This window comes from Nicotiana tabacum, chromosome 15 (assembly GCF_000715075.1).
Source record: "Nicotiana tabacum cultivar K326 chromosome 15, ASM71507v2, whole genome shotgun sequence".
Taxonomy (NCBI): Eukaryota; Viridiplantae; Streptophyta; class Magnoliopsida; order Solanales; family Solanaceae; genus Nicotiana; species Nicotiana tabacum.
Genome location: NC_134094.1, coordinates 90647044 through 90719132, shown reverse-complemented (window position 1 = coordinate 90719132; position 72089 = coordinate 90647044). Strand labels below are relative to the sequence as shown.

The 72089-nt window shown below is 39.9% G+C and overlaps 2 protein-coding genes and 1 long non-coding RNA gene across 7 annotated transcripts; 2 read left to right on the top strand and 1 right to left on the bottom strand.

The window, feature by feature from the left end:
* Positions 1-33880: 33880 nt before the first annotated feature.
* Positions 33881-49383, top strand: LOC107782296 (growth-regulating factor 4-like). Of its 3 annotated transcripts, none has more exons than XM_016603172.2 (5): positions 33881-34174; positions 34284-34426; positions 46792-47170; positions 48517-48977; positions 49070-49383. In XM_016603172.2, the coding sequence occupies exons 2-5, from the start codon at positions 34312-34314 to the stop codon at positions 49075-49077; spliced, it is 963 nt and encodes a 320-aa protein (XP_016458658.1). In that variant the 5' UTR covers positions 33881-34174; positions 34284-34311; the 3' UTR covers positions 49078-49383. The 3 variants fall into 3 exon arrangements, with proteins under 3 accessions (XP_016458658.1, XP_016458652.1, XP_075087094.1); XM_016603166.2 differs by having other exon boundaries at positions 34284-34510; XM_075230993.1 differs by lacking the exon at positions 33881-34174 and having other exon boundaries at positions 34183-34510.
* A 2722-nt stretch (positions 49384-52105) lies between these two features.
* On the bottom strand, positions 52106-54784 carry LOC107782272 (scopoletin glucosyltransferase-like). Of its 2 annotated transcripts, XM_016603144.2 has the most exons (3): positions 54206-54782; positions 53814-54071; positions 52106-53170 (listed from the first exon to the last, which is right to left on the bottom strand). In XM_016603144.2, the coding sequence occupies exons 1-3, from the start codon at positions 54695-54697 to the stop codon at positions 52364-52366; spliced, it is 1557 nt and encodes a 518-aa protein (XP_016458630.1). In that variant the 5' UTR covers positions 54698-54782; the 3' UTR covers positions 52106-52363. The 2 variants fall into 2 exon arrangements, with proteins under 2 accessions (XP_016458630.1, XP_016458634.1); XM_016603148.2 differs by lacking the exon at positions 53814-54071 and having other exon boundaries at positions 54206-54784.
* LOC107782285 (uncharacterized) lies at positions 54495-56916 on the top strand. Of its 2 annotated transcripts, none has more exons than XR_001647193.2 (3): positions 54495-54632; positions 54843-54925; positions 56336-56916. It is a non-coding gene; the product is annotated as an uncharacterized LOC107782285 (long non-coding RNA). The 2 variants fall into 2 exon arrangements; XR_001647194.2 differs by having other exon boundaries at positions 54531-54669.
* The last annotated feature ends 15173 nt before the right edge of the window (positions 56917-72089 follow it).

The window sequence follows — 72089 nt, the reverse complement described above, 5'->3', positions numbered from 1 at the left end:
TTCCATAGTCTCCTTTTTTCAACATAGGGTTTCCACTCCCTAGTTGATTTTATTTTAGACATAGGGTCTCCACTCCCTAGTCTCTTTTCCAACATAGGGTCTCTACTCCCTAGCTGATTTTATTTTAGACATAGGGTCTCCACTCCCTAGTCTCTTTTTCCAACATAATGTCTCCACTCCGTAGTCTCCTTTTCCAACATAGGGTCTCCACTCCCTTGTTGATTTTATTTTAGACATAGGGTCTCCACTACCTAGTCTCATTTTCCAACATAGGGTCTCCACTTCCTAGTTGATTTTATTTTAGACATAGGGTCTCCACTCCCTAGTCTCTTTTCCAACATAGGGTCTTCACTCCCTAGTTGATTTTATTTTAGACATAGGGTCTCCACTACCTAGTCTCATTTTCCAACATAGGGTCTCCACTTCCTAGTTGATTTTATTTTAGACATAGGGTCTCCACTCCCTAGTCTCTTTTCCAACATAGGGTCTCTACTTTCTAGTCTCCATTTCTAACATAGGGTCTCCACTCTCTAGTTGATGTTATTTTAGACATAGGGTCTCCACTCCCTAGTCTTATTTTCCAATATAGTATCTCAACTCCCTAGTTGATGTTATTTTAGACATAGGGCCTCCACTCCCAAGTCTCATTTCTAACATAGGGTCTCCACTTCCTAGCTGATTTTATTTTAGACATAGGGTCTGCACTCCCTAGTCTCCTTTTCCAATATAGGGTCTCCACTCCCTAGTTGATTTTATATTAGATATAGGGTCTTCACTCCCTAGTCTATTTTCCAACATAGGGTCTCCATTCCCTAGTCTCCTTTTTCCAGCGTAGGGTTTCCACTCCCTAGTTGATTTTATTTTAGACATAGGGTCTCCACTCCCTAGTCTCTTTTCTAACATAGGGTCTCCACTCCCTAGTTGATTTTATTTTAGACATAGGGTCTCCACTCCCTAGTCTCTTTTTCCAACATAACGTCTCTACTCCCTAGTCTCCTTTTCCAACATAGGGTCTCCACTCCCTTGTTGATTTTATTTTAGACATAGGGTCTCCACTACCTAGTCTCTTTTTCCATCATAGGGTCTCCACTCTCTAATTGATTTTATTTTAGACATAGGGTCTCCACTTCCTAGTTAATTTTATTTTAGACATATGTCTCCACTCTCTAGTTTTCTTCTCCAACATAGGGTCTCCACTCCCTAGTTGATGTTATTTTAGACATAAGGTCTCCACTCCCTAGTCTCTTTTCCAACATAGGGTATCCATACCCTAGTTGATTTTATTTTAGACATAGGGCCTCCTCTCCCTAGTCTCCTTTTCCAACATAGGGTCTCCACTCCCTAATTGAAGTTATTTTAGACATAGGGTCTCCACTCCGTAGTCTCTTTTCCAACATATAGTCTCCACTCCCTAGTTTCTTTTTCAACATAGGGTCTCCACTCCCTACTTGAATTTATTTTAGACATAGGGTCTTCACTCCGTAGTCTCTTTTCCAACATATAGTCTCCACTCCCTAGTTGAATTTTATTTTAGACATAGGGTCACCACTCCCTAGTCTACTTACCAGTATAGGGTACACCAATCCCTAACTGTATTTTTCAATATAGAGTACACCACTCTCTAGTTTATTTGATCTTAAATGCAGGGTACACCACTCTCTGGTATCATTGTTAATATATGGTACATCATTCCCTAGCTACATTTTTCCAACATAAGGTACATCAATCCTTAGTTGAGGTACCATTTAGACAATCAGGGTACACCATTCCCAATGAATCATGTTTTTTCCCAGGGTACACCATTCTCGACCTTTTATTTCTTTCAATAATAAAGTAGTTTAGAGTTTTTGTTACAAATAACTCACAAAATTTTTCTAGTGAAAATTGAGGCAGAAAAATTCCGCCTGTTTGTTTTGTTTTGGTGTCTGAGCAGGTTTTAGCTCAAGGCACAGGGTTCGAGATGAACAAAATAAGAAGTCTCAATCCAAAATATTAAAAGAGAGAGAGAGAGAGAGAGAGAGAAGTGAATCCAAATGCAGAAGCAGATGGAAAGGATATGGACTGCTCAAGACGACTGAAGTTACGAGCTTTACGTTTCTCGTTTTGATCAGAAGAAGCCGCAAAAGAATGAACTAGCACCTACAGCTAGATAGCATCAAGGTTGATATCAAAGTCTGCGTGAAGAACCAGTCAAGACTCAAGATCAAGTTTTAGAAGGCATATAGATAGGAATCTTGTAACTGATAGCTGATAGGTTTGTTTAGTTTCTTTTGATCTTGATGTAATGACACGATCACGTACCGTACCCTCGACGGAACCTCACACAACTCTATAACTCATCATTCCACAATTCTCCTTGAACTACATGTGACCTGATTCCCATATAACCCGGGATATGTAGGTTGCCCAAAACTAGGACTCGACTGCACCCTATCTTTTATTTATTTTCCTTTTGAATAACGGTTTGGTCAAAAATTAGTCACATGACTCACCTTGTCTTTGCCTCAAAACTTTTCATGTTTCCAAGCAAAGAGGGCATGCTGTGAGAACCTAATTTTTAACCGTGCTTGAAAATTTCCTCGCTCATCTCCCCAATACCTAACTTCTCACTTCCCCACTCACACTCCCACTTTCACCACTCTTGTCCCCCACTCACATCCCCACTATCCCCCTCCATCACCTGCACATACACACTCACATATTTATTGCTCTCCAATTTTCTTCCCCTCACCCGATGCTAGACCATTTTCACTATATAGAGCAACACAACAAAGAAAAAAAGAAAATCAGTAACCTAGCACCTTTCTTCCACCTAAAATATACCCTTTAACACCCAAAAATACGACAGTAATTCCTCACCAAAATCTCACCTTCCTCATGTCATTTTCATCACCAAAACAGCCCAGAAACAAGCTCGAATCCACCCCCCAAAACGACCTCAAAACAGCTCCAAATACGAGCTGAAAAACTGTCAATAACCAACCTCAAACAGCCCAACAAACCCAGCAAAAACGGAGCTAAAAGCTCGATGAAACAGTCCCCTTTGGCTCCAAATCAGCAGCTCCAAAGCTGAGTTCAAAGTCGCGCTCGAAAGCTCCGGTCCGAGGTTTTGTTGATATCCGTTTTCTCCGGTCGAGTTTTGACAATCGGAGTCTGAATTTGCTGTATAGTTTCATATCAATACACATATTCTAAAAGCTTCACATAAGGTCTTCTTCTCCCTTTAATTAATTCTTTCATTTTTGCTTCTGTTAGTTTAAGTAAAAGCTCATTTCATCGCTATCCTATGTTTGTTATCTTAATTAGCTAATTCACATTCTACACATTTATTTAGTTATTTGCAGTTTATGTACATGTTGCTTGCACTTGTAGTATTTCTACTGTTGAGCATGTGTCATTGCGTTAAATATTATTTTATTGTTAATTCATTTTCTGAAAGCTTGGAGAAGAAAGCTGTAAGAAATTTTATTAAGTTGAATGGGCCAATATGATTTGCTGCGTATGGTTTTGGGACTAACTCTGTCAAGACCGATAAATGGGTTGTATGCATTTGAGAAGAATTCATGTGATATCTTTAAGTTGTTTTTTTTCTTGCTGACTTTTATATGGTATTGAAATGTAATTATGACTGTTCTAGGCCATCGTCTTTGTTTAGAGGGTTAATTGACATTTTAGCTTCTTTTGTTTAAGTTTGTTCCATATCCAGTTGTTTTTATTATTGGGGATTCAAGTTAGAATATTAATAATTTAGTAAGTAGCATTCACCCCTCATAACTTAGTAGTATAATGAACCTTGTTAATATTTCTTAGTAATTAATCTTATCTCTCCCACAAATCTACTTCCATAATTATGACATCGTAATAATCTCCAAATAGCTTAAAGAATAATTCGTGAACATTCGTAATTGCTTTAGGCGAGCGATTAATAAAATTATTGTGACTATGAGTACGGTTCACGTGGCATAGTCATGATACATAATTTCAAATATGAGTGCATGTTCGCGTGACTTGGCCTTATAATTTCAAAATAATAATAATAAACATGTTATAAATTACGGGTGTGTAGCGCGGGTTGCAATGTGTACCAAACCGACAAATGTACGACATCGTAACTTGTTCCAAAAAAATTTCATAAATACAAAAGGCGGTTAAATAAATAATTAAAAGCGGTGGAAGGTAAAATGCACAATAGGTTTTAAACATGTAATAAATCAGACAACTAAGCCTAGTGTAATTTGTTAAGCGACCATGCTAAAACTACGGAACTCGAGAGTGCCTCACACCTTCTTCCGGGTTAACAGAATTTCTTATCCGGTCTTCTGTGTTCGCAGACCATAAATAGAGTCAATTTTCTTGATTTGGGATTTTAAAAATAAACTGGTGACTTGGGACACCATAATAAATATTTCAAGTGGCGACTCTAATTAAATAAATAATTTTGTTTTGAATAATGTCACTTTAATTGGGAAAACTCCCCCTATCCCTCGAAAAAGGAGGTGTGACATAAGATATGCGACCTCTTTCGGTTCAAACAACGTAATTCGTCAATGTATTATGCTGCTGCAAATGGACTGGTCGAAGCATTTAACAAGACACTATGCAACTTGTTAAAGAAGATCGTCTCCAAATCTTAAAGAGATTGGCATGACAGAATGGAAGAAGTTTTGTGGCCATATCGGACGACTCATCGCACGCCAATGCAAGCTACTCCTTATTCTCTTGTTTATAAAGTCAAAGTAGTTCTTCCTCTTGAGCGTCAAATATAATCCTTACGACTCGCTATCCAAGAAGGGCTTACTAAAGAAGAAAACGCTCGTTTACTCCTTGAAGAACTAGAGGCACTTGATGAGAAAAGGTTAGAAGCTCAACAAAGGCTCGAATGCTATCAAGCTCGCCTTTCTCGTGCTTTCAATAAAAAGGTTCGCCTAAGGTCTTTCCAAGTAGATGATCAAGTCCTTGCAGTAAGAAGACCCGTTATCATTTCTCATAAGTCGAAAAGCAAGTTTACCTCGAAGTGGGATAGACCATATGTGGTGCAAGAAGCCTATTCAAGCGGTACTTACAAGCTTGTAGATGCGAATGGTTTGCGGATCGGTCCCATCAATGGAAGATTCTTGAATAAGTATTATCCTTAAGAAAAATATGCTCCTCGACGCACGAGCCTAAACTTCAAGTCATGAAGCTCCTTAATGCACGAGCCTAAACTACATGTTGTTACATTCCTTGATGCATGAGCCTAAACTGTACGTTACTACACTCCTGGCCCGCATGAGTCTAAATTGGGTACAACCCAAAAAAAAAGAAGTCCGCTAGGTTGAAAACCTCGTGAGAGCCGGCCTAGGCAAAAAATTAGGGCATAAATAAAATAAAAATGAAAAATGAAAAAAAAAACTCATCCCTTTGAACTACGTGATGACTTGATCCTCTTCACCGAGGTACGTAGGCAGCTTAGAGTCTCATTCTAAGTTTAGTCATATGAGTCAAAAAAAATATTGACTTTGAACTACGTGATGACTTGATCCTCTTCACTGAGGTACGTAGGCAGCTTAGAGTCTTATTCTAAGTTCAGTCACGTGAGTTTAAAAAAAAGAGCATGGCGTGACGCGATCATCGAAATTAAAGTCAAGAGAACCACCTTGATTATCTTAAATACAAAGGAATGAAGCGCAGAACGAAAGAAAGAAGACAATTAAAGAAAAAGGAAATTTTCATTGCTTCAATATGACGAGACCTTGATACATAAAACTTTTTAAAAAAAAAAGGCGGGGGTGTAAAAATGCATTATCACATACAAAAGGTCTAAGTCATGAAGCAATTGAAGTTGAAGGTCGTCGCCAGCTTGTCTTGAAGGTCTCTTCTTGATATCTACAACTCTATCATGCTTTCGTCATAGCAATAGTAGGTCATATTCATTGAAGCATCTCTAAAAGTACAAAAGAAAATGAGATAGTTCACTGCACATGCCACACGAAGTCATCATCGACTAGATTCTTGAACGATTTGTGAAAGTCAATCAAGGATGATCTCGGTCTTCATCTTCGGCGTAACCATGGCTTTTGAAGGTAAGATGTCGAAGGACCAGACATATCGCAATTCGAATTCACCAAACATAAGATATGATCTCTTTCACAAAAAAGTGTATGAGTTTGAAAGTTTACTGTAGTAAGGTCGACTTCGAGAATTTTTTGTTGACAGTCCGGAAGGTGTCCTGATATGAAATGCATACATATTGAAGGTCTCTAAGTTTACTTCCTAACAGCGCAGACGAATCACGATTTTGACACTCCTAGCTCGGGATATGATTTTCTACGATGAAAGTATGCAAACCTGTAAAGTTACTACAGTTAGAACAAATTCAAGAAACTGCTGCAACTAATCCAGAAGAAATTTTGATCTAAAATTTTGATGCGAGGTTGCGATATAAGTCTGATCTCAGGTGCATAAAAGAATTTTTGGGTTACACTTGCCTACACCAAGATATGGTTGGTTCAGCAAGAGTGGCCAAAGTTGCGAAAGGAGCAAGTCATGACTAGAGGCCGACTTCAAAAAATTAATTCTGGTCGGTCCAGAAGGATATTCAAGCTGAAACTTTTACATGTTGCAACACTCGATACCTGGTTTCTAGGGGATTAAGGGCCTCATGATTTGAGAGCTACTAACTTAAGATATGAACTTTTTTTAGAGCGCGCAAAGCTGTAAATATATGTAGCTGACTTTGAGATCAACTTCAGGAATTAACTCGGACCAATGCGGAAGGAATTTCAAGATGAAATTCAGATATGTCATTGCCACTGAAGTCTAGTTTCTGCTCAATCAAGCGGCTTCTGATTTGAACTTGTTCACACTAAAATGTGATCAAAATTGTATAGGCGCATGAAGTGACTGACACATGTTGTAGCAAAAAGCAACTCTGCCGCACGTGGTCCTCACTGTCTCTCCAGCATCAAATCATAAAGCTTTTGTTGTATACTATTTTTTGAACTTGGCGCAGGCTTCCAATACAAATGGACGCACTGCGAAATTCCTAGAAATATATGAGCAAGTCGTCCAATTAGAAGTCATCAAGTACGTGCATCCGGTAAAGAGTCACCCTAATATATTTGTCACCGAATGGAGTCCATGGCTCGCGTTTGGGAATAGTCATTCAACTGAAGCCTCCATGGATAGATGGCTGCAACCAAAATTTTAAAAAAAAATAGCTTTCCAATGCAGTGACAACCGAACCAAAAAAAAGAAAACTTCTTCTGAGAAGCATAATTAAAGCAACACAACAACTTTGAACACTATCAATTATAAGTTTGTCATCATCAAAAAAGGGAAAATTGATAGGTTATATGTATCCCTGTTATATTTTGATGATCTAACAAACTTAATGATAAGAACCAGATAAGGAACCTGTTACATATCCTCAAGTACTTAAAGAACAACAAGTCTCAATTCGGGGACGTGGTTCAACTCTTTAGAGTCAAAGGAACAACAGAGGGAACAGATGGCCACCAGTTCCCATGGTGACTGTACAAGTCAACTCCCCACAGTTGTAAAATTACTGCCTTGTAATTCCTACTTAGATTAGTTAGAAGCATTGTGTAGGAAACCTTTGTAAATCATAAACTCTTGTGTTTGTGTCTTGGCTAGAGTTAGTCGAGTTGTAAGTCTTTATAATAGAGTTATTACAAAGTGGCTTGTAATAGAGTCGTTACAAGTTAGTGAGGGATTAAGAGGTTAATTCCTAGGTTATAATAGGTTGTAATCTAAAGTTTGCTCAGTAGTGAAGTTGAAATCCTACAAGGGTAGGTCGTGATTTTTAATCCCGTAAACTGGGAGTTTTTCACGTAAAACTTCTTTGTGTCATTTACCTACTGTTGTGTGCGTGTGTTCTGTGGGAACTAATAGAGAATTGGGTTATCTATATAGTTTGGTGGACTCTTAAATTCTATCAATTGGTATCAGAGCAGGTTCTTTCTATCAGGCTAACACCTAGAAAGGATCCCCATGGCTGCTCTACCAAACTTTGAAGAAGGTCAATCTACTTACAGACCACTAAGGTTCAACGGCCAATATTATGGATGGTGGAAGACAAGGATGCATGATTTCATCATGGCTGAAGATTCTGAGCTTTGGGATGTTATATGCGATGGACCCTTCGTTCCTATGAAGACCATTGGTGACCCAGCAGTAACAGTTCCCAAAATAAGAAAAGAATTCAATGATGCTGATCGCAAGGCCATAGAGAAGAACTTCCGAGCAAAAAAATTCTCGTTTGTGGTATTGGACCAGATGAATATAACAGGATATCAGCATGTCAATCTGCTAAGGAGATCTGGGAAGCTCTCCAAACAGCTCATGAAGGAACAACTCAAGTCAAGCAGTTGAAGATTGACATGCTTGCCACAGAGTACGAGCTCTTCAGGATGAAGGACGACGAGTCCATCCAGGACATGCACACTCACTTCACTTCCATCATCAACGAGCTTCATTCTCTGGGAGAAATCATTCCAAGGAATAAACTAGTCAGGAAAATACTTAGTGTATTACCCAGTTCCTAGGAAAGCAAAGTAAATGCTATCACGGATGCAAAGGATCTACAGAAGCTGACCATCGATGAGCTCGTTGGAAATCTGAAGAAGGAGAAGAAGGAGGAGGAGGAGGAGGAGGAGGATAAGGATAACGAGAGAAGAGAGCCCAAGAAGGAGAAAAACCTGGTTCTCAAGACAGACAACAATGAATCAAGTAGTGAGGATGCTGATATGGCTTACTTGACAAAGAGATTTCTGAAAATGGTTCGCAGAAATTGAGGTATTCCAAAGCGGGGCAGCTCCAGCAAGCCAAGAGGCTATGAATTATACCATAGGTGTGGAAAGGCAGGGCACTTCATCAAAGATTTTCCTCTTCTCAAGTAAGATCAGTACAAACACAACTCAGACAAAGCAGCTAAGAGGAACCAGGTTTCAGAAAAACGATTCAAAAGAAAAGATGTTGCCTACAATGTTGTGAAACAAGCTCTTGCTGCATGGGGGGACTCCTCAAGTGAATTTGGCGAAGATGATGACAAGGGTGACAGCTCCATAATGGCAGTAAAAAGTGAAACAGCTGAGTATGACTCTATCTTTGCCTTGATGGCATAGTCTGATAATGATGAAGATGACGACGATGATGATGAGTTAAACTTTCTAGATGTTCAAAGAAATCTGAAGTCTTATTCTCCTAAACAACTTATGTCATTGGCAAATATCTTAATTGATGCTTATCACAGTCTTATAAGTGATAAAAATGCATTAACTGTGGAATTAGGAGAAGCAGAACAGTCGAGAGATGACCTAGTAGTCGTTGTGGTATTTAAAGGAAACCATTGAGAGTCTAAAGAAAGAAAAAGATGCCTTAACTGAAAAAATTGCAAACATAGAGCATGAGAGAGACGACCTATTAGTAACAATTGTAGATCTGAAGGATACAATTGAGGAACTAAAATGAGAAGGTAGGCATGAGATTCTTCAAAAGGGAAAAGAAGTTGCGGATGAAACACATCTTAGGATTGAAGATGAGATAAAATCAGTGAAATCTAGTCTGTGTGTTAAACTCGAGAAAAACAAACAACTTCAGGAAGAACTAGGTAGAGTCAAGAGTGATCTTGAAAAATCACTCAAGTGGACCTGGTCCTCTGAATCTATCACTGCCATGTACACGAACAATGGGGGAAACAGGCAGAGAATCGGGTTTCAAAGGGAAAAAACTCCCTACAACCCTCACATCAAGTATGTTACTGTACCTGACAACTGGCTTTGCACTCACTGTGGTAACACTGGGCACTTTAAGGAAACCTGTAAGGCCAAGGTTCAGTCTCAACAGAAAAATAAAGTTTTTGCTAAAAAGGTAATTACAGCTAGAGAACCTGGTTCCTCATATAAAAGACGCATGATGTCTGCTTGGACCAAAAGAACCCTCATTCATCCCTTTCATCATTACAAGGGACCCAAACTTATTTGGGTTCCTAATTCTAACTCTTAATATCTTTGTGCAGAGAACAGTGAAGGGGTGCAACCAACAATGGTACATGGATAGTGGTTGCTCAAAGCACATAACTGGAAGTACAAACAATTTACTTTCACTGAAGGCCCTGCAAGGAGGGAGTGTATCCTTTGGAAATGGAAAGAAGGGATACATTCTGGGAGTTGGAAGGATTGGGAAGTCTCTCTCTCACTCTATTAAAAATGTGTACTGTGTGAACGGATTGAAGTATAACTTGCTGAGTGTTTCCCAAATCTGTGACGATGGAAACAAAGTGGAATTTTTGTCAAAGATATGCATAGTCACTAATCTTGTGACTGGTGAAGTGGTGTTAGTGGCCAAAAGATACAAAAAAATATATGTTGCTGACTTTGAATCTCTGCAAAATGGAGATCTCAGTTGTCTAAGTGTTGTAGATAATGATGCTAAACTATGGCACCAAAGATTGGGTCATGCAAGCTTTATGTTGCTGAACAAGTTGGTCAAGAAGGACCTGGTTCGTGGCCTGCCCAACTCAAGCTTCAAGAATCACAAAGTGTGTGATGCAATATGTTGAGGAAAGCATACATGTGATCTTTGACGAAACACAATACCTTCTTGGAAACGCTGCACATGATAAGGATGATCAAGATGGAAAGTTATCAAATGTCCCTGGTGAATTTATTGACATGGCAAATGGATAGGCCGATATGATGAGTCAGGTTAAGGATTCAAATGACAATGGCACAGCTAAATCTCTAGCAGATAGAGGAACCCGGTTCCTCAATCACAACAATTGAAGCTGAAAACAGAGTTGCTGATGCAGTTCAAGGGACCCCACATGCAGAGAGAGAATCATATTCAGAAATACCTGGACCATCCGACAACAAGGTTCAGGTGTCTAACTGGAAACACAAAAGTTCACATCCTCTAGATAATGTGATCACTCCTCTTGATTCAGGAATTCAAACCAGATCAAAGGCAAGAAACGTGATTGCTTTCTCAGCTTTTCTCTCTCAAATTGAGCCCAAGAATATCAAGGAAGCATTAAAAGATGCTGATTGGATTACAGCTATGCAAGAAGAACTCCATCAATTTGAGAGAAACAGTGTATGGAACCTAGTTCCATGACCTGCTGACAAAACTGTTATAGAAACCAGGTGGGTATTCAAAAACAAACTCGATGAGTTTGGAAACACAACAAGAAACAAGGCAAGGCTGGTAGTTCAAGTTTACAATCAAGAAGAAGGGATTTACTATGATGAAATATTTGCTCCAGTTGCTCGAATTGAGGCAATCAGAATCCTCATTGCCTTTGCGTCTCATATGGAATTCAAATTGTTCCAAATGGACGTCAAAAGTGCATTTCTGAATGGCTTTCTAAAAGAAGAAGTCTTTGTCCAGCAACCTTCTGGATTTGAGAATCATGAACATCCTGAGCATGTTTTCAAACTTGACAAGGCACTATATGGGCTAAAGAAGGCTCCTCGTACTTGGTATGAAAGGTTGTCCAAATTTCTTCTAGAAAATGGCTTTACAAGAGGAAAATTTGATAACACCTTATTTCTGAAGAAACGAGGGAGGAACCTGCTCACTGTGCAAGTCTATGTTGATGATATCATCTTCGAAGCAACAAATGATTCATTGTGTGAGGAATTTGCAAAACTCATGGGAAGTGAGTTCGAGATGAGCATGATGGGAAAATTGAATTTCTTCTTGGGTCTACAGGTCAAGCAAACTCCTCGGGGAACAATGATAAGTCAGCAAAAAGTACATCAAAGAGCTTCTGAAGAGATTTGAGATGGAGAGTTCAAAGATCATTGATACACCTATTGCAACTACCACTCGCCAGGATATGAATGAACCTGGTTCTCTTGTAAAGAGACTATATATAGAGGCATTATTGGGTCACTTCTGTATCTCACAACAAGTAGACCAGACATTGTTTTCAATGTGGGACTCTGTGCCAGGTTTCAATCTAATCTAAAGGAGTCTCATCTGAAGGCTGCAAAGAGAATTCTGAGGGTATCTGGTGGACAGGAAAAGCACTTCTGGAATGTCACATTTTCTGGGTTCATGTTTAATTTCATGGGGTACAAGAAAACAAAATTCAGTGGTCCTCTCAACTGCAGAAGCCGAATATGTGATAGCTGCCTCTTGTTATGCTCAATTACTATGGATTAAACAGCAGCTGGAAGATTGTGTGCCCCTACTGTGTAACAATACCAGTGCACTCAACATGGCCAAGAATCCAGTCCAACATAAGAGAACAAAGTACATCGATGTGCGACACCACTTTCTCAGAGACAATATCGAAAAAGGACTCATCTGTATGAAATTTTGTAGCACAACAGATCAAATTGCAGACATATTCACCAAAGCACTGAGCAGAGAGCACTTTGAAAGAAATCGCTTGGCACTAGTGTTGATAAAACCAAGCTGAGAACATGGTCCCTCGATGATTGGCTATGAAAGAAATGTACAGGTAAATTAGCTAAAAAGTGTTTTCTGTCAAAGTCTTAACTCATTTATACACTATTACAGGTAGATACACATGATGATTACAGAGCAAACAAACAGCTAATGCATTGCACGTTGGTCAAAGGATGAAGCATACATTTGCAAAATCCGTCAGGGAACCTGGTTCCCTCGACACAGGTTAGTGGTTTCTCTGTACTCTCATGCACAATTTTTAAATGGTTGAAACAGTGCCACATCATTACACTATCAGTTTCTTTTCTTTCCCGATTTGTGAACCCAAACGTCTCGCCTGTTATGAAGCGATCCGACTACCCAAATTGCCACCTATTCCTAACCGGTCCCTCACCCCTCTTAAATACATCCATTCACACTCACTTTTACCACTGTTCACATCAAAAAATCCAAAATTCCTCTTTCTCTTTCTTCAAACCAATCTCTCTCTTCTTCAACTCACTGCACTCTACCATGTCTGAACATCAAGAAACACAAAATGTTCCAAGTGCCGTCCCTACTGTGTCCTCACCTGTAGAAACGCCAGTGATAGAACCCACACTCTCTACTCCGACCAGTCCAAACCCTAAGACAAAGGCACAACCACCATCTGCTTCCTCCCCAACCCAATTGAGTATTGGTTCTCATCGGAGTCACAAAACTTCGACTCCCAGGAAGTTTGTGGCTGTGACCTCTCCTTCTGCCTCGCCGGAAAAGATGGTTGACGAAGACACAGTGGATGGAGAAGAAAATCAAGAAATATTTAGTCTACCAGTGAAAGAACGTTCAGCTAAAGAACAAGGCATGGGTCATACCAGTGAAGAATCGACAATCGCAGCCCCGGGCTTTGATCCTACGGGTAATGATCCTCTTATGCCTTCTGAAGTTACTTTGGAGTTACAAGAATAGGAAGCTATAGAAAACATATTTTCAATCGTTGCTGAGGGAAGTTTGATTGGAGGTTATGAGGATATGTCTGAGTTTCAAGGGGAAGATAATGGTACAGAGGTCGAGGATAAGGAACTGGTACCTCTTGAAACATCAGCACCGGATAATACTACTAGGGCACCAATTGAGGGACCTAATCCCTCCACCCAAGAGGATCCAACCCATGGTTCCTCTCAAGCACCCCAGGTCAGTACTGATCCTGCTCCCTCTTCTCACTTCTATGTTGAGCCTTTGTCCATGGTTGTTCCTGAAATGAGATCTCTATCTGATGAGGAGACTGAGGACAGTGAATATGATTATGATAATATGGCTATTGCTAGTTTTATCAGGGCTAGGAGTAGACATGCCACTGCTCAAACGCCAACTCCTACGAGACCTACCACTAGGTTGCAAAAGAAGGAGGCTCTTGAGTCTGTTATTAAGAAAAGCCAAGAACAACAAAAGAGGAGAAGATTGGTAAAGGATGGGAAGATTGTAAAGAAGAAAGTAGTGCATGTTGTCAATGTTGATGATGAAGTGGATGAGGAACTTGGTTCCTTAACTTGCAAGTTCTCACATAAGCACATTATCCCCAAGTTAAAAGAGGAGTCCTCTGTGAGTACGGAGAGTTTGAACAAAGTTGAAGGTGACAACTCTGGTGAAAATGTAGTTGAGGAATCTGGAGAAAGAGTGACAGAAGAATTAGTTGAAAAAGTGTCTACGAAGAGGATGTCTGAGAAATCTGCTGAGAAAGGAAAGAGTGCTCGCAAATTAGTAAATAGGAAGAGTGATGTCAGTGAGGAACCTGGTTCCTCCAAAAAGACCAAGGTTGGTCATACCCAGGATGCTGACAAGGAAAAATTGAAAAATCAAAAGGTGATGTAGGGCCGTACATTTGCCCCCAATATTCTGGATATGGCTAGCATGCGCTAATTGGTGGAGAACTGTGAATTTCAAAAGTGGACGCACTTGTTCACCAGTGACAGTCCCAAAGTGTATGAGGAAGAAGTGCGCAGTTTTTATGCTGACTTCTTCACAATTGAGGATGATCATATTTGCATAATGGTGAATGGTGTTGATTTTGTGATGGACTCTGCTGTGCTGGGATCTATTTTGGGTGTGCCTGCTGAGGGATTGTCTTCTGTTCAGGGATCCTACTCTTCGAACTTTAGAAATGCCATCTTGAAGGATAAGGCAGTTCAACAAGGGGAACGGGTACACAAGAAGGCCCTCCTTCTAGTGTACCAATTATTATTTGAAAATGGTGAACAAGGTTTTGCTCCCTCGTTCTGATAAAAGGTCCATTACATCTCGAGCAGACTTGGTTCTCATGGAAGCACTGTATGGCTACAAAACCATCAACCTGCCTGGCATCATGATAGAACACATGCAGAAGGTGGCGGAGTTCAAGGATGGTAATAATGGGCTGCCTTACGGGTTCCTTCTTACTAAGGTGTTTGAGTTCTTCAAAGTCCCTTTGGGAAAAGCTAAGGTGGGCACTCGTAAGCAAACCTTCTCCAAGACCACTCTCGAGGAATGCGAGTGAATTGATAAAGTTGGAGGGGTTGGCAACACTTCATCTCCCAGTTGATCAAAGCCCAAAACAGTGCCACTGATGAGATCAGGAAGCTGAAGGCAAGGAATACCATTCTTGAGGGTCAGCTAAGTCAGCTTCAGGAGGCACCTGGTTCCAGCAACTCTCAAAGTACGGAGGTTGCCCGTCTGACCAAAGAAAATGCCGACCTCAGGAAATAGGTTGAGGACCTGAAGGAGAAACTGCTCAATGAGTAGATGTCAGCTAATGCTCGAATGGACATCCGTCTTAAAACCCTTGCCTCTTCATCTAAGCCTTCCTATTCAAGTGCTCCCTAGAAAGTGTTCCATTTCCAGTGTCAAGTCTTAGTGTCTGTCCTTTGTTTTAGTTCTGATGATGTTTATGACTGGTACTTATGTTTTTGCTGTTTTTATTTTGTGGATGTGTTGGTAACACTGGAACTGCTCCTGCTAAATTTCCAAAAATAAATGAACGTTTCATCCTTTTGTTGTGTATGTCTTGCTCATTTGCTCTATTTTTATTCATGATTGTGTGCACACATGTGGCATGAGTTAACCAAGCTAGACTTTTTTTTGCTTATTGCTTGTTACTTATCTTTTTATGATGCCAAAAGGGGGAAAAAATAATTGAGGGGGAACAAGTTGGGGAACAAATTCAGGGGGAATACAGGATACTGATCTACCATTCTGGCTCTTAGGGGGAACTTCAATTATAAGTTTGTCATCATCAAAAAGGGAGAAATTGATATATTATATATGTATCCATGTTATGTTTTGATGATCTAACAAACTTAATGATAAGAACCAGATAAGGAACCTGTTACACATCCTCAAGCACTTAAAGAACAACAAATCTTAGTTCGGGGATGTGGTTCAACTCTTCAGAGTCAAAGGAACAATAGAGGGAACAGATGGCCACCAGTTCCCGTGGTGACTGTACAAGTCAACTCCCCACAGTTGTAAAGTTGTTGCTTGCACACGCAACAATGCAAAAACAGTACAGCAAACAACTTTATGGGGAATGCCCTTTACCTAACTTGCTTGCATCATTCAAGTGATTTCACAAATGAGTTATTAACATCAAGCAAAGGTAAAATAAAACACTTGCACATTAAAGAATCTATCAAGCATTCTCTCAAGTCTGTGTCAATCTTGCAAGTGATTCTCAAGGGCATAAAGAATAAAGAATAACATAACGAAGGACCAGTCTCCTATATTGAGTTATTACATGTCCTTAGTTGTGTTGCACCTTTGTTAAAATTTCTTTACTTGTAATTCCTACTTACCTTAGTTAGAAGCATTGTGTAGGAAACCTTTATAAATCATAAACTCTTGTGTTTGTGTCTTGGCTAGAGTTAGTCGAGTTGTAAGTCTTTGTAATAGAGTCGTTACAAGTTAGTGAGGGATTAAGAGGTTAATTCCTAGGTTACAATAGGTTGTAATCTAAAGTTTGCTTAGTAGTGAAGTTGAAATCCTACAAGGGTAGGTCGTGGTTTTTAATCACGTGAGCTGGGAGTTTTCCACATAAAACTTCTTTGTGTCATTTACCTACTGCAGTGTGTGTGTGTTCTCTGGGAACTAATAGAGAACCGGGTTCTTTATATAGTTTGGTGGACCCTTAAATTCTATCAGAGCTCAAGTATTGCGACGCTAAAAAGTGCAGCAGCATTTCATTCGGCATGTCTCTAACAACTGGTAAGAAATAGTTCATCTGTTACGACACCACAACGAAGAAAGTATGACCAACAATCTCTATCAACAGAGCAAAGAATCTGAAAAAGCAACTTTGGTCGTTCAACGACCTTTCTTAGCAGCATCAGGAGGCAACGATCAACAAACATAAGGTGCAACTCTGACCAGCAACACACCAAAAATGGGAATTATACAAAAGTGTAAAGAGGGAGAATCAGCCAAGCAAAGAATCTGAGCATCATACGTTTTAGAAATAAACTTCAGAACTTTGACACCAGCTAGTTTATCTCAATTAACCTCAATATATCTGTATAATTCATCCATACCATAATTCACAGGAAACTCAAAATTCAATGAGATAGTATAAATAAAAAGAAAGTTCTTTTATTACTCTATGAAAAGAAATATCAATACATGATATCCGTCCCTAAAAAGGAAAAAAAAGGCAGGGGACCCTAAGTGAAAAAAATATCTAAAGCTATGGAAAAGGTTTGAAGCTAAGGATTTGCTGGAGACTCGTTTTAACTGCATCTTTCAGGAGGGACAATTTCTCTGCTTCATCATCCGACAACGGGACATTCGCCTCAATGATATAAATCTCGCCTTCGGTAACGGTGATTTCCTTTTGACTTTTGGATAGCTTCTATTATTGTTTATCCAAGAGCGCGATGATCTTCTTCTTTTTAGAGGTCAGGGATGCTAATTGTTTCTCGAGATTCGCAAGAGCCACTTGAAGTTTTTTAGCAGACTCATTTGCCTTCCCATATTCCAGCTTCGCATCATTGAGGTGTTGTTGTGCACTAGAGAGTGACTCTTGGTGTAATTATTTACTCATCTTGGACGATCTTAAAGCATCATACTCTACATAAGTTTTAAAGAAAGCTTCAACAAGATCCTCCAAAGTAGAAATATCAATGATATTCTCTCTTCGTATATCCGTAAGAGTCAAACTGATACTTTTCTACAACTTCATAAAGTTGTCCGTGGAATCTATCGAGAACTCTTTGATCCACTCACACAATCCACGCCACATCACAGAAACAAAATTTGGTTTGGCACGACAAATAGTCCCATGCGGCTCTTTGCTTGAAGCACCGGGCTGCAACGACCATGAGGAAGGCTTGAACGATCTCGGGTATATGACTTTAGTTGTAGCAGCCACAACTTCACTTATCACAGCTGGTTGGATAAGCTTTCTATGACCTGAAGAAGAAGAATATGGCTTTCTAGGTGGAATTAACTCCACCGAAGAGGCTCCACCAATAACATGATCCTTAGAACCATTAGGCGAGTTATGGGAGCTCTTTGCGGTCATACCAAGATCATCTATGTCTGCAAAGCAATCCTCAATAATGTCATCTCCAAGCTCATCATTGCATAATTCTTGAAGATCCGACTGATGAAAAAAAAAAGAAAAAAAAAACTATTAGTATTCAAAAAGAAAAAAAGAAGAAGAAAATAACAGAAATACAAACAAGAAGAATTCTACTTGTTCTGGTAATTCAGGGAATGGCATTGTTAAGCCGGTATCTTCATCCACAAAGGCATCATCCTCAATAATGATGGTATCTAAGGCAGCAGTACTGCAATAGTCATCACCCAACTCTTTAGTCTTCTTGTTCGGACGGTTCCAATGGTGGTCTTTGCTAGATTCACTCTCTATTGGACTGGAAGCTGTAGTAGTATCTCTAATACCATTCGGCGAAACGGGAAGCTGAGTTTTTTCATCACAAAGTGGCACAAGACTGGGATCTTTATCACTGCCCTTGTTTGACGAAACTAGGCGCTCCTTCCTTTTGCTAGCGTCGCTGGTTACCTTGGGGCAGTAGTAGTTGTCTTTGAGGCCAATGAAAGACGTCTAAGTTTCTTTTTCGCCGGTGAATCCACATCTTTCACAGCTTTAGACTTGGAAAGAGTCTGGGATGCTTGCGGAAGATCATTTGACTTTGTGTCAGACTTGGATGAAGAAGGTAGCGTTACCTTCAGTCGACTCGGGACCCCTTTGGATCACACATGCACCTGATCTTTCCTTGGACTTTTCAAAATAATATGAGGGCTCATTTTTGAAGGATCTAGTCGATGTATTGTCCACCATTCTGCATACTCACGAGTCATTAAAGGCATATCATTTACCGGACGTAGTGGCACAATGAATTTCGAGGAGGTGCCAAGACATGTGGATGAATCCCAAAGTTGCACTAGTGCTTGCAATGTACCATCATAGGGATACTCCACAAGATCTCCAGGGATGTCTTGGCAAAAACCAAACTGCCTACTAAATCTGTGAGGGCTATAAGACTCCACGATAAAAGTAGCATCATGCCTAAGGGTGAGATAGCTAGAGCGAAGAGATATAAAATAATTCGTTGAATGAATCTGAAAGTTTGCCACTGTCCGTAAAGTGTAACTCTTTGCCTCAGAAATGCCAAATGGTGGAGTTGACGGGCATCATCATGTTGGAACAACCTTCGAGCATCAGAAAGGTTGAAATATTTGGCCATCTTCTCGCCAGATATTTTGCATAAGGGTAAACTTCGGTGCGTATGATTAACATGATGATGGGTATCAAAATACTCTTCTATCCATCCATACACATAATGTATGGGAAAAATCACATCGCTTGTAATCAGGTCGTTGGAAGTGGAGATCTCCCTCAAGCCACGATATATGCTCGCGAGGACCGGGACTGCTAAAGAGAATTTTACCCCATGAGCCGTTAAGCTTGCAACTTTGAAAATACTAGCACAAACATGGTCAACCTTCTTATTTGGAAGCAAAAACTTACAGAGCCAACATGCAAGGAAAGCCGCCAAATTAATCTCATTTATAAGAGACTCCTCCACACCTAGTTCGATGAAGGGGGCATTCTCCTCGTTTGTTCGTGGTAGGAAGGTTTTGTCTATACATCCGGAAGGATTGTGATTCTGCCTCGGCTTGGTGGTCCGCATCTTTGACGCTCTTTGCGGAGGCTCAGCGTACCTGCTCGGTCCTCTAAACCAGAACCCCACCCAATCATGGACGGAGACCTCATGAAATTCCCCTTCCGCAAGTCTGTGGAATGCCGAAAACAAGTATAAGCAGCTTTTTGGGAGGAATGGCTTCGCTTGATGGTCCATTTCCGTCAACTCCTTCGTCGAAGGAACTACTTCGTCATAAAAGGATCCATGCATGGAAGGCCTCCAATGGTTCGCAGGTCCCATAACGATATAGATAATTCTCCAATGAAAGCATCAAGTGTGTTGGTGGAAGGACGCCAAAGCTCACAAAAGGCCTGAAGCACGTTGTCGTTATAGTCGTACGTAAACAATGAAGCGTATATGGCATCGTAGACCTTCAGATCTTCCAGAAAAGTTTTGTGGCAGGGCAGCACATCTTCTACCCACTCCCAGTATCCGGGTGTGTAGCGAACCTTTCCAAAGCCAGAAGGGGGAACATTCCAAGTGTGGAAACATCCATCACGATGAGAAAATTCGGACTGCGCGACCTCCCAATGAGTTGCGGACTTCAAAATAGGAACCTTCATGTTAGTGACCTTGCCCGAAAAGTCGCTCATAATATCTTTGGCCTCCCTTGTCCACCATTCTGTAAGATGAAGAGATGCGGCAGGCAGCTTTCTAACAAGAGGGAAGGAACCGATCACCGGAGGATGAACTTCCAAGGTGAGAACTTTATCAGACTGATTTTGCTCGTCGCTCGTGATTTCATGATGAGGGTGCGGCTTATTATGGTCACGAAATTGCATCTTGATTGCCGGAAGTCAAAGGTTGTATACGCTGCACGAAAGTAATTGAGGAAGAAGATTAAAATTCGTGAAGCATGTCCAAAACTGAAACAGAAAAAAATCAGATCCTGCATCTAACTTTTAAAAAAATCAATGAAACCAGCACACAATGAATTGAAGTTCTAATATCTGGCGCAAAAGTAGCTTCTGAATTTTATTCTTCAAAGGATCAAAAAGTGTTTGATTTCGAGCTTCCTACGTCAAGATACAAGCTATTTAGTGAGCGCGCAAATTTGGAGCTGCAATATAGCAGGATCTCAACTCTGAATTTCAGAACATAACCTGGATAAATCTATGAGCTTTCTGATCGTGATTTTCATGTATGTCGAAACTTCATGAGTCTAATTTCCAGCGCCGCAAACCGTTCATGATTTCGGTATCCCTTCAAAAAGTTATTAAGTTTCTCGTGACGACGCGCGAATCTAAAACCATCAGCGAATTCGAATTAAGAACCTGATTTCGAAGAGATTACATGAACAAACCTATGAGCTATGAGATCGTGATTTTCGGATATGTCAAGGCTCCGTGAGTCTGCATTCCAGCTCCACAAACTGTTTAAGATTCAGGTGCTCCTACAACAAGTTATGAATTTTCTCCTGCAAGTGCTCCAAGCTGCCAGGAAAGTTCTGTCGCACAGACAATAAGGGAAGAACAACGTTAGCTGCAAGCTTTGCTTAATTTGAGCATAATTAAATTATATGATCAATTGGAAAACGCGAAGAAAGCAAGGCTAAGTCCATAGCGACGTGACAGAAGTTGGAACGATAGAAGACGTCTGTTCTCTTGAGCGCCATGATAAGAGGAAAACCAGACCAAAACAAGTGCATGAGGACTTACATGAAGGAAGAAAGACTCGAAGAGTTGGTGTGAAAATAATGCATCAGAATGGGTCCTTATATAGACTATCAAGGGTAGTGTTTGATTCGATCCCAACATGGTTTCATTGAGCTGTCACTCTTTGAGAAGGATTCAAACTTAGGGATTGAGAAGCTTTAATCCTAAAATTTCTGGGCAGAAGTAAAGTCCTAGAAGTAGACTAATTGGAAGTAAAAGAACGCATTTTTTTTTGTTACATGAACTAACCGTTGGATAACAAATCGGCCCAGTGTAACGACCCGGCCGATCGTTTCGAGCGTTATAGCCCCGTTTTCCCCATTTTTGCTTCCTTTTGTGCTTTTCAGCTATATTATGTTATATCGGATTAGTTGGTTCGGGTCCGGAGTGATTTCAGAGTGAATTGAGACACATAGTCTCTAAAGTAGAAGCTTAAGTTGAAAAAGTCAATCGGACGTTGACTTATGTGTAAACGACCTCGAATTTAAATTTTGATGGTTCTGTTAGCTCCGTTAGGTGATTTTGGACTTCGAAGATCGTTCGGAATGAGATTTGGAGGCTCGTGATAGAATTAGGCTTAAATTGGCGAAAGTTAGAATTTTGGTAATTTTGGTCGGTAGTGAAAATTTTGATATCAAGGTCGGAATGGAATTTCGAAAGTTGGAATAGGTTCGGAATGTTATTTTTGACTTGTGCATAAAATTTGAGGTCATTCGGACGTGGTTTAGCGGGTTTCGGCATCGTAGGTGAAATTCGGAAGTTTAGAAGTCCTTAGGCTTGAATCCGAGTGTAATTTGGTGTTTTGATGTTGTTTTGAGTGATTTGATTATTTGTCTAAGTTTGTATGATGTTGTGGGATATGTTGGTATGTTTGGTTGACGTCCCGAGGGCCTCGGGGTGATTCCGGGTGATTAACGGAACAAGTTTGGAAATTGGAGGAATTGCTTAAGTTGAACTCAGCTGTCATAATCGCACATGCGATGTCTCATCGCATGTGCGAGCCCGCAGAAGCGAGCGGGAGATCGCAGATGCGAGATTGGAGGAGCTGGGCAGAAAGCGCAGGTGCGATGAAGTTTCAGCACCTGCGATGGTCGCAGAAGCGAAGGGAGATGCGCATGTGCGCTTTCGCAGGTGCGAGATTTGGCCACAGATGCGAAACCTGGGATCTTAAGTGAGTTCCGCACCTCGATAAAAATTCCGTAGGTGCGGCGTCACAAAAGCGGAAAAATGGGCCGCAGGTGCGGTTTCACTGGGCAGAATGTATAAATTGAGGACTTCGTGATTTTTGCTCATTTCCACCATTTTTAACTCGGACTTTGGAGCTTTGGGGTAATATTTGAAGGGGATTCAAGGGTTTTCACACAAATAAGTTACTTGAGCTCTAATACTCCTAGCTATGATGCTTTTCCGTTAATTTCTCATCTAATTAGTGGGGTTTTGAAGTAAATATTGGGGGTTAGGGCTCGGGATTTTAGATAGTGTAATTTAAGGATTTGAGGGACCAAATGATGTCGGATTTTGATGAATTTCGTATGGTTAGACTCGTAAGTGAATGAGCTTTCGGGTTTTGTGAATTTTGTCGGATTTTGAGACGTGGGCTTGGGGGTCGAATTTGAGTCGATTTCGGATTTTGTGTCTAATTTAGTAGTTTTCTTGTGGAATTGATTCCTTTAGCATATGGTATTGTACTGCTTGTGGCTAGATTCGGGACGCTCGGAGGCCGATTCGAAAGGCAAGGGCATTGCGGAGTAGAAATTTGCTCGGATTGAGGTAAGTAACAGTTGTAAATCTAGTCCTGAGGGTATGAAACCCCGAATTTTTGTGTCATATGACTATTTGAAGGTGACGCACATGCTAGGTGACGGGCGTGTGGGCATGCACCATTGGGTATTTGTGACTTGGTCCGTCTCGTAGCAACTGTAAAGTTGAACAACCTGTTCTAGCTATATGCTCTTTATGTGCTTTAGAAAGATTTACTATAAATCATGCTAGATACCATGTCTAGGCCTTATGCCAGTATTGTTTGGACCCTTAGAGGTCGTTTCTTGCTGTCCTCTCACTGCTTTAGTTGATATCCCATACTCAGTCATGTTCATGCATTCTTACATCATAGCTGAGTCTTTGTTATTCTATTTGTTGCATCATGTTAATGTTGTTTGGGCTGATTTCTTTGATTTCTGAGAGCCCGAGAGACTAGAGAGGTTTATGACTGAGTGAGGCCGAGGGCCTGTTTGTGAGGTATTGTACCTTAGCACGTGAGTTGTCCGTGCGGATTCTGATATGATATTATAGTACATGAGTTATCCGTACAGCACGTGAATTGTCCGTAGGAGCCCCTCCGGAGTCTGAACACCCCCAGTGAGTGCAGGTACTTACTGAGTACGAGTGTCAAGTGCCGGGTGCTGAGCGATTGTGAGGTATGAGTGATGGTGAGGCATGAGTGATTGTGAGGTTGGAGTGATTGGGAGGACTGAGTGATGTTAGCCCGAGGGACAGTATATGATTTCATCATCCATGCTCATGGTTGCTTTGAGTCCTTGTTTGAGAACTATTGAAAGATATTTCTAATTGATTTACTTGAACTTGATTTAAACAAGCTGATTTGACTTAAACTCTGGTTACAAAGCATGCCGCACTTTACTAAATTTTTGTGATATGAACGGTACTTGCATTTAGCTCATCACTACTTCTCAGCCTTTATTTATTTCTGTTATTTACTGAGTTGGTGTACTCATGTTACACCCTTCACCTTGTGTGCAGATCCAGGCATGTTTGGTCACGGTAGCGGCTGCTGATATTCCTGTAACTGATCATTGGAGTTAGCAAGATAGTTGCCTGACAATCGCAGCCCTGTTTTCTCCTTCTTTATCTCCCCCTTAGTTATATTTTGGATTTTTTCCAGACTATATTAGTCTTATTATTGTCGGACCAGTTTTTAGTAGTTACTCATGAATCAGTGACACCCCTATGTTTGGTACTTTTCATTCCGCATTTCTATTTTTGAGTTCAACCCTTGTCTCTTTTATGAAATTTTGCTATACAAGACGCCTTTTGGCATATCTTTGGGAGTTGGATGGCCTAGTACCATCGATAGGCGCCATCACGACAGGTTTGAGTCTAGGGTCGTGACAAGTTAGTATCAGAGCCTAGGTTACATAGGTCTCACGAGTCATGAGCGAGTTTAGTAGAGTCTTGCGGATCGGTACGGAGATGTCTGTACTTATCTTCGAGAGGCTGCAGAACCTTTAGGAAAAATTCCACATTCTTGAATTTTTGTCGTGCGAATCTGTTGATTTTAGTAACTAAACATTTGTTGTTTCATTCTCTCATAGATGGTAAGGACTCATACTACCGGACAGAATGGACAGCCACCAGTACCACCAGCCAGGGCCACGAGAGGACGAGGTCGCGGTAGGGGCAGAGGTGCAGCCCGCACAGCAGCTGGGGCAGTACCTGCAGACCCACCAGTTGCCCCAGATCAGGATCAGATCCCAGTTATTGATGCACCAGCTCATGCACCACCTGTGCCTATTGTGATTCCAGGCCTTCAGGAGGCCCTAGCTCAGATTCTGACAGTGTGTATCGGCCTTGCTCAGGCGGTCTCTATCTTGACGGCCGCAACCACTTCTCAGGCCGGGGGAGGCAATCAGACTCCCGCCGCTCGCATACCCGAGCAGGTTGTTTAGGGACTCCAGACACTAGGGGAACCACCAGCCCAACCGGATGCAGCTGCTAAGGACTATGTGGTTCCTGCTATGCCTGAGGATGATCAGCGTAGGTTGGAGAGGTTTGGGAGACTCCAGCCTCCACCTTTCAATGGCATAGAGAAAGAGGATGCTCAGGACTTCTTGGACAAGTGTCAGAGGATACTCCGTATAGCTGGTATTCTGGAGACTTGTGGGGGTCTCATCCACTACTTTTCAGTTTTCTGGGGCTGCACTCAGATGGTGGGAGACTTACGAGAGGCGTAGGCCTATTAGCGCAACACCCCTTACTTGGCAGTAGTTCTCCATGGTCTTTTTGGAGAAGTTCGTGCATCAGTCCCGCAGAGAGGAGCTGCGCAGATAGTTTGAGCAGCTTCGCCAGGGTGATATGTCTGTGACGCAGTATGAGATACGATTCTCGGAGTTGGCCCGTCATGCTATCTAGTTGGTTCCCACAGACAGGGAGAGGATCATGAGGTTTATAGATGGTCTCACTTTTCAGCTGCGGTTGCTTATGACCAGAGAGAGGGTGTCTGGTGCTACTTTTGATGAGGTTGTCGACATTGCTCGGTAGATTGAGATGGTTCGCGATCAGTAGAGGATTGAGAGGGAGGCCAAGAGGCCTCGGGGACAGGGAAGATTTAGTGGTGCTCCTTATGAGGGTCAGTTCCAGCACGACAGAGGTCGTCCATTCAGGCATGCTCAGCCCGCCCGCCCAGTTCACCATGGTGCATCATATGGCCATAGTTCTCACAGTTCTCATCAGGGCCACTCATCACTCAGTGCCCTTCCAGCCCAGAGTTCATCCCGTGCTCCATCAGTTCAGGGCTCCTCTATGCCAGGTTCTTCTACTAGTTATCCTGGTGCTCGGGGTTCCCTTTCAGTTCCCGCCACCAACACCAGGGAGTTATTTTAAGTGTGGGGAGTTTGGGCATATGTGGAGGCAGTGTCCTCGTCATCATGGAGGTCTATCTCAGCAGAGGAGTCAGCCTTCGACTTCAGCACCAGTTACTTCACCACCTGTCCAGTCAGCTCGGGGTAGAGGTCAGTCAACTAGGGGTCTCCCTAGAGGGGAGGCAGATCAGGGGGTGGCCATGCCCATTTCTATGCCCTCCCTTCCAAACTAGATGATATTGCTTCAGATACTATGATTACAGGTATTGTCTCATTTTATCACAGAGATGCCTCTGTATTATTTGATCATGGTTTCACTTATTCATATGTTTTCTCGTATTTCGCTCATTTTCTGGATATGCCCTATGAGTCTCTAGTCTCGTCTGTTCATGTATCTACTCCGATAGGCGATACTATTATTTTGGACCGCGTGTATCGGTCATGTGTGGTGTCTATTGGGGGTCTGAAGACCCGAGTGGACCTTTTGCTGCTCAATATGGTTGACTTTATGTGATATTGAGTATGGATTGGTTATCTCCATGTCATGTTTTTCTAGATTGTCACACTAAGACCGTGACGTTGGCGATGCCGAGATTTTCGAGGGTTGAGTGGAGCGATTCTATAGATTATGTACCTAGTAGGGTAATTTCATATTTGAAGGCTCAACGTATGGTTGAGAAGGGTTGCCTATCTTATTTGGCGTTTGTGAGGGATGTTAGCGCAGAGAATCCTACCATTGATTCTGTTCCGATGGTACGTGATTTTTCGAATGTGTTTCCTGCAGACCTGCTGGGCATGCCGCCTGACAGGGATATTGACTTCGGTATTGATTTGGTATCGGGCACTGAGCCCATTTCTATTCCACTGTATCGTATGGCACCAGCGGAGTTGAAGGAACAGCTTCAGGAACTCCGTGATAAGGGGTTTATTCGGCCTAATATGTCACATTGGGGTGCACCGGTTCTATTTGTAAAGAAGAAGGATGGTTCCATGAGGATGTGCATTGATTACAGGAAGTTGAACAAGGTCACAGTCAAGAACAAGTATCATTTGCCTCGTATTAATGATTTATTTGACCAGCTTCAGGGAGTGAGGGTGTTCTCCAAGATTGATTTGAGGTCCGGGTATCACCAGCTGAAGATTCGGGATTCGGATATTCTTAAGACAATTTTCAGGACCCGATATAACCATTATGAGTTCTTAGTGATGTCTTTTGGGCTGACCAATGTCCCAGCAACGTTCATGCATTTGATGAACAATGTATTCCAACCCTATTTGGACTCATTCGTTATTGTATTCATTTATGACATCCTGGTGTACTCTCGTAGCTAGGAGGAGCATGCTCAGCATCTGAGGATTGTCTTACAAAGATTGAGGGAGGAGAAGATTTATGCAAAGTTCTCCAAGTGTGAGTTTTGGCTTGGTTCAGTAGCATTCTTGGGGCACGTGGTGTCCAGTGAGGGTATTCGGGTGGATCCGAAGAAAATAGAGGTTGTGTAGAGTTAGCCTAGACCATCCTCAGCCACGGAGATTAGGAGCTTCCTTGGTTTGGTGGGCTATTACCGTCGCTTTGTGGGGAGATTTTCATCTATTGCATCGCCCTTGAACAAATTGACCCAAAAGGGTGCTCCATTCAGGTGGTCGGATGAGTGTGAGGAGAGCTTTCAGATGCTCAAGGCTGCTTTGACCACAGCTCCAGTGTTAGTTCCGCCATCAGCTTCAGGTTCTTACACTGTGTATTGTGATGCTTCGAGGGTAGGTATTGGATGTGTTCTGATGTAGGAGGGTAGGGTGATTGCCTATGCCTCGCGCCAGTTGAAGACCCATGAGAAGAACTATCATGCCCAGGATCTTGAGTTAGCAGCCATTGTTCATGCCTTGAAGATTTGGCGTCATTATATGTATGGGGTTCATTGTGAGATCTATATTGATCACCGGAGTTTGCAGTATCTATTTAAGTAGAAGGATCTTAATTTGCGTCAGCGGAGATGGTTAGAGCTTCTTAAGGGCTATGATATCACTATTTTTGCACCATCCGGGGAAGGCCAATGTGGTAGCCGATGCCTTGAGTCGCCGGGCGGAGAGTTTAGGGAGTTTAGCGTATCTCCCAGCAACAGAGAGACCTTTGGCATTGGATGTTCAGGCCTAGTGGGATAGCTTGTTAGATTGGATATTTCGGAGCCGAGTCGGGTATTGGCTTGTGTGGTCTCCAGGTCTTCTCTTTATGACCGTGTTAGGGAGCGTCAATATGATGACCCCCACCTGCTCGTTCTTCAGGACAAGGTTCAGCGAGGTGATGCCAGAGATGTGACTATTGGTGATGATGGCGTGTTGAGGATGCAAGGCCGAATATGTGTGTCCAACGTGGATGGGCTTCGGGAGTTGATTTTTGAGAAGGTCCACAGCTCGCGGTACTCCATCCATCCGGGTGCCGCGAAGATATACCAGGATTTGAGACAATACTATTGGTAGAGGAGGATGAAGAAAGATATAGTTGGGTTTGTGGCTCAGTGTCTCAACTGTTAGCAGGTTAAGTATGAACATCAGAGACCGGATAGATTGCTTCAGAGATTAGAGATCCCAGAGTGGAAGTGGGAGCGAATCACCATGGACTTCGTAGTCTCCCACGGACTTCGAGGAAGTTCGATGTTATTTGGGTGATTGTGGATCGGCTGACCAAGTCTGCGCACTTCATTCCAGTTGGCACTACTTACTCTTTATATCGGTTGGCAGAGATTAACATCCGAGAGATTGTTCGCATGCATGGTGTCCCAATTTCCATCATTTCAGATAGGGGCACTCAGTTTATATCGTTGTTTTGGAGGGCCGTACGGCGAGAGTTGGGTACTCAGGTTGAGTTGAGCACAGTTTTTCACCCTCAGACGGACAGGCACTCTAAGTGCACGATTCAGATATTGGAGGACATGTTACGCGCTTGTGTCATTGACTTTGGGGGTTCATAGGATCAGTTTCTGCCGCTCGCGGAGTTTGCATATAACAACAGTTATCAGTCGAACATTCAGATGGCTCCGTACAAGGCTTTATATGGGAGGAGGTGTAGATCTCCAGTAGGATGGTTTGAGCTGGGTGAGGCTAGGCTCTTGGGTACAGACTTGGTCCAAGATGCATTAGATAAGGTGAAATTGATTCAGGAGCAGCTTCGCACGGCGCAGTCTAGTCAGAAGAACTACACGGACAGGAAGGTCCATGATGTGTCTTTTATGGTTGGGGAGAAGGTTTTGCTGAAGATATCACCCATGAAGGGTGTTATGAGGTTTGGAAAGAGGAGCAAGTTGAGCCCCCGGTTTATTGGGCCTTTTGAGGTGCTTCAGAGGATAGGGGAGATGGCTTATAAGCTTGCCTTGCCACCCAGCTTGTCGAGTGTGCATCCAGTGTTTCATGTTTCCATGCTCCGAAAGTATGTTGGCGATCCATCCTATATTTTGGACTTCATCACGGTTTAGTTGGAGGGTGATATGACTTATGATGTGGAGCCGGTGGCTATTTTGGATCGGCATATTCGGAAGTTGAGGTCAAAGGATATAGCTTTAGTGAAAGTGCATTGGAGAGGTCAGCCTGTGGAGGAGGCCACCTGGGAGACCGAGCGGGAGATGCAGAGCAGATATCCCCACCTATTTGAGACTCCAGTTATGTTTCTAGACCCGTTCGAGGACGAACGGTTATTTAAGAGGGGGAGGATGTAACGACCCGGCCGGTCGTTTTGAGAGTTATAGCCCCATTTTCCCATTTCTGCTTCCTTTTGTGCTTTTCAGCTATATTATATTATATTATATCGAGTTAGTTGGTTCGGGTCCGGAGTGGTTTCTGAGTGAATTAAGACACGTAGAAGCTTAAGTTGGAAAAGTGGAACGGATGTTGACTTATGTGTAAACGACCTCGTATTTGAATTTTGATGGTTCCGTTATCTCCGTTAGGTGATTTTGGACTTGGGAGCGCGTTCAGAATGAGATTTGGAGGCCCGTGGTAGAATTAGGCTTGAATTGGCGAAAGTTAGAATTTTGGCAATTTTGGTCGGTAGTAGAAATTTTGATATCGGGGTCGGAATGGAATTCCAGAAGTTGGAATAGGGCCTCGGAGTGATTCCGGGTGATTAACGGAACAAGTTTGGAAATTAAAGGAATTGCTGAAGTTGAACTCAGCTGTCATAATCACACCTGTGATGTCTCATCGCAGGTGCGAGCTCGCAGAAGCGAGCGGGAGATCGTAGATGCGAGATTGGAGGAGCTGGGCAGAAGGCGCAGGTGCGATAAAGTTTCTGCACCTGCGGTGGTGGTAGAAGCGGAGGGAGATGTGCATGTGCGCTTTCGCAGGTGCGAGATTTGGCCGCAGATGCGGAACCTGGGATCTTAAGTGAGTTCCGTAACTGCGATAGAAATTCCGTAGGTGCAGCGTCGCAGAAGCGAAAAAAGGGGTTGCAGGTGCGGTTTCACTAGGCAGAATGTATAAATTGAGGACTTCGTGATTTTTTGCTCATTTCCACCATTTTTAACTCGGACTTTGGAGCTTTTGGGGTGATTTTTAAAGGGGATTCAAGGGTTTTCACAGAGGTAAGTTGCTTGAGCTCTAATACTCCTAACTATGGTGCTTTCCCGTTGATTTCTCATCTAATTAGTGGAGTTTTGAAGTGAAAATTGGGGGTTAAGCTTGGGATTTTGGAGAGTATAATTTGAGAATTTGAGGGACCCAATGATGTCGGATTTTGATGAATTTTGTATGGTTAGACTCGTGAGTGAATGAGCTTTCGGGTTTTGTGAATTTTGTCGGATTTCGAGACGTGGGCCCTAGGGTCGGATTTGAGTCGATTTCGGGTTTTGAGTCTACTTTAGTAGTTTTCTTGTGGAATTGATTCCTTTAACATATATTAATGGTATTGTACTGCTTGTGGCTAGATTCGGGACGCTCGGAGGGCGATTCGAAAGGCAAGGGCATTGCGGAGTAGAGATTTGCTCGGATTGAGGTAAGTAACGGTTGTAAATCTAGTCCTGAGGGTATGAAACCCCGGATTTTTGTGTCATGTGACTATTTGGAGGTGACGCACATGCTAGGTGATGGGCGTGTGGGCATGCACCATTGGGTATTTGTGATTTGGTCCGTCTCGTAGCAACTTTAAAGTTGAACAACCTGTTGTAGCTATATGCTCTTTATGTGCTTTACAACGATTTACTATAAATCATGCTAGATACCATGTCTAGGCCTTATGCTTGTATTGTTTGGACCCTTAGAGGTCGTTTCTTGCTGTCGTCTCATTGCTTTAGTTGATATCCCATACTCAGTCATGTTCATGCATTCTTACATCATAGCTCAGTCTCTGTTATTCTATTTGTTACATCATGTTAATATTGTTTGGGCTGATTTATTTGATTTCTGAGAACCCAAGAGACTGGAGAGGTTTATGACTGAGTGAGGCCGAGGGCCTGTTTGTGAGGTATTGTACCAAGCACGTGAGTTGTCTGTGCGGATTCTGATATGATATTATAGCACATGAGTTGTCCGTGCAGCATGTGAATTGTCCGTACAGATTATAGCGCTTGGGCTGTAAGAGCCCCTCCGGAGTCTGAACACTCCTAGTGAGCGCATATACCTACTGAGTACGAGTGCCGAGTGCTGAGCTATTTTAAGGCATGGGTGATAGTGAGGCATGAGTGATTGTGAGGTTGGAGTGATTGGGAGGACTGAGTGAAGTTAGCCCGATAGGCAGTATATGATTTCATCATCCATGCTCATAGTTGTTTTGAGTCATTGTTTGAGAATTGAAACCACAAAATATAACACAATTTCAAAATCAACAACAACAATAATAATAACAACAACAAGCCTAGTGAAATCTCACAAGTGAGGTCTGGGGCAGTGGCAAAGCCACATGTACTGACCACCCTTCGTCGAAAAATTACACTGTGTATATAGGTAAAATATTACGTTTTAGAGGTATATAACACATATTGAATACCCTTTGTAGGGAATTTTTTTTCACTTTTTTCAAATTTGAATACCCTTAGGAAAATTTCTACTTTCGCCACTGGTCTGGGGAAGGTAAAGTGTATGCACACCTTACCCCTACCTAATGAATGTGGAGAGGTTGTTTCCGAAAGACCCTCGACTCAAAAGAAGTGAAATAAAGCAATAAACAGACAGTAGCAACAACCAGATAATTAAACATGGGCACAAATAGAGATACGTTTAACAACATATATCTAAGAATACAACATTATAAAAAATAGATTCAGTCTTGCTGAAAATAATGACACAATGTGAAATAGCAAGGGGCTAGACATAACAAAATACAAGACTGGTACTAATATTACTGGGATGCCTGGATGAAACTTTAGACTGTCTGCCAACACAATTTCAAAATCTAAAGAATAAAATAAAATAGTTTAACATATATCAAATTTCAATATAATAAAAATAAGTTCCAATACAACTTAAGATCGGAAAACATAATAAGTTTATAACCTCATTCAACAATGAAATTCTACTTTAATGGCATCACTCATTATATGTCAAGTTTGTTAATGACTCATTATTTCTAATATTAGGAGGTGTAGTTTCAAAAACTAGAATAATAACGCAGTTACACTAAATGAAAAAATAAACAAATAAGAAATAAAATATACAAGTAATTACATGGAATCACAAGGAGTAAAGGTAGAGAAATAAAAGATAAATAATGTACAATGAAAAATATATTTTAAATTAAAAAAGAAATTTAAAAGTAAAAAAAATAAAATAAAAACAAAAGGAAAGAATTAAAATAATGAAAATAAAAAGTTATAAAGAAAATAAATTAAAATAAAAAAAGAAAGAAATTATAAAGTAACCTTGTAATCCAAACAAGCTCTAAATGTTGCTAACATTTTATTGCAACATTAGTATGGGAGGAGAAAAAAAAAAGGCGACTATATGCTAAGCTGCTATATGCCTATAGTATGCTAGCGAAACCCGTTTTAATATTATAATGCTAATTAACTCCAACATCTCTTTTGTACTTCTATTAAACTTGATCCTCTTAAATTTCCGTTTGTTAAGATACTTTTCTTTAACAATAATACAGGAAGTTAGACACAGTGGTCACAAGCAACCAAAGTAAACTTCATCACATGGAAGAAACTTAAATGTGAAGAGTACCCAGCCCGAGAATTTCAAGACTTCATTTACAAGACATTTCCCTCCTAACTCAAACAAAATATGCAAAGGGAAAAAGATTGCTACTACAAATTGATCTTTTTGTAGTCAATCATCCCTAATAATTATTGAACCTTAAGGACAAAGTTTACATTTTTGGTAGTTTGGTTTTATGATACTATCACATGATATTTCTTGAACTACTAAAGATTATGGTGCGAGGATAAATACTTATTCATATTTAGAACCTGTTTGGTCATAAATTTTGTCAAAATAAATTTGGATTTTATTTGGCAGACACGTGTTTGGTCATAGATTTTGCCTATATTTTGGCAAAATCTCAAATTTCAAAAACAGCTCAATAGTTGGTTTTGGGCCAAAATATCACTGTTACATTTTTTAAAAATTGCCACAAACTTTTGTATTTTATAAAAGAGCCCACCATTTATTATTTTGTAACAATGTTGCTTTGTTTTTTCATTCACCTGATAGTGTATCGTGTAATTCATTATAAAAATGATAATTTTGTATTAAATTTATCAAATAAAAACTGACGTCCAAATACATTTTCATCTTCAAACCAAACTTCACTAAAATTAAATTTTTCAGAACAAATTTAAAAATCCATGGCCAAACTTTAGGTTAACGAGAGGTCTTGATTTCAAACTTTGCAATAAAGTTAAATCTGATAGGTAATTTTTAGCTAAAGTAAATTTTTTTGATCCAAATATGAATTAGTCAGAAAGGGATAATAACATGGTACAAAAACCAAAGAAAAAAGAAGACCATATTTTGAAAATAGAGTAGTGTTACATCAATGGACCACAAGAAGACATAATTTATCTCCCCTACCCCCACTCTGTTAGGTCCCCACATCAGCCTTTCTTCTTCAACCCCACCAATTTATTCCCATGTCCCAATGCTTCCCTTAGCCTCAACACTTTACACTTTCTCAACCTTAAAACTCTTCATTAACTTTGCCAAAACTCCTCTTACAACTCTGCTAAAACACAATTTCAAACATTTAAAATCTCCATTTGAGTAATAATGGAAGTATTTACTAGCTAATATAATGAAGTGTACTATCAGTTCTCTACTCTGTACTTCTCTCACTTAGCTGTTTTTCCAGCTTTTTTCATTCTGATCTCTTTCAATGTTTGTACAAACCCTAGATCTGTCCCCCTCTTAGGTAACTCCAACAACCTTTGCTCTCTATAACTCACACCAAAAAAAAAACACGCACACACACACTGAAGCAACTTTATATTAACTGCAGTTGTGATAATTTCTGGGTGCAGCTTTTTTCTTTTTTGTGAAGTGGATAATATGAGTGGGACTACGACGAGGACGGTGGCGGAGGATGGTTACAGGCCGCCGTTCACGGCGGTGCAGTGGCAGGAGTTAGAGCATCAAGCAATGATATATAAGTACTTAGTGGCAGGTATTCCTGTGCCTCCGGACCTTGTTCTTCCTATACAACGTAGCTTTGAAACCATCTCTGCGAGGTTCTTCCATCATACTAGCTGTATGTTTCTCTTTCTTCTTTTAGTAATTCCCATTTTATTTTTTATTTTTTCATAATGTTGGTGTTAGACCAGCTTGCATGTACCTCAAATATTTCATCGGGCATTTGCATCCTCTCACCAGTACAGTTATCCAGTAACTTTGCCCACCTAGGTTCAAAGTCTAGAGGCGGATGGATCTCATTTCAGTAGGCGAACTAGTATTTTTGACACAAAATATAGATATATATGTGTATAAATTAGAGGGCTTAGTTCAAGTGGCAAAGGTTGACGGACGTGTGACTTATGCAAACTAAGTGTCGCTCCCAAACGCACAAGTATACGTGGTCGTACAAGTAATAAAATGATAAGTAGAGTGTCGAACCCACAGAGACTTGTATTAACTACCACTAAATTCACCACGATTGTTATTCAGTCGAGTCAATCAGAGTTCAAAAGTGTGATTATACTAAACAATAATTCTAACTAGTAACTATATTATCAAGCAGCAAAATGGTTGTTGTGTATTCAGTAGAGACAAATATTCCAGGGTTGTGATCGATTCACCAATCCTATTGTGTTCTAGTTAACTCTTCCTTTCATACAATTCACTCATGGTTGCTAATTAATCGAACAATTGTTCTCGTAGCCTTCTTCCGAAGTACTACTCGCCTATTCAAAATAGATTAACGCCTATATTCCTATGAAATCAATCTATTAAGAACGCATTAAGATTACGATATTTAATTAAGCACGGTGACTAGGTATATTCCTATCCTAACCACAAATCCCCCCAGAGTTAAGATCATGCTCTCTTCAATTCTTCTCTAATCTAAACATAACTTTCCCAAGCATAACATAGATAGTAAATAGAACCTAATTGCTGGCCAGACAATTAAGCAATTAATCACAGAATTAAAGAAACAACCATATATTAGTGAATTGTAATTAAAGTTAAGTCAACGTTAAACAACAATATTCATGACTAAATCACAACCCCAGAACTATGGGTTTTAGTCACTCATGATAGTATCAAACAAATTCACAAGTGTTGAATAATTGAAAATACTAAGAAAAGATGAAGAAAACTGAGATATTCTCGCTCCCGGATGTTTCTCGTGTGTATTTTTTCTTCAAAGTGGCGTCTCCCTTCTCAAAATAGGCTTAGTCTTGCCTTTATACGCGTTGGGTAGGTCTAGGGCCGAAATAACGTTGTCCCGGACAAAGTTGGAGAAATTCCCGTTACCAGCGCGCAGGGCAGCGTGGGACGCTGGCCCTTTGAGCATTCTGTAAATGGCGCCACAGGTGGCGTGGGGTGCTGCCTGTGGCGTTGCAATTCAACATTTTCTCGTTTTTCTCCGTTTTGGCTCAAATCTCGCACCTTTCGCCCCCTATTGCTTCCGGATAATTCCTACATATAAAAATACCACGAATTAACATAAATCAATACATTTTACATCCGAAATCTACGAGACACGAGAAAAACATGAGGCGATATACATATAAATATATGTATTTTAAACTAAATATTAACACCCTACACTTAGACTCTTGCTCGTCCTCGAGCAATGGGACTATCAAATATACCCCAACTACGTCCAAATCTCAACTAGAGAGGAACACTTCAATTTTTTTACCATACACGCTACCCTTGACTATGATCGACACCGGCAATCAAGCATGACCATACAAAATTCACATTCTTCCCGTTTTAAACATGCCCGAGTCTATTATTTCAATTCAATCAATCCAAACAACCTATCCGTCACCACCCTACCTCAAGAGCCGACTCGTTACCACTAAGCACCCTCAACTCGCACACTCACCCAACAAGATAAGTTTACAACATTACCAATCCTTCATGAGATCACGTGTCCTCACTAACAAACAAAAGAGTGAATATAGAATAGTCCACACATTCAAGTATGCCTTTGAACATAATTTAAGGACGTCACATAATTGAACAAAATTCGCTCACTCTCACAAAGAATTCATGTGCATCCCGTGGTCGTACCATAAGTTTGCCCGTAGTGTACATCTCTACTAATCTAAGCTAGCCAAATCTAGGATCAATTAGGACTTTAAGGTTATAATGTAGGCTAAGGGATGGGTAAGATACATTTAGGAATAATGACTAACCCTCCCAAGCACTTTAATACACTACACTCACAAATCGAGCACATATTCTTCTCAACCAATTCTCTCACCACAAACCATATACAACATAGCCCTTTTTTTCAATTAAGCACTTCTATACTCCCACTAGTACAAATTAGTAAGATTAGGAGGTGTGTGTTTTTCTACATTATTTGAACTATCATTTTTTTTTCTTGTAATTTTTTTTTCCTACACACACTCCATACATTAAGGTTCATCGGCTAGTAACCTTTTTTCACACTTTAGTGCACCAAAGGGCCTTTCCACGGTTCCACTCGAAAGCTACTCCCCAATCTCCCACCTTACTTCTTTTAGCGACTAAGTGCCTTAGGAGGTTAAGGTTCAACAATCTCAAATTAAGAACAAAATAAGATACGACTTGTAATGTGGGTGCCAAAGAAAAGGTCTATAGGCTCAAAGGGGCTAGCAACAGAAAATTTTATTTTTACGTGACAAGCACATCTATGATCAAGCAAGAAACGTCTACGTCATCTCCTAGACTAGCATAACTTAATGATTTTGCTTCGATTAACACACGGGGCAAGTTCTAGATTACACAGGATAGCACAGAGAATCACAATTCCTCACCCACACATTGCACATGACTCAATCAAGACAGTTCTGTTCAACTCTCACGTCAAGCAAACACATATAATTGAGAAATTTTAAGCAATATTGCACTATGTGGCATACAAGTCAAACAACTGTGAAAAGGCGTCACATAATAGGCTATTTATTTTACTCAGGCATCACAATTCAAATCAAATGTACGGGAAGATAGAGCGCATGCCATAACCTAATGTGTCAGCACCAAACACGTCAATAGGTATCTCAGAGCAACTCAGTTTCTTCCTAACCTACTCCTAAAAAAAAAATAAAGTACCCGATTCGAGCTACACCCTTGGAAAAGAACCGGCGCCCAAAGAAAAATCAAGGAATACTACCTAACTATCCTAAAATGAAATTTTTTTTTTTTTTGGTGTTTTTAGTCGGACTATATCCCTAAAGAAAATTGTCCAACAGATCCATCGTCGGGAAAAGTCCGAGCTTTTTCTATTTTTTTTTTCTTTTTGTATTTTTGTATTTTTTTGCTTTCTTTTTTCTAAAACAAACTAGACTAAGTAAAAACTAATAAAAAGAAACAAATTGATACAATTTATACAAAGTACATCACAAGCAGTAGTTATCCCACCCCACGCTTAGCATATGCATAGTCCCCGATGCATGTGAAAATGTAAAGCAGAGTAGGGTGAAAAGAAAACTCCCTGCTAGTCGGAGTCCTCCTCCTCAACATGCCCGCCATCAGCAGCTCCGGGTTCAGCATCATCATCAGGTCCCAGAGGCACCAAATCCATGGGCCCCGTGACCTCATCACCAATCTCATCCTCCGTGTCGGAGCCTTTGTGAGTGTTCTCGTCCTCCGATGGGTGAACGAGGTTGCCAGGTGCAATCCCCAACATCTCTTTGGAAAAACTAGACAAATCATTGCGTAAATGCATACGCTCCTCGTCTGATACACCCATCCTGCTCATGATTACTTTTAAGGAGTTATAGAGATACCTGTTGAAGTTCTCGTCTCTTTCATTCCGTGCTGCCTGAGGGAGCTTAGACGTAGTCTCCGACAAAGATGTGATGTCCAACAGCCCTTTAGGAGCCACCACCACCTCGTCATACCCGGGGTATTCCGGCACCTCTCGGGAGAGCATATACTGTGTGAGCAAATTGCCAAAGAAAAACCTCTTAATCTGCCGCCCTAAGCGTGTGCGGGCCATCTCCCCCAGCATGATCTCACCCACATTAATGGGTCTCCCAGTCGTCAAAAAGAATATCACACACTCGAGCTCGAGTGCATTCGCTGTTGTGTTCAACTGGCATGAGTCGGGCATGCACGAAATTCTGCCACACTTTGGCGCTCTTGTTGAAATCAGAGCGAACCATCTCAAGATGGGTATCGCCCTTAGTTCTGGTCCACTTGGCATTTCAATCGACGCCACAAAGAGTGTCGTATCGCCGTGTAGCTTGGGCTTTTGACAAATTTTTGTAGCCTCCGCAGGTCAGAGTTCTCAACCCCCAAAAAATCACATAAGGCCCGCCTATTCAGTGACACGTCTTTTCCACGGATATGTGACCTGAACAAGTCCGCATTCCAATTAGCATACAATTCTCTCACCATGCTCAAATTTGCATGGCCGGGGCATTCTAGGAATTTTTCCATGTTCAGTGCTCGCAACCGGCCAAGCACGTCCGGGAAGTTCTTTTCTAAAGCTTTCACATTAATGCCCATCTCGGAGACGTACCACCCATATAGCACGAAGTCCCTGTGCCATGCGATAGCAACATCACTGACTAGTTTCAAACGAGGCCTCGGTTTCAATGGTGCCTGCTGTGATCCTTCGGCAACTTGTTTCCCTTTAGCTTGCCTAGATGATCCTTCTCCTTACTTGTGCTTTTTAGGCGCGGGGGCAGTGGTGGAGGACTTCCCTACTCCCTTACCTTTGTTTGCATTATTACGAGCCATAGCAACCTACAACACAAATAAGCATGAATGTGAGAGAGAATGAAGAACTTCGCCTAAGGTTGCCGCGAGAGTCAAAGATGGCCCACTTAAAACCGAAGGCTCAATGTGCTATACTCACAATCGTGGTTTAAAACGCACAAGTGTTGTACCACAAGACAATGGGTACTCATGACTTCCCCATGCCGCATAATTTTTAGCTCACGAGTTATGCCACACAAATCAAGTGGTCGATCATTAACCTCTACAACTACGACACTACATTAGCTAATTCTACAAAGTGCTACAACATACATAATACAAGATACATGGTGTGAGCGACATGTGCACATTAAAACCAAGCTCCGAATTATGTAAAATCATCCCCAAACACCTCACACTTAGCCCGATATCACATACAACTACACTCGGTTACTCAGACTTCACCGGTGCACAAAATACTCATTCAAACATTTTAGCAAACACATTGTGGGCATGAAGTGTGTGCAACTTAGTTCAACAATGGTGGAACATGGTGACCCTCCAAAATTTCAACGAAGTAGAGAGAATTCTAGTTTACTACTCCGTATACATTACAACAACAAGGTCGTCACAACCAATTTCATTGCACAATAGGGCCACCCACCATAGAAAAGAATTCCAAAAAACAAATTATTAGGGATATTTTTGGGGCTGGGGTGTTTGAACAAGGGGATGGGGAACTTTACTCACAAAATAAAATCAATGGAGAAGAGGGAACATACCTTTGATGAATGAGGATGAAAGCAAGCAAGAAAAACTTGAGAGAAAGAGAAAGGGGGTTGCGGCAGAGAGAGAGCGTGAGCGAGTGAAATTGGGGAGGGGTTAGAGTTTTGTTGAATTTGTTTTTTAATTGAAGATGGGTTAGTTCAAGTGGGTTCTTTCATATTTCCTGCTGATTTTATTATCTTGGATTGCGAGCCTGATCAGGAAGTCCCATTTATTTTGGGGCGTCCATTCTTAGCCACGGGCCGAGCTATTATTGATGTATGCGAAGGAAAGATGACGATGAGAGTAGGTGATCAAGTGGAGGTATTCAATGTGTATAAAGCATTCAGATTGCCAGCCCACTATGAAGAGCTAACCATGATTTATGTGGTGGAAAGTGATGTGACGTCATTGGTGTCTTATATGAGCCCCAAAGATCCTCTTAAACGAGGTTTGATTGGGGATGAAGAAGACAGTGAAGATGAGATGATGGGAGAAACTGAGCAAGTACTTGACATGTCTTGTAGTTATGTCCATGGGTTTGGGAGATTTGAGGAGTTGGATAGGCCTATCACTCTGACCCCTCCTAAGCCATCTATTGAAGAAGTTCCAAAGCTAGAACTTAAGCCCCTTCCAGCGCATCTGCGCTTATACTTATTTGGGGAACTCTAATTGCCAGTGATTATCTCATCCAGCTCGACCGATGTACAAGAAGAAAAATTGCTCAGAGTACTTCGCGAGCATAAAAAGGCTATTAGGTGGACAATTGCTGACATCAAAGGAATCAGTCCATCATTTTGCATGCATAAAATCTTTCTGGAAGATGGACACCGCCCCAGTGTTGAGCAACAAAGGAGATTAAATCCCATTATGAAAGAGGTCGTGAAGAAGGACGTAATTAAACGGCTCGATGCATGTATCATCTTCCCTATCTCTGACAGCAATTAGGTAAGCCCAATGCAATGTGTGCCCAAAAAGAGAGGGATGACTGTGGTAGAGAATGAGAAAAATGAGTTGATTCCTACTCGCATCGTGACGAGGTGGAGAGTTTGTATTGATTACAGAAGGCTCAACCGCTCAACAAAGCAACCCGCAAGGACCACTTCCCACTCCCATTCATTGACCAAATGTTGGACAGATTGGCAGGGCATGAATATTATTGCTTCCTTGATGGTTATTCGGGGTACAACCAGATTGTCATATGCCAGAGGATCAGGAGAAGACCACTTTTACTTGTCCTTATGGCACTTTCGCCTTCAAGCGAATGCCGTTTGGTCTTTGCGATGCACCCACAACTTTCTAGAGGTGCATGATGGCTATTTTCACCGATATGATGGAACAATTTGTGGAAGTCTTTATGGATGATTTTTCAGTCTTTGGGTTTTCTTCTGATGACTTTTTGAAGAATTTGAGCAAGGTGTTGGCCCGTTGTGAAGAAACAAATCTAGTGTTAAATTGGAAAAAATGCCATTTTATGATGCAAGAAGGCATCTTGTTGGGTCATAGAGTGTCAAGGAGCGGCATTGAAGTTGATAAGGCGAAGGTGGAGGCGGTTGAAAAATTACCTCCACCCATTTCTGTGAAGGGTGTCCGGAGTTTCTTGGGACACGCTGGATTCTATAGACGCTTTATTAAGGATTTTTCAAAAATTGCTATTCCTTTGTGCAGGTTGCTTGAAAAGGATGTAACTTTCAATTTTGATGAAGCGTGCCTAAAGGCATTTGAAGAGCTCAAAAAAGCAGTTGGTGGCTGCCCCCATTATTGCGGTATCGGATTGGTCCTTACCATTTGAACTTATGTGCGATACAAAGTGATCATGTTATTGGAGCAGTGCTAGGCCAGAGGAAGGACAAATTAAGGAGGCATTCCCGGAGTACTCTGAGCAATTTTTCTTCTTGTACATCAGTCGAGCTGGATGAGATAATCACCGGCAATGTCTCAGAGTTCCCCAAATAAGCATAGCGCAGGTGCACTGGAAGGGGCTTAAGTTCTAGCTATGGAACTTCTTCATTAGATGGCTTAGGAGGGGTCAAAGTGACAGGCCTGTCCAACTCCTCAAATCTCCCAAACCTTCTTCAAGCGCAGGTGCAAGACATGTCAAGTACTTGCTCAATTTCTCCCGTCATCTCATCTTTACTGTCTTCTTCATCCCTAATCAAAGCTCGTTCAAGAGGATCTATAGGGCTCATATAAGGCACAAATGACGTCGCATCACTTTCCACCACATAAATCATAGATAGCTCTTCATAGTGGGCTGGCAATCTGAGTGCTCTCGGCCCGTGGCTAAGAATGGACGCCCCAAAATAAATGGGACTTCTTGATCAAGCTCGTAGTTCAAGATAATAAAATCAGCAGGGAATATGAAAGAACCCACTTGAACTAACACATCTTCAATCATTCCTTCAGGATGAGCAAGGGAGCGATCATCCAACTGTAAAATTACCGTTATTGGGCGCGGCTCACCCAACCCCAACTGTTTGAACACAGATAGCAGCATCAAATTGATGCTCGCTCCAAGATCACACAAAGCTCAGTCGACTGCATGCATACCAATCTAGATTTGGATAGTGAAACTACCCGGATCCTTCAATTTCTGAGGTAGTTTGCTTTGAATTCTTGAGCTACATTCTTGAGGTAGTGCCACAGTCTCGAACTCGGTCAACCTCCTTTTATTTGCCACTATGTCCTTGATGTATTTAGCATATTTGGGCACTTCTTGCAGGATGTCAACCAGTGGAATATTGATTTGCACCTGCTTCAAAATATCAAGAAACTTTTTATAAGCGGCATTATCCTTCACTTTCTGCAATCTCTGAGGGAACAGAGGTGGTGGCCTGACAACTAATGGTGGGGGTTGCTTAGCCACCGCCTCTTCAGCTGGCTTCTCTGTCTTCTTTGATTTTTCTGATTCTACTTCTATGGTGGCCGGTTTCTTATTAAAGGTCACTTGTTTTCTCTTTTTCGACTGGACTTCTTCTAACCGTCTTCCATTCCTCAATGACACAACATTAATAGGTGCCTTAGGATTAGCCTCAGTGTCGCTTGGAAGAGCTCCAACTAGTCGAGTATTTTGGGCACTGGCAAGTTGCCCCATTTGTCGCTCCAAATTTTGAATTGCTGCAGCGTTGGTTGCTGCTTAAGCTTGCTGGTCAGCCATTAATTTCTTCATCATGTCCTCAAGGTGACTCGTCGGGTTTGCAGGTTGTTCAGCCTGAGGTGGTCTATATTGCTGTTGAGGCGCTTGTGGCCTGTACTGATTTTGAGCACCTTGGTTTCCACCCCAAGAGAAGTTTGGGTGGTTCCTCCAGTTATAATTGTAAGTGTTCCCATACTGGTTTGTCTGGCCCCTATTTGCATTATCCACAAAACAGACAGACTCTGGGTTAACTGGGCATAAGTCGCTCGTGTGACACTCTCCACATACTTCACAAAATATTTGAACCTGTTGCACTGGCTGGACTTGTTGCTTGTTAATAACCAAGGTCATCTGATTGACTTGGTTGGCCAATGTGGCAATCTGGGCTGATAATACAGACAATACATCTAACCCGAGAACCCCTGCAGATTTTTGCACTGTGTGTCTGCTCATCTCTCCTTGCCAATCAGGATTGCTTTTGGAGAATTTGTTCAATAACGCATATATCTCATCAAAGCTTTTCTCCAACACTTGACCTCCAGCTACAACATCTACCACAATCTTTGTCTCAAGGATGTAGCCCTTCTATGAAAGTGTGAGCTAACACTTCGTTTGTCTGATTGTGATGAGAACAGTCTCTGAGCATCCCCTTGAATCTTTTCCAAGCTGAGTATAAAGACCCCCCGATTTCTGTTTGAAGGCGACTATCTCACTTCTGATCTTTGCAGTTTTGCTGCCAAAAATTTCCTTGCCAGATCATTCCATGATGTAATAGAATTAGCTGGTACTGCCTTCAACCACGCTTTGCTTCGCCCAACAGAGAGAACGGGAACAATGTGAGCCTCACATAGTCTGGAGTGACTTCGTTAGTGATATAAGTATCACTAATCTCCAAGAAGTTCAGGATGTACTGTTGTGGATCCTCGTGTGGAAGACCCATAAACTGCCCATTCGCATGTAGTAGCTTGATCATGCTCTGTTTCAGCTCAAAGTGCCCAGTGATTCTAGGCTTCACAATGCTGGAGGTGACATTAGCAATGCTGGGCATCGCCACCTCCTGAACAGCCATATGTTGCTCCTCTGCTATGTTCACAGGAAATTGAACAAGTGCCTGAAGATTATTTGTGTCCCTTGCTTCCCTTAACCTCCTGTGAAATGTTCTCTCAGGTTCGGGGTCAAAGCCTTGAAGTCTGTCCTGGCTTCTTACCCTTCGCATTCAATCAAGGTTCCTGAGAGCAGAGCAACAATTAAGTAACGTTAAACTTGACGAAATAAACAATTAAAGCTAAAACTAGAAAGTAGTCAATATTCAAGTCCCCGACAACGGCGCCAAAAACTTGTCGCTCCCAAACGCACACGCAAGTATAAGTGGTTGTACAAGTAATAAAATGATAAGTCGGGTGTCGTACCCACAGAAACTTGTATTAACTACTCACTAAATTCATCACAATTGTTATTCAGTCGAGTCAATCAAAGTTCAAAAGTGTGATTATACAAAACAATAATTCTAACTAGTAACTAAATTATCAAGCAACAAAATGGTTGTTGTGTATTCAATATAGACAAATTTTCTAGGGTTGTGGTCGATTCACCAATCCTATTGTGTTCTAGTTAGCTCTCCCTTTCATACAATTCACTCATGGTTGCTAATTAATTGAACAATTGCTCTCGTAGCCTTCTCCCGAAGTACTACTCGCCTATTCAAAATAGATTAACACCTATATTTCTATGCAATCAATCTATTAAGTACGCATTAAGATTACGATATTTAATTAAGCACGGTGACTAGGTATATTCCTATCCTAACCACAAATCTGCCCCCTAAGAGTTAAGATCATGCTCTCTTCAATTATTCTCAAATCTAAACATAGCTTTCCCAAGCATAGCATAGATAGTAAATAGAACCTAACTGCTGACCAGACAATTAAGCAATTAATCACAGAATTGAAGAAACAACCATATATTGGTGAATTGTAATTAAGGTTAAGTCAACGTTAAACAACAATATTCATGGCTAAATCACAATCCCAGAACTATGGATTTTAGCCACTCATGATAGTATCAAACAAATTCACAAGTGTTGAATAATTGAAAATACTAAGAAAAGATGAAGAAAACTGAGATATCCTCGCTCTCGGATGTTCCTCATGTGTATTTTTTCTTCAAAGTGGCATCTCCCTCCTCAAAATAGGCTTAGTCTTGCTTTTATACGTGTTGGGTAGGTCTAGGGCCGAAATAACCTTGTCCCGAGCAAAGTTGGAGAAATTCCTGTCACCAGCGCCCGTGCGCTGCCTGGCGCTGGCCCTTTGAGCATTCTGTAAATGGCGCCACAGGTGGCGTGGGGCGCTGCCTGTGGCGCTGGAATTCAACATTTTCCCGTTTTTCTCTGTTTTGGCTCTAATCTCGCACCTTTCGCCCCCTATTGCCTCCGGATGATTCCTACATATAAAAATACCATGAATTAACATAAATCAATACATTTTACATCCGAAATCTACGAGACACGAGTAAAACATTAGGCGATATGCATATAAATATATATACTTAAAGCTAAATATCACTAAGCCTGATATTTAAGTGGAGAAGGTAGAGGGACGGGCCTATTATCCCGAGTTTTGCATGGAAAAACTAAAATTTATGGAATAGTATTAAATTTTGAATCCATAATTTAAAAATGCAATGAATTTAAATTCTGAATCCCATTCTGAGATCCAGGTCTTTCTCATTTAAAGTAAAAACGTTCCGTTCTTCATTTTGTAAGTTAATTTGCTCATTTATCAATAGTTAATACTTTTAGCTTCTTTCAGTAAGCAGTGTGCTGGAACTTGGAAATGTCTGCATTTCTGAAAGAGAAGTTTACCATGCTTTGATAGGGAAATTGGAGCATGCATATAAAGAAAATTGCTTTCCACTTTTTTTGGTCTAATATTTTTTTTAAGGCAGTACAATCATTAGTAGCCCTTACATTTTGTTTTCTCCTCGTTCTGTTTTCTTGTTTGGACATTTACTGATCCATTCATTTTTGCTTATTTCTGCAATTCGTTAGCCCTAAGAGAAACATTTCTCTCTTTTATTTATTGGGAAGGACCGTAGGATAAGTCTCTTTTGATTTTAAGTAGGTTACTAATGTAATCTAAATGAATATGGCAAGTGGTGGACTATATCTTTGTTTCTTTTGTTTCACAAAACAGTAAGAGATATCATGTTATTGATTTCCAGAGGCTCATTTGGTGTTTATTTTGGTTTTATGCATAATTTATAATTTATAGGCTGCATTATATCTCAATGTCTGTGAAGTGAATAAGTTTCAGTCTCTATTCTGGTATAATTCCTATCTGTTGGGGTTCTGACTGCAGAATGGCCAACCAAATGTAGTAAAATATTTCCTTTTTGTGTTATAAAGTCCTATTTACTTCGCTTTGCAGTGCATGTCCTATTTACTAGCTATCGCTTTTGCTCTGCATTTTTCTTCTGGATTTCATGGTGTTCCTATTTTTCCTATGATTGCTGTGGTGATACTAATATTATCTCCTTTTATCCTTTTGTCTTTTTGTTTTCTTGAGCCGAGGGTCTTTCGGAAACAGCCTCTCTACTCCTTCAGGGTAGGGGTAAGGTCTGCGTACACACTACCATCCCCAGACCCCATTAGTAGTATTTTACTGGGTTATTGTTGTGTTATAAAGTCCTTTTTAGGGGTTTGATGGAGAGGTGTTGCAGCCATATCTGTTTTCTAGATAAGGAACTTATTAGCTTGTATCTTCTGTGGTCAGTGGGTTATTGTTCCTATTATGGAAAGAAGTTTGACCCTGAGCCAGGAAGGTGTAGAAGGACAGATGGAAAGAAGTGGAGGTGCTCCAAAGATGCATATCCTGACTCAAAATATTGCGAGCGGCACATGAATCGAGGCCGAAACCGTTCAAGAAAGCATGTGGAATCTCAATCTACTTCCCAGTCCCTGTTGACAAGTATGTCGAACAATGCTACTGGAAGCAGCAAAATAAGTGGAAATTTCCAAATTAGCAGCAGCGGAAGCTTACAGAACATGCCATTATATTCTGCTGCTTATTCAGAAGAACCGAATTATGGAAGCACTGGAATGAAGACGCAGATGGAGCCTGTCTCCTATGGGGTAGATAACAAGGCATATAGGTAAAGTCTCTTTGTCCTCTATGGTTCATGTTTTCTTTAGGTGCTTTTTTCTCAGATGTACTTGTTTATTTTTTCAAGCAGTTGGCATTTTGTTACTTAAATGGGATCTTCCTTGAATGCTTATACAATGTTGGGTAAAAGTTTGGTCTTTGGCTGTACTTGGTGATGTTCAATACTGGTTACATGTGAAAAGGCTTGCGTATATGATTTGTGTTTCTGTTGCGAAGTAAAGATAAAAACGTTACAATCAAATCTTTTACATTTGGAAGGATGCCAAATAGGTCATACTCTTCTTGCTGAAATACAAATTTCCCTATTTCCTTGTGACATAATTCGAGTTCCAAATAATCTTATATGCAAAGGTTTAATAACAAAATTTTGTAGTGAGCACTAAGGGCATATCAGTAATCATGATTTTATTTTTTCTGCCATCCTGTTGTTTGCTTGATAGGACTTCGAGGGTTCAAATCTTCTAATTCTATTCTAAAGAACTTTGAAGGGGGAGTAGATTTCCTTTCTCCATTTCTTTCTTAGTCGACCAAGAATACTTGGAGTTAATTTATCATATTAGCTCTTCTTACTAATATGAAAAGTTTTTATTATTGTAATGACAGCAAAAAAATTGTATGGACTTCTTTTCAGTATCATTTACTTTTTTTAAGAAACCACAGTAAAAACTTGTTGAGAGAGAGTTGCATCAATTTTGCGGCTATTACTGTAGAAAGTGACGCATGATCATGTCTGCCAATTTTTCCTGTCTTAAAAAAGGACTATTATATGTGCACCAGGATTATTATATAGTGCCTAATTTCGATAGGATACTTTCAGCAGTTCTAAGGACAGCAAGCAGCTTCGACAGCATAATAGGTTGTCTTAGAATATGAGCGCTTTCAGTTTGAATTTTCAAGGGCTTGATCAATGTTAGAAGTGGAACTGCAGAAAGAAGTAGATGATATTTATTGGACTCTCAGAGTTTGGTCACTAAGAAACACTGTGACTGGATTTCTGAATAGGTAAGAGAATGGAAAAAGCTAAATAAGAGAGATGTATAGGCCATAAGATACATGGTATAGACTTCTTTGGAGAAATAAGTGATGTAACACCACAAGAACCCAGAATAATTAGGGCCGACTTGGTCAATAATCATCTGGGTACTTGAAACTAGACTACATGATTTACTACGAAATACTAACAATGTTGCTTAAACTGGAATATCCAAAAGTAATTGTTGCATTCCAACCGAAAGATTGGCAAAATTCATTTATTTTTATATAGCAAAATTGAGCTGCACTTGTCTTATAAGTGGTGTAACATCCACATTAATGAAATGCAAAATGCCAACACAGATATTTCCATGGAATGGCTGTTGATGCTGATGAGCAGAATTTCTCTCTAGAAGCTTCAGCTAGTATGAGAAGTTTAGGGATGGGATCTAATGCAGACAGCACATGGTGTTTAACACCACAACTTCCCTCAAACCCAATGGTGAAACCAAAAAATGACACTCAGTTGCTATACGACTCGCCTCAAACACGACTGCCTCATCCATTTGAGCCTGTGATTGATGCAACTATTTCGAAACAGCAACAACATTGCTTTTTTGTCAGTGACATTGGCTCTCCTGGGACTGTAAAGCAGGAGGAACGTTCTATGCGCCCTTTCTTTGACGAATGGCCTACAGCTAAGGAATCGTGGTCCAATCTTGATGACGAGGGATCCAACAAAAATAATTTCTCCTCTACTCAGCTGTCCATATCCATTCCTATGGCTCCGTCTGACTTTTCAAGGAGTTCTTGTTCCCCAAACGGTAAGTTAACATCCTTCGGCAACTTGTTTATTCAATTAAAGTTGCATTCTATAGCATTGGAGCCATGACTTTTGGTTTTGTATTGGATGCAGATGTTTGAGAGATGCTACCATCGAAATAAGCAGTGTCTGGTGCTGTACTCAGGAACATGTATTGCTAGTGACAAAGTAACCTCTACTTGTATGAGTTGTGTACTTTTTTTGGTTGCTGGAAAATCCTGATATAATTGCATGTCTTTATGGTGGATTTTCAACACTTTTAAGTGAGATGGTTGAAAAAACAAGTGCAGCCCAAGTTTTGCTATATGTATGAACAAAAATAAATGTATTTTGCTGTTTGAGCTGGGGCCTGGGAGTTACAATGACCAGCCCAAGTTTGCTAAATAAAAAATAAAATTTATTTTTCCTGTCTTCACTTACAAGATTCCAAGTTTGAGCGACTTATTCAATATATACCCTAATAGTTTACATTATCATTATAATTTTAGGAATTTTTACACAAAATAGCTGGCCAAATTCACCGTTTACACAAATACTTGGCTTTATTCTTGGTTCTTGAGGAAAGAATATCATATCTTCTATGCTTAAGTTTCCTTCACTGGAAAGTTCTTGATCTTTTGGTGCCGTTTTTCTTGCCTAATTATTTGCAAAAAGTAAAGTTATTTTTAAAAAATGATGTTTGTTTCAAAATTTTGATGTTTTTTTCACAAGAAGTTGAACTTTTTAAGTTAAAGAAATACCAAAAAACCTTTAACCAGCTATTTTAAACAAAAATAACTACAGTATGTTGCAATTTCAAATAAATTGGGATTGGCTATGTGAATTTTCACTGACTGCGTCTCCATTTAAATTCGTTTTAGACCAATATTATACAACGAAAATAATCCTAGAAGTTCTATTTATTTTCTATAGGCATTTGAATCTCATAACTTAAAGAAAACATGCTAATATTACTAAAATATATTTTCAATTAATTGGTGTCGGTCGTATAATTTTTTTTTTCTTTCATTATTTTTATCTTTCACTAGATCTATTAAGATTGCAAGAAAAATATATTTAATTTCTTATATTGAAAAACTTCAAAATAATTTAAATTTTTAAATTTCTGTTGCGCCTTATTTTGGATTTTTATTTTATGGATTTAATTTTGACCTTGTTGAGAGATAAGAGAAATGCAAAACTGTAACTTTTTTATAACTAGTAATTTTGGGAATTATGAGCATTATTAAATAATTTTAAATTAGCTAAAACTGTATCTCTCTTGTAACTTGTCGTATTTTCATTTTACTAATATCACTTAATTATGCTTTAGGTGAGATGATAGTGATGCTTGTCCTGCTTTTTTATAGAGTCGACCAATTAAGTTTGTTTTTAAGTTGTATAAAGCATGTTGTGTTTGTTGCAGAATCATACATTGTATATTGTACGACTAGGTTGTTGGCCTGGCCGAGAGCTTCAAATTTGTAATATTGACAAAATCAAGATGCTGCTCTATCTTAACTTTCTTCTTCTTCTTCTTTATCATATTGGTTAGGACAAATATTCTAATTCCATTTTGATACATTTTTTATTTTCTTTCCCTTTGTATGTGATTGTGATTCTCCAAATTATTAATCTTAACTCGTATTCCTATGTGTTAAAGAAGTTCCAGAGACATTCTTGTTAACTGGTAATTACTTCAAGTCATTCATTGCTTCACTTAGTAAAAAAAAAGAAAAATGTGTCAGGGGGCCTTTTCTTAGCTCATTTTCACTAACAAATTCCGTTACCTTTGTCAAAACGGTTTTTTATTTATAGAGTAAAGTAATAATGAAAAACTTGAAGTCTTTTTTTTTGACTTGAGATCAATTACAATTCCTCGTTGCTCCAACGATCGTCTTCTATTCTCGAGGAAATCCTAATCAATTTTTTTGCTAAGTAGAACAAAATCAGTGAGATAGAAATTGATACGAAAGGAACATGAACACAGAGCATTTGCAAAAGATAAATGGATATAAACTCATGAATAGAAGAGAAAATGGTCAAACTTGTTACTTGAAATTGAGCTACTTTGCTCATTTTAAACTTTTGATATATACTCCCTCTATTCACTTTTACTTATCTACTATATGGGTGAGGGTATTGATCGGGTCGGTTCGGTTGTAGATGTTATTGGTTCGACATATCAGTTATCGGTTTAGAAATATATTAAACCGATAAGATATCGGTTAGTCAGTTATCGGTTCGATTATTAGTTTACCCGATAAGAATAAAAAACATTCAAAAAAGTTTATGTTCTTATCATAGAAATCGTGACCATATTGGTAAGAGAAAGGAACTGAAATTTTTTTCTTAAGAAAGGAGGGATTAAATTTCAACTTTAGAAAAGAATTTTTTTTTTTTTTTGCATGTGAAAATCTCAACGAATGATCTTAATTTTAAAGTTATAAGTTACTAGGAGTAAGGAATAAGACATTCAACATTCTAATCTTACTAAGTATCTCACTGCGGGGCGGGCATAATTCACAGAAAAATAATAAAATTCTAATCTTGTAAATGCTAAAGAATCAGTGCAACAAAAGAAACAAATAGAAAAACTAAAAATATGAAAAGTTTAAAACTTACTCTAAGGATTAAGATCTGAAAATGAAAAGTAACTGCTCTGAGAGAATGAGAGATGAAGTCATAAGGTGGCTTTATATACTTTGTGGGTAAAATTATAGTTTTGATAAAGCTTATTGGGTTATCGGTTAAACCGTTAATAAAATTGAACAAACCGAGACCCAAACCGATAACCCAATAGTCAAATAATATTAAACCGTTAACGAAATATTTATCCAATAATCCGATATCGATAACCCAATAGTATTTTCTTGTTTTACTCTTATCATTAACTACTTATTCCCCAAATCATTTACTAAGATTTTTTGAAATACTATAATTATTATGGGTAAAATTATAAAATAAATATTTCATTTATTTTTTCTTAAAAGAAGTGCAAAGTCAAAAGTGGATGTGATACTTACTTTCAAGATTGAAGATTTTTGTTACTTGCCATAAATTCATATTTAAAAAACAAACAAGTGGACAACTAAAAATAAATGAAGGAAGTATTATTTTTTGCTATTGAGCTTTAACAGAGCTTTAATATGACGATAATTTTAAATCATAATACCAAGTTAAGGTATACATATGGACCTTAATTTAACAGTAGCAAATACGAAACACTTTGCTAGTGTCATGAATGGATAAGTAACAAGTAACAAAGGATTTTTGAATTATGACATTAGGGTACAAAGTATTTTATTTTAGATGCGAGGATTTTTTAGTTTCAATGCGGACTTAAGAAATAAATTGAAGATAGCTTACTCTAGAGCACAGACAAAACCCTCTAACATTCTCCGCTCTTCACTTTGCTTGCATAATAAAATCCTTGAAATCATGCAAAGTAGCTGCTGAACTAATTGGAAAACCATGTCTATATTTGTGACTTAAATCCTTTACTCGATTATGAACTTGTTTATCCTCCATTAATCTCTGAACCCCTTGTATTATCTCTTCCTTCTTAACCCTTTTCAACCCAATATTTTCTCCAATTGATGATACCATGTGGCCAATTTTGAGATAACACACTATCAACTTTGCATTATAAAATTGGTCACCTCTAATAGGCCATGCTAATAAAGGTACCCCTTGTCCAATCGCTTCCATAGTCGAATTCCATCCACAATGAGTCAAGAATCCACCTGTCGACGAATGACTTAATATCAACAATTGAGGTGCCCATCCATTTATTATCAAACCCCTTTTCCCAACTTGAGTTTCCAAGCCATTAGGATAATAGTCTTGATTTTTGGAGATTACCCATATGAAATTTTGCCTTGAACTCTCTTCTAGTGCCTTTGCTATTTCTTCATGTTCTTCCAAAGTGGGCACAACATCACTACCAAAGGCAATGTAAATGATTGAACTAGGAGACTTTGAGTCTAACCAATTGAGTACTTCATCTTCTGAGTAATTTGTTTTGTGACTAAAATTTGTTCTAATGTCGCGATCGCGAAGGAGGGATTTTGAGGCAGTGAGTGTCCAGAATTTTTCTGGCAACATAGGGCCAACGCCCCAAATTGGAAGTCCTGTTTGTTTTACTAAATACTCCAAGAATGTTTGCTCTAGTTCAACGAACGTGTTCACAAGAATTGCAACTGTAACCTTTACCTGTTTGGAGAAAATAAAGACAGTATTGTGAAGGGATTTGAGAGTAAAGCAACTTTTCTTAAAGCGATGTTGTTCGTATATACCAACAATCTTATTTTATGTGACACTATTATTATTTGACGAGTCACTTCTTTCTTTAGTTACGATTTTTACAAAGTATTTTTTTTTTTAATGTTCTGAATTCTTAATATTGCTAACTTATAGTTGTACTTTTGGTAAATTTAATTTTAGACTTGAAGAATTTATCTCAAATTCACCCCAAAAATTAAGTGCTTACCCTCATACTACGAACCCTTTCTCATAACATAAGATAGAGAGTAATATATTAGTATCAATTGCTTGTTTAAACTTTTTGGTAAACTTTCATCTTTAGACCTTCAAAATTCCTTTGTCCCAGTCGATGTAGGAATTTTCACAATTCTCAACAGTAATAAACTATTCTAATATACATGAGTTTTAGTTATATGCATAGTAAGTGAAAATATTTTTTTACATTATTTGGTACCCAAAAGATATCTACAGGTAAACTTTCTTAAAATACAGTAATTTTGAAATTAAATTGACGTTACCTGCTACAGGTTATCTGCTAGACCGACACATGGTAAAACTTTTATATATATAACTTAAACTCTTCTTACAATACCTCTTCCACCCATGGTGGCTCGTCACCAGGTTGTGTCGGAAATGATTTCGTTTTCGTACGTGAAATCTCAGAACCAAATGCTTCCTCTAATGAGCTATATCTCCTAACTATATCAACGTAATCCATGGCCATTTCATTGGGTAATTCGGGAAGAAACCGTGTTTCACCCGGATTGATGTATTCTACATCAGTTTTCCAAGCAGCATAATCCATGGCAAGGCAAGCTGCGCCACAAGGGAAGAAACCCACAATAGGTACCTGCGGTGATAATGATATATATATACACAGAATTTCACGTAATTGCTGACTAATTATTATTTTTAAATTTAGAAAGTTGTTATATATTCTCTCTAAAAAGGAAATGTTGAAACCCTTTCTAAATCACTAGGTACCTGAAATGTGGTGAATATATCTTCAATATGTGACAACATCATGGCATCAACTATGGCACAAACAACTGAAATTGCAAACTTGTTTTTCACTGATCTGCAGCTTCTTAAGATAGATTCCATGCCTTGTCTCAACTGCTTGCAATGCAACATAAGAGGCTGAGGATCAAATTTTCCAGGTTTAGGAGGCGGTGGTAATGGGGCGTCAACGGCGGCGACGCTGACTAATGGGTGGAGGAGCAAGGTGGAGGAGACGGAGGAGGAGATATCAGAAGAAATGATGAGTGTAGTTTTGAAACGAAAAGAGGAGAGTTTCTTGCATAGCTCCGTTAATGGGAAAACATGGCCTTGTCCAAAGAATGGCACAACTAAAATCTCCCCCATAATTTCCTCCATGTTTATGGCTTTCTTTGTTCTTGTATTTATGCAGGTGATTTCTCGTAGCTTTGGTTTTAAAAAAATGTTAGGTAATTTATTCTTACTGTGCAAAATCATTCAAGGCATGTATTAATGGGAGTGTTTTGCTCATTCAAACCCTGCCGTTACAAAAGAAGAAAAAGAGATACTTCTCTTTATGTTTTACGCAACAATTTCAATAATATCTCTAACTTGTTAATCTTAACTTTTTTTCATGACGCAGTGCTCAAGCCAGCTTGAAATCAGTGGTGGAGCCGCGTGAGGATTTAATTGAATATCCTTCGCCAAATAGTTATAATGCATAAGGTAAAACAAACTTTTCTATATATAGATCACAAACTTTTATTTATTCCCATCGCAATTACTAACTCCGTTATTCCTTGACGCGCACCTCGATTGATTATATATTCCACTCTGTTATATTTTACTAGCACATATACATGAGTAATGTAATAGCTAGGTCACACCCTTTGATGCTTAAACTTTAATCTTGAGCATTTAGATATATTATTTTTTTTAAAGAAAATATATACGTATATCACAATTTTTCCGACTTAAAGTTAATTTTCCAGAAAACATTTGAGCAAATGTCGTTTGAAATGTTGTTAGCATAAGTTGGATAAATGGGGTTATAATATACATGTTAATTGGACCGAGCTGACCCGTTTACAACTCGGTTCAGCCCGGTACTGTAGCGTGGGGGACCGGGGACCGGGTTTCAAACGAATAGTTTTTGGATACCGGTGCACCGGAACCCACTAAGCCCATTAACCCGTTAACGGGCTACATCCCGGTTCAACCCGATTTTTAACGTTTGTTTTTTTTATTTTTTTTTAATTTTTTTTATAAGTAATACTATCCATGAAGTTGCTATATTTTATAATCTTGCAGAAAAAGTTTTGTGTGTGTCATTTGATAATGCTTCTAACAACAATGCTGCTATTACAATATTAAAATTGCATCTACACCCACCACTTTCTGAAATATTTCATGTTAGATGTGCATGTCATATTTATAATTTGATTATGAAGAGTGACCTTGAATTATTTAGAGATGATATCACTTTAGTTAGAAGAGCTGTTAGTGTAATTCAAGGAAATAACAGAAGTGTTAGATTAAATGCATTTAAAGAAAAATGTGTACACTATGGACTAAAACCAAGACTCATGCCTGAAGAAATAGTTACTAGGTGGAATTATACTTATTTATTCTTAAAATGTTGTTATAAATATAGAATGCCTATAACTGAAGTTGCTAATTCTCATTGTACCGATCCTAGCCGTTTGTTAATATCTAGAACTTGGGATGTCATTGAAGATGTTGTAAAGTTTTTACAAAAATTTTATGTGGCTACACTTGAGTTTTCTGGAGCTTATTATCCTACTATTGCAAATGGTTTAGTTCATATTGCTGAAATTTCTCTTTTACTACATAATTTGAAGAAGAAAGAAGGATATACTTCTGTTGTTGAATCTATGCTAGATAAGTTTAAAAAATATTTTTACCCAATTCTCCCTATTTACCTAATTTGTGATATTTTAAACCCTTCAATCAAAATGGTCACTTGTCGCCAATTAATCACTGCTTTATATTCTTATATGGATATTGGACCAACTGAAACTCCTGATATTGACACTTGTATTTCTGATCTACACAAACATTTAGAAATATTATATAATTATTATGCTAACATTGTTGATGCTTCTTCTGCTGTAGATGCAAATATTCCTTCAAGTTCAATTTCAACATCTGGGACTAGTGCTTTGGATGATAATGATGGTGTTGAAGATTATTTGATTTGGTCTACAATAAGGGAGCATAAACAAACCAGTAGCAGGAATATTGATGAACTTCAATTCTACTTCCAAAAGTCAGCAGAGCCTTGCACAAAGAAATTTCTACCACTGGGTTGGTGGAGGAGCAACTCAAATCAATTTCATGTTCTTTCGGTCATGGCTCGAGACGTGCTAAATGTGACTATTTCAATAGTCGCATCAGAGAGCGCATTTAGCCAAGCAAGGCAGCAACTAGGAGATACCCGTTATTCATTCGGTAGCAACGCTTTGAAAATTCTAGTGTGCTTCAGAGATTGGATAAGATCAGAACGACGAAATCAAGGGCGTGACGAGCTAGATGAAGCGGAGGACCAAGAAATTGGAGATATAATGGTTTATGATTCTGATTCAACCAATGTCGGAAATCAAGAACCTCATGTTGACATGGATGAACTTACAAAAATGATGCAAATCATGTGATGTAATATTTTTTTTTTTAATAATTATTGTAAACTTTTAATTTGCAAGTTCAAAAATAATAAAATCAAAAAAGAACTTGCAACTTAATTTGAAGTATTATATATTATTCAATAAAAATATCAAATGAAAGTCTTCGGAGCTTGATCCTTACATATTGCTTATTGGTCTTATTAAATAATTTTTTGTAGCCACTTACTTTCAAATTTCAATTATAAAATTCAATTTTCAAATTTAAAATTTTAAACTTCAAAGTTTAATTCTAAGCCTTAAAAGTTTGCAAACACTTAAGTATCAATAACATTGAATAAGAAAAATAAAATTTACTTTAATAAAAAAATCCACAGCCCGCTAACAACCCGCTAAGCCTGAACCCGGACGAACAAAAAAAAACCCGAAAAAGTACATCCCAAACTTAGCCCGCTAACAACCCGCAACGTTAAACGGACGAGCTGATTTTTTTTGTATCCAGCCCGTCCCAACCCACCCGTTAAACACCCATAGGTTAGAATACGTGAAGTTACTCTTAAAATGTCATGCGATATGTAATCAAGGGGACAATTTTATATACATTCTTTCACAAAGTAGAACCATACCTATAACGTGTTTGATCAAGCTTCTTTTAGGCTAAAAGTGTTTTGTTTTGCCAAAAATATTCTTTTTTTCGAAGTTAAGTTATTTGGCCAAGCTTTTTAGAAGAAGTAAAGTATTTTTGATTAGAAACATAAATAGTTTTTGAGAAACAGAAAAACAGCTTCTTTTCAAAAGCACTTTTGAGAAAATGCATTTAGAAACACTTTTTAAAAGTTGGGTCAAACATTAATTATTACTCAAAAGACTTTTCAAATAAATTAGCTAAACACGAACTATTTCTCATGATCAGAGGCGGATCTAAGATTTAAACTTTATGAGTTTAACCTTTAAGAATTATAATTGAACCCATTATATTCTTAAAGTTATGGGTTCATATATACTATTTTTTGCAATTTTTGTAGATTTTTATTTTATACATAAATTTATGCTACGCATCGAATATTATAAATTTAATTGAACCCGTTACCTACGTGCTATATACGCTCCTGCTTGTGACTAAAAGCAATTTTTTTAAAAATACTTTTAAAATAAGGTGATTTTAAAAGTTTGGCAAATAGCCGCTACTAGGAACAGACACGAGACCTCGGTCATTTTAAAAAAATCATAATTAAACTCGGACTTCAGATGTGAAGTTGTTGCATATGTTTATTTTCAACTTAATGGAAGGCCATGGATGTGTACGGCGCCAACTGTTAACTGTACGAGACAATCAACTAGCTGTTGACACCCCATTGAAGTCTGGAGCTTTCACAAGCTAAATTTGTTCATGCTTTGTCCCTTTCCTTTCTTTTTTTTCCTTTTTTTTTGTGACAAGGGGTAGGTGGGAGAAATCATGTACGAACGCCCCCCCTCCCCCCCCCCCCACCTAATTGAAATCTATGACATTTAAAATTAGCGTCGAATATATTTTCTCAATCTCATTTGATGTTAAGGTATTTGAATGAATATGATATTTAAAAAGAAAAGGAGATTTTTAACACATAATCTCAATGTATGCATAGTATCAAAACTACCTTTTTAGATGAAAGTTGGTAACAGTACCACATACTTTCACTTTTTTAGTACAAACTTTTATATCAAGTGAACCCGTACAACAATAAGATGAAGATGCTGATATGAAATAGTTTTAAAAAATGTGACTTCTTTTTTACAGATTAAAAAGAAAAATGTGTAATATGGAGTAGAGGGAGTAATATTATAACAACAACGATAATAACATACCCAGTTTAATTCCAACATGTGGGATCAAACTGGGGAGGGTAGTCTGTACGCAGACCTTACCCTTACCTAATGTAGGTAGAGAAGCTGTTTTCAATATACCCTCGGCTCAGGAAGGGCAAGAAGAAGAAGAAGAGGAAAGCAAGTGTCACACCTCCTTTTTACCCCACAAAGATAATATGTATTATGGATGGTGGGTTAAAGAGTTTTTCCAATTAAAGTAACAAATTTGAGTAGGGATTATTTTATTTACAGAGTCGCCACTTGAAATTGATTTTTGGGTGTTCCAAGTCATCTTTTATTTAAATCCCTAGTCAAAGAAAAGTTTGACTCCATTATTATTAGTCTGCAAAAACAAAGGCATTCCCTGAGTCCCGTGGTTCTAGCACGGTCGCTTCATTGACTACAACTTGGCTTGAGTTAATTTTGGATAAACTTTGATTTATTGGTTTTCATGTTTTATCTATCCGCTTTTAATTATTAAAATATAAAATTATCTTTGAAACGAATCACGGGTGTGAATTCGTTTTTATTGTGCCAAAATGATGTCACACGTATGTGTACACAATTAATAGCATTTTATTATATTATGATTTTTTTTGTCAAAGTTGCGCGAACACGTACTTCGGTTTCAATTTTGGAAATCAAAATTATGTCACGCGAACATATACATAACTACGATGATTTGATTAATTTAGGGCGCGCTGAAAGCATTCTAACATACTCAAAAATTATTTTTCTAAGTTTGGGATTATTGTGATGCTTAAGAGTTATACATTCTTCTGACTTAACATCACTCATGGCCTATTCTCATTCCTTGCCAAGAAAGAAACAACTTTAATTTTCTATCTATCCAATTTAATAACTCACTTAAATCACCACTTCAACATGCCAAAACAAAAGAAACGTAACATAACCATATATGTAAGAAAACTAAATCCAAGTCCATAGCATATTTAACAGAAATCGTCCAAAACTTATATGTACTCAAACGAATTAATCTTTAAAATCAATATATAACCCAAATAATACGCAATCAGTACACAAACAATACGAAAGAGATCAAGTATTTTCCATAAAGCAAATGAAATTCATCACGAGCAGATAGAAATACTAATATATCAAAGCAAGTGTATACTAAAAATGTAAAACAAATACTGAGAAAAATGGATTCGAATGGACCTTTATATTGATGAATAAAGCTAAAAATTTGCAACTCAATCGAAATAACAAATCAACAATCGTCGGACGGAAACGCCGAAATTGCGAACCGGAACCTCGACATAGAAGCCTTGTCTGACCGATAAAAATGGGAACAGTTTTAGGTGATTTAAAGCTGTTTTTGGAGCTGTTTAGTGGCTGAAGTTTGGTGATTTCACGGCTGGTTTTAGGTGTGGGTTCGAGTGAAGTTTCAGTTAGTTATCATGACTGTTTCAAGGCTGTTTTCAGGTGGGTTTGGTAGTAGATTTCCAGCTCATTTTTGGGGGTGTTTAACTGGAGAAAAGGGGCTGTTTTGGGGGGTTATCGGCAGCTGTGGGTGGACTGGTCTTCACCTCGTTTTGGGGGTTATTTTCAGCTCGTTTTTAGCTGTTTTGAAGGAGTTTTGGGGCTGGATTTGCAGCTCGTTTTTTGCTGGTCTCTCCTCCCCCGCTGCTGACTTTTGCAGCAATTATATATAGGGTTTTGTTGGTATTTAGAGTGGAGATTAAGCTCATTTCTTTTGTGAGTGCCATGTGTGTTTGTGGAGGGATCATGTGGGGGAAGTGCTTGTGTGAGTTGTTAAAGAGGAAGAGTGGAGTGTGAGTTGTTAAAGAGGAAGAGTAAGAGTGTGAGTTGTGAGAGAATAATTATATTGGTGGTAAAGTGTGTGTTAAGTGACGTGATGGAGTTGGGAAAAATTCAAGCATGGTCAAAAATTAGGTGCTCACAGCATGCCCCTCTTTGTTTGAAAACATGAAGAGTTTTCAGGCAAAGAAAAGATGAGCGATATGACTAATTTTGATCATACCATTATTCAAAAGGGAAGAGGTAAGAGAAGAGAGTGCAACCAAGTCCTGATTTTGGACAACCTACATATCCCGGGTTATAAGGGAATCAGGCCGCGTGTAGTTCAAGGAAAAGGATGGAATGTTGAGTTGGAAAGTCGAGTGAGGTCCCGTCGATGCTCCGGTCTGTGTAGTCCTGTTATTACATCAAAATCAAAAGAAACTAAACAACCCTATCAACTATCAGTTACAAGATTCCTATGTATAAGTCTTCTAACACTTGATCTTGAGTCTTGACTGGTTCTTCACGCAGACTCTGATCTGAACCTTGATGCTATTTAGCTGCAGGTGCTAGTTCATTCTTCTACGGCTTCTTCTGAGCAAAACGGAAAATGTGAAGCTTGTAACTTCAGTCGTGTTTTGAGCAGTCCATATTATTTCCATCTACTTCTGCATTTGGATTCACTTTTTTTTCTTTTCTTTTCTTATTTTGGATTCAGACTTCTTCTTTTGTTCATCTCGAACCTTGTGCCTCGAGGTAAAACCTGCTCAGATATCACAACAAATAAACGAACGAAATTTTTCTGCCCTAGTTTTCACTAGGAAAATTTCGTGAGTTATTGTAACAAAATTCTAAACTACTTCTTTATTGAAAGCAAATAAAGTAATGGTGCACCCTGAAAAGGTCACGATGATTTTTTTTTTATTTGTCCCAAAAGAATGTCTCAACTAAGGATTTGTGTACCTTATGTTAGGAAAATATGGTCAGAGAATGTGATACCCTATATTGGCAATGATACCAGGGAGTGGTGTATCCTGCATTTAAAATCAAATCAACTAGGGAGTGGTGTGCCCTATGTTGGAGAACACAACTAGGGATTGGTGTACCCTATACTGGTAAGGAGATCAGGGATTGGCGTACCCTATGCTGGTAAGGAAATATAATCAGGGGATTGGTGTACCCTGTATTACTGAGAAAAAAATGTAAACATTACTGAAAAGGAAATGTAACTAGGGGTTGGCGCCCTGTATTACTGAGAAAGAAATGTAACCAGGGGTTGGTGCCCTGTATTACTGGAAAAGAAATGTAACCAGGGGCTGGCGCCCTGTATTACTGAAAAGGAAAATGTAACTAGGGGTTGGCGCCCTGTATTACTGAAAAGGAAACGTAACCAGGGGTTTGCGCCCTGTGTTACTGAAAAGGAAATGTAACCAGGGGTTGGCGCCCTGTATTACTCAAAAGGAAATGTAACCAGGGGTTAGCGCCCTGTATTACTGAAAAAATGCTGAATCCCCGGGGCGAAAAAGGGTCTACATGGGTTAAACTACGAAAAGCAAACCTGGGCGAAGAGTACTTCTACTCGAAATATGAGTTGTACCCCCCTAGGCGAAAAGTTTCTACCCGGGTTAAACTACGTAAAACAATATGAGCGAAGAGTACTTCTACCTGGAACTATGATCTGGATCCCCCTAGGCAAAAAAGGTTCTACCTGGGTTAAGCTACGTAAAATAACCTGAGCGAAGAGTACTTCTACCCGGAACTATGAGCTGGATCCCTCAAGGCGAAAAGGATCTACCTGGGTTAAGCTACGTAAAACATCCCGAGTGAAGAGTACTTCTACCCGGAACTATGAGATGGATCCCCCTAGGCAAAAATGGTTCTACCTGGGTTAAGCTCCGAAAAACAACCTGAGCGAAGAATACTTCTACCTGGAAACTATAAGCTGGATCTCCTAGGCGAAAAGGTTCTACCTGGGTTAAGCTACGTAAAACAACATGAGCGAAAAGTACTTCTACTCGAAAACTATGACCTGGATCCCCCTAGGCGAAAAGGTTCTACCTGGGTTAAGCTATATAAAACATCCTGAGCGAAGAGTACTTCTACCTGGAACATGAGCTGGATCCCCCTAGGTGAAAAGGTTCTACCTGAGTTAAGCTATGTAAAACATCCTGAGCGAAAAGTACTTCTACCCGAAAATATGAGCTAGGATCCCCCTAGGCGAAAAGATTCTACCTGGGTTAAGCTACGAAAAACAACCTGGGCGAAGAGTACTTCTACCCGGAACATGAGCTGGATCCCCCTAGGTGAAAAGGTTCTACCTGAGTTAAACTATGTAAAACATCCTGAGTGAAGAGTACTTCTACCCGGAACTATGAGCTGGATCCCCCTAGGCAAAAATATTCTACCTAGGTTAAGCTACGAAAAACAACCTGGGCGAAGAGTACTTCTACCCGGAACATGAGCTGGATCCCTCTAGGTGAAAAGGTTCTACCTGAGTTAAGCTATGTAAAACATCCTGAGCGAAGAGTACTTCTACCCGGAACTATGAGCTGGATCCCCCTATGCGAAAAGATTCTACCTGGGTTAAGCTACGTAAAGTAACCTGAGCGAAGAGTACTTCAACCCGGAAACTATGAGCTGGATCCCCCTAGGCGAAAATGTTCTACCTGGGTTAAGCTACGTAAAACAAGCCTGGACGAAGAGTACTTCTACCCGAAACTATGAGCTGGATCCCCCTAGGCGAAATGGTTCTACCTAGGTTAAGCTACGAAAAACAACTTGGGCGAAGAATACTTCTACCCGAAACTGTGAGCTGGGTCCCACTAGCGAAAATGTTCTACCTGGGTTAAGCTACGTAAAACATCCTGAGCGAAGAGTACTTCTACCCCGAACAATGAGCTGAATCCCCTAGGCGAAATAGTTCTACCTAGGTTAAGCTACGAAAAACAACCTGGGCGAAGAGTACTTCTACCCGGACCTATGAGCTGGATCCCCCTAGGTGAAAAGGTTTTGCCTGGGTTAAGCTATGAAAATGAGAGGTATGGACAGTAGTGATGCATGCTGAAGATTTTAAGGAGCTTACATTTGGTGACATTCGTCCTTTGAGAACCGCCATTCTGCACTGCTTTGTTCCTGCTTCAAACAAAGAAAATTTGTGAGTTTTTTAAAGTGGTGGTCGGTTTGTGGCCTTGATGCACTGAGGAGTTTAAGTTCATGGACACCCCGTTGTCGAAGAACTGATTCTATCAGAGTGGTACCGAGATGCTCGGATACTTTGTATCATTTTCTGGAAACTTTGTCTTTCTGACGTCTCCCCTGGCTATTTCATACCCGGATGTCCACGGTACCGTTAACCCTTGTATCTAAGGCAAAGCAATTTTTCTTTAAAATCAAACTTAGTTGTCTTGCACTCAGAACCAGTTTGTGTTTGTAGTGCTTATCAACTTTTCCCATGAAGCAAGTCTTACTCAGGCGACCTTTTCAGTTTCTTTGAGACACTTTATCCGCCTTATCAAAAGAGATCACAGATGGATTCCTGCCTTCGTCAATGCCGTATATGCTCTAAATTGTGCTCGGTATTACGGGAAAACTGTAGACAGTTTTGCAGCCATTTTTTCTTTGCTTTTGATGCAAGATTAGACCGAAAGAGAATCTAAGAAAAATTATGGAAAAGAATAAAAGAGCAATTGGAAGTGAAAAAGGAATTGTGTCTAAATAAAAGGTGTCCCTTTCGGGGAGAGAAATAAGGAGACTTATCTGGAGATATGTGTCGACTTCAATGATCATGACATGCATTTTGGACTGGACGCCTGATCTGTCTGAGCTGTCTAATTCTCAAAATACATCGCAAATGTTCATCATGAAACTGTCTTGGTTGTGCTCATGCCGGAGCATCGAAGACCCTCATTCGGCTAGTAGCGCCCTTTGAGGGTTTTCGCTAACTGACCTCTCTCATTTCTCTAATCACTGTTGCATTATGGTGCCCATCTGGTTTTCACCAATGTCTCTTGCATTTCTCTGCTCACTGTCGCCTTACAGTGCTCATACGGGTTTTCACCGATAAGACTCTCTCATTTCTTCTTTCCTTTTTTTTTTTTTTTTTTTGCATAAGGTTGGCCAATGCCCCTGGCATGGGGACTTCAAGTATTCTCAAAGATCGATTAGAAAGTCTTAACAGGAAAAGGCGAAAAGAACCTTGAACTGAATTATAACTTTTGGAACTGTTTCTACGGGAAAACCATAAGATAAAAATAAACTTCTGCCCTAGTTTTGGAGTATTAGGAATATGGATTTTTGTTGCGATGGGACCGAACCCAGGGTAAGGCTGCCTACGTATCCTTTCAGAATCAGGTCGGATGTAGTTCAATGACTCAAAAAATTTATTGTTTGACTTTTTTTTTTCTTTGAGTACACAGGTTCGAGAAAATGGAAAACAAGGAAGAAAAATACAGCTTAAAAGGGGTAACAAAAGGGTGACACTTGCTTGGAATAGCGAGCAATGGTAGCCTTCATCATCTCGATCTAAGAAAATCATGCGTCAAAGTTCCACAGTGGGTATATATCAGACATAATATCTTTTGACTGCATCTGCATTAATAGTCATGTCTGGTACCCGTCCTTCTTCATCTACTAAGTGCAAGGCCCCTTTTGGTAACCCTTTCTTGATGATGTACGGTCCTTTCCAGTTTGGGGAGAACTTTCCTTTAGCTTCTACTTGGTGTGGAAGAACGAGTTGTTCTACCTCGAAATGCCTTGGACGCACTTTCTTGTTGTAAGCGCGTGCCATTTTTTGCTGATATAACTGGCCAAAGCACACTACTGCTAGCTATTTTTCATTAATCAGCATTAGTTATTCTAATCGGGTCTTTACCCATTCTGTATCTTCAATCTCCGACTCCATAATGATCCGAAGAGAGGGAATTTTGACTTCAGCCGGTGTTACAGCTTCCGTCCCATATACCAATAGATAAGGAGTTGCACCAACAGATGTGCGAGGGCATGCGGTATCCCAAAAGAGCAAAAAGCAAATTTTCATGCCATTGTCTCGAACCTTGGATTGTTTTCCTAAGAATCTTCTTGATGTTCTTGTTCGCTGCTTCAACGGCTCCATTGGCTTTTGGCCGGTAAGGGGTAGAATGGCGATGCATAATTTTAAATTGCTCGCATACCTCCTTCATCAAATGACTATTGAGATTGGCTGCATTGTCAGTGATAATGGTATTTGGGATACCAAAGCGGCAGATGATGTTGGAATGAACAAAGTCTACCACTGCTTTCTTGGTGACTGCTTTGAAAGTGACGGCCTCCACCCACTTGGTGAAGTAATCAATTGCAACCAAAATGAATCTATGCCCATTTGAAGCCTTTGGCTCAATTGGCCCAATAACATCCATTCCCCAAGCAACGAAAAGCCAAGGAGAGGACATGGGATGCAACTCCGAAGGTGGAGAGTGAATCAGGTCACCATTAATCTGGCATTGGTGACACTTGCGAACAAAACTGAAGCAATCTCGCTCCATTGTAAGCCAATAATACCCTGCCCGCAGAATCTTCTTCGCCAAAACATATCCATTCATGTGAGGTCCGCATACCCCCGAATGCACTTCACTCATGATCCGCTCAGCTTCTGTAGCATCTACGCATCTCAACAAGTTCAAATTTGGGGTCCTTTTGTACAAAATTTCCCCATTCAGGAAGAAGCCGCTAGCGAGCCGCCTTATAGTTCTTTTTTGATCTCCCTTGGCATGCTCTGGTTTTCTATTTAGTGTGAATGCTTATCTTTGTTTCTCTGACTTCTTCATGACCTCTGATATTAATTGGCTCAGTTTCATTGAGGTTGGGCCTAGGCTTGTTTTCAAATTGTTCCAACTCTCTTTTTATTTTATCAAAAACCTTATCTTCATCATATTCGACCTCTTGATGCATTATTTCGAAATTAGACAGCTTTTTGAGATCTGGGCATGAATTCCGCATGCATGTCATGTTATTAAAGGCGACATTAACAAAACTGAAATGGAAATAAAATGGCAGGAATTAGGAAAAGGAAAAGATACAAAATTTAATACGAAACTGAACTGCATTTCATTGAATTTGAAAGGATAGAAGGGTTAACGTCAAAATAAAACAATCATACTAAGATGTTTGGATTACAACCCTGAAAGTAACCCAAAGTACAAAAGAAAGAAGCTGCAAAAGTCAACCACCAAGACTCCTTCCTTGTGGGGAGATGAGTTTCTTCCCAGTTATTGAGCATGGTGTCTGGGCCAATTAGTTGCATATCGGCACGACTAGTGCCTTCAACGGCCTGGATCATGTTCACTTCAGAAAACATCTGCCTGAGGCCATGGCAAATTTCATCAATGTTTGCATGCGCCGAGGAATTTTGACCATGTTTGAATCGTGGCTTGACAAAAGTGTAGAAAATGTAAGGGATAGGTTGCTGCAAGACCCACCCGTACTTTTTGTGGTGCTTGGATTTGTATTCATCCGCTTGTGTTGGCCTGAAGCCTAAACCAAAATTACCCCTGTTACTGAACGGAGAAATAGGTTCTGAAATTCCTTGCAATGATGCCCCCAAGCCTTTTCCTGACTTATAACCTTGTCTCATCATAAGTGCAGCCACCATTATAGATGTGGCGGAGAGACGAGGATGCAGAATGGGCTTTCCTTCCTCAACATGGTCCACAACAACCACTTTGAAAGCCTGATAGAAAATAGACTCACATCCTTCCTTGGCCTCAATACATGGGATTAACGGGTCTTTATAAATGGATGAATCGTCTTCTCTGTGAACAATAATTTCTTGCCTGTCGTGCTCGAATTTGAGCATCTGATGCAAGGTGGATGGCACAGCTCGGGCCGTATGGATCCGTGGCCTTCCAAGAAGAAAGTTATAAGAAGTTTCCATGTCTATTACTTGGAAGACAATTTCAAAATCAACAGGCCCAATCATCATGGTGAGGTTGATCTCCCCAATGGTTTCTCTCGCTGAGCCATCAAAAGCCCGGATGCGAACATTGCTGGGTCGGATCCTGTCTGTATTGATCTTCATACTTTGCAAGGTAGAGAGGGGGCATACATCTACACTCGAGCCTCCATCAACCATGACTCGCTTCACATAATGCCCCTCACATTTGACAATCAAGTGCAAAGCCCTATTGTGACCGGATCCCTCCTCAGGAAGTTCATCATCAGTAAAGGAAATTTTGTTCACCTCAAAAAATCTATTGGCCATCTTCTCTAACTGATTCACGGTGGTATTCTCTGAGACATGTGCCTCGTTCAGGATTTTGATTAGTACACGGGCATGCTCTCCTGAGTGTATGAGCAGAGATAACAGAGAGATTTGGGCAGGAGTCTTTCTCAGCTGGTCAATGATTGAGTAATCCTGAACTTTCATCTTTTTCAAAAACTCCTCCGCCTCTTCTTCAGTGACCGGTTTCTTTATTGGCATTTGACCTTCTCTGATTTGCTTAGCCTTTCTCAACTCTTCTAGAGAGTAACACCTCCCTGATCGAGTCAAACCTCCAGTTTCCCCCACTTCTTCTATGATTTCCTTGCCTTTGTAGGTTACTACTTTTGTTGTAGTTCCAAGGGATGGTTTTCGTATTTGTTACACGGGGTTGTGTGGCAGGCTTGATTATGATCGGTTCTATTATACCCGTCGTATCGCCCTGATTCTGCTTTGTGATGAGGTGACCTCTAAGGACGTATAACTTTGGGTTTGGAACATTGGAGCGAACTTCCAACCTCGAGAATTTTGGAACAAATAAAGTTACCCTCTCTGAGCTCTGGACGCCTTTCACAATCAACGGTGCATCTAGGCTTGGACTTACTTCCAGTTTGGTTCCCTCTTGAATCGTTACCACTGTGATTTTTGCTCGACCAACCGGCTTGTATTCATGATCTCGGCCAACCATTCCCACAAAATGAATATCATTGTGTACTGGCAACGGGTTATTCGTTACATTAGGAGGGTCCTCGCCATTCGTGACTACAATCAATTTTTCAACAATGAGTCTTTCTATGGCTTTTTTCAGGGTCCAACAGTCATCAGTGCTACGCCTCGGAGCACCTGAATGATATTCACATCTAGCATTTGCTTGAAATCCGTGTGAATTGGGATGCATATGGTGGCGAGCGATGGGTCCAATCATGCCCATCTGCTTCAACTTCTAGAACATACTAGAGTATGATTCAGCCAATGGAGTAAATTTTTCCACCGGCCTCTGCTCTCGACCATAATCCTGCCTAGGATGAGCATTGTAGGGTGCCCGAAAATTTTGCTGCTGAGGTCAGGGGAATCTTGGAGCTGGTGCCCGTACCTATTGATTGGGAGGACGAGCAAATGATTGAGCATTAAACACTGTATATATTGTGGCGGTCCCACAGAGTACTGAGGAATTGGCGGGGGATAGTAATGTTGAGGGTAGCTGGATTGCCCCTGCTGAACTTGCACATAAGGGTGCGATGCCCCTCTTTGAACTTCCCTGGATCCCGAAGTCATCATGGACCCTTCATCTCTCTTCTTTCTATTTGCCAAACTTCCCGACCCATTTTGGATAGCTTGGGTGGTGGCTTTGAGAGCAGCTTGACTTACAATTCTGCCAGTCTTGAGGCCATTTTCGACCATTTCTCCTATTTTGATCGCTTCCGCAAAAGGTCTACCCATTGCGGACATCATGTTCTGAAAGTAATCAGGCTCTTGGGCCTCCAGAAAAACAGTGATCAACTCGTGGTTATCCATGGGTGGCTTAACTCTAGCTGCTTGCTCCCTCCACTTGATTGCATACTCCCTAAAGCTTTTTCTCTCGTTCACGTTGATAGCCCCGGTTCAGTTCAAGCTGCTGCGGTTTCAGTCGGCTTTTACTTCATATTGGACAGGGAATTGCGATCCGGCGCAATATCTATATTGTATTGAAATTGTTTGACGAAGGCTTGGGCCATGTCGTCCCAGACATGCTAGTGAGAGATATCTTGGTCAATGAACTATTCGGAGGCTACCCCCACAAGACTTTCCCCAAAATAAGCCATCAGTAATTCTTCTTTTCCACCTGCACCCCTCAGCTGGTTGCAGTACCTTTTCAAATAGGCGATAAGGTCGCCGTGTCCATCATACTTCTCGAATTTTGGGGTCTTAAACCCTGGTGGCAAATGGATGTGAGGGAACATGCATAGATCACTGAACGAAATACTTTTGTGACCCTCTAGTCCCTGTATGTTCTTTATGTTCTATTCAAGACTTTTCATTTTCCTGGCCATCTCATCCGGCTCAACCGTCTTGGCAAGCTTTTCATTTTCCATTGGTGACTCGTACTGAGGAGTCTGATTATATGGAGCCGAGACCTCGAAAGCCATATTTGGAGAGTAGTATTGGCCATCATAAGCATGAGATGGTGGCTCGTTGATTGGCTTCGTCATAGGAGGTGGAGGCGGGATTGTGTATGCCGGTGCGCCAGACATGACTAGAGGAGTGTTCCTGACCGGTGCGACTGGAGGTCGCACATTAGAGGTACCGGGAGCAACGTGGAGGCTGTAGTTTGGCACATACCCTGGTGGTATAATGTGGTCTCTCATTGCATGGAGCGGTGGTTGAGTAGCCAGGGGTACGGTGGAAGTTCCCTCTGAGGGACCCCGGGGTGGAGGCTGACCAGACACCCAAGCTTGATATACATTAGACAATTGCTGTCTCAATTTTCTTATTTCCTTCGACTCTTGTTCAACTGATTGACCCTGGGGGTCGTCACTGATCAGCTGGATCTCATCATCGTTGGCCATTACTACTGCTCCCTTAGATCTAGTGAAGTAATGGTATGTTGCAAGTTTCACCACAAAACCAACCACATTAAGCTTACTACGTAAGAGACAGCAAACGTGTTAGGGTTAAGCATTTTATAGATATGAATCACACATAATGTGCTATGCTCCTATCCTTGTCACTATTCCTAACATGCTTTTGGAGGCATCATGTTTCATTCCGGCTTATGAGGTAGCTTCTTATTGACGCTCTTATTTTCTTCTTCTTCTTCTTCTTCTTCTTCTTCTTCTTCTTCTTTTTTTTTTTTTTTTTTACTTACGCCTCATTTTGATCCCTCATCTTAGAATCATTGAAAAACAAATTTGATCGAACCTTTTGTGGGTTGCCTACGTATCATGTCGCCGCATGAATCAGATCATTACGTAGTTCAGGGAATTTGGGAATAGACAGACCCATTTTTCATTTTCTTTTCTTTTTTCATATATAAAGACTTTTAAATATATTTTTTGAGTTTTTTTTTTCTTTTTATGAAATTTTGAATTGTTTTTTTAAAAAAATAAGGAATTCTAAAGAAGGAAGAAAATATTTTGGATTTTGATTTGAAGATTGTTTTTGTTCTTTTTTTTTTCGAATGAAAGGTTTCGGAAAAGAAGGAAAATATTTTTGGATTTAATTTCTTTTTGGATTTTCTAAGGAAAGAATTCTAGAGAGGGAATCAAGGAAAGGGAAACTATTTTTGAATTTTTCTTTTTTTTGAAAATTAGGGCCGGAACCGATGAGGTTTGCCTACGTATCTCATATCCGGTGAGAATCAGACCCGCGTAGTTCGGTCAAAATCGACTATGTTCTTTTTTTTTAATGAAAATTAATCTTTAAAAACTATATGCACTAGACCACATCATTTTTTCTCTCTTCGTTCAACTGATTTATGCTAAAGTCGGTCGACATACAAGCCTCCCAAATAATGCAACAAGTAGCAGATAACATGACATAATGGCCTCAACAAGGCCTGTCCTAAAACAAAACTCGGCCCTTGTGTCAAGTGCTGCTAATTCAAATGCACATGATGCAAATAAAGCGTAGCCTACTAGGGATATTCATTGCTTGTGGCTTGTTCTTCTAAGTTTGTAAATCCTAAAGGAGATGGTATCTAGACCTGGCTTACCCGGATGGACAACCCGAGCCGAGGAGCGTCAAGCGTCACCAGTAGTAGAACAACACTGGCTAGCTAACGGCTCTCCCTCCTAAACACGTGTGACTAAATCCTTCACCAGAAGCTGGTAGGCTAACTGGCTTTATCTCAAGACAGAAATTTTGTGATGTTGGTATGCAAACACAACATAACTAATTATCAGAAGACTCAGAGGGATGCGAGAGAGGATACAATTTATATGTACAGTTCAACAATATCAAAACGGTAAAAGCTGGACAAGTAACACATTAGGCCAAATAAATCACAATATATACAAATAAAGTCAAATAAAGTCAATGTACAAGCTCGAATTCTTGAAGTTCCTCAGCAGAGTCGCCAGAGCTGTCACACCTCCTTTTTACCCCACAAAGATAATATGTATTATGGATGGTGGGTTAAAGAGTTTTTCCAATTAAAGCAACAAATTTGAGTAGGGATTATTTTATTTACAGAATCGCCACTTGGAATTGATTTTTGGGTGTTCCAAGTTACCTTTTATTTGAATCCCTAGTCAAAGGAAAGTTTGACTCCATTATTATTGGTCTGCGAAAACAAAGTCCAGGTAAGGAATTCTGTTGACCAAGGAAAAGATGTAAGGCATTCCATGAGTCTCGTGGTTCTAGCACGGTCGCTTCATTGACTACAACTTGGCTTGAATTAATTTTGGATAAACTTTAATTTATTGATTTT

Excerpts from the sequence above, each read along its gene's own strand:
- LOC107782296 (XM_016603166.2), top strand. The coding sequence starts at position 34,312 with ATGAGTGGGACTACGACGAGGACGGTGGCGGAGGATGGTTACAGGCCG. Across the intron at positions 34,511-46,791 it reads GTTCTTCCATCATACTAGCT|TGGGTTATTGTTCCTATTAT; the intron begins GTATGTTTCTCT and ends TTCTGTGGTCAG. Across the intron at positions 47,171-48,516 it reads GTAGATAACAAGGCATATAG|ATATTTCCATGGAATGGCTG; the intron begins GTAAAGTCTCTT and ends ATGCCAACACAG.
- LOC107782272 (XM_016603144.2), bottom strand. The coding sequence starts at position 54,697 with ATGATTTTGCACAGTAAGAATAAATTACCTAACATTTTTTTAAAACCA. Across the intron at positions 54,072-54,205 it reads ATATATTCACCACATTTCAG|GTACCTATTGTGGGTTTCTT; the intron begins GTACCTAGTGAT and ends TTATCACCGCAG. Across the intron at positions 53,171-53,813 it reads AGCCACCATGGGTGGAAGAG|GTAAAGGTTACAGTTGCAAT; the intron begins GTATTGTAAGAA and ends TTCTCCAAACAG.